General features: G+C 42.3%; 1 protein-coding gene across 1 annotated transcript; it reads left to right on the top strand.

The window, feature by feature from the left end:
- The first annotated feature begins 16,476 nt into the window (after nucleotides 1-16,476).
- On the top strand, nucleotides 16,477-67,793 carry LOC109400174 (optomotor-blind protein). The gene is made up of 6 exons (XM_062857819.1): nucleotides 16,477-16,518; nucleotides 16,615-16,833; nucleotides 16,920-16,996; nucleotides 38,014-38,049; nucleotides 66,203-66,417; nucleotides 66,492-67,793. Exons 1-6 carry the CDS (start codon nucleotides 16,477-16,479, stop codon nucleotides 67,301-67,303), a joined length of 1,401 nt encoding a protein of 466 aa, XP_062713803.1. The 3' UTR covers nucleotides 67,304-67,793.
- The last annotated feature ends 4,296 nt before the right edge of the window (nucleotides 67,794-72,089 follow it).

Genomic DNA, 72,089 nt, shown 5'->3' with positions numbered 1-72,089 from the left:
TAGATAATATTACTTGTGTTACTGTGCAGCATTTCTATCAATATCAAAATAATTTCAAATTTTTTATTATGTGTAGAATCAACAAACTGCCGCCGTAACATTTGGTTCACGGCTGCAGTTTTACAGCCTCGTTTGAGTCCCAAATTCGCCGGGTAACGTTCGCAACGAATAGCCATGGGTTTGATTCTCAGCTCGGCCCAGATAGTGTAGAGCATCGAACGCTAACTCCGATCATTCAATAGCTATAGCTATAATCAAATCACTGACAAAAAAAAATAGAACTCGCCAGTATCAGTTCCTAATCTAAAAAACTTCAAACTAAGAAAAAGCTGTCAAAGACCCCCGCAGGGAGTCGCACCTAGAGCAGGCACATCCCAGGGTCGGACCGGAACCGGTTGGCAGTTGGCAGTTTTATGGCGTTGGAAAACCTTTTCTCCAAGACAGCATAAAAATTAATCAGGTGTCACATGTCATTAAAGTTCCACCACACCAGTAGCATCCCCAGCTCGTTCGGCACCGATCCAATCGACGATGGCGATCAACCCGACGTACAAAGACGTTAGAGCCACTTCGTAAACACTGCTGCTCCTGCTGCTAATTAAATATCTTCACCAATTGCGCGCACCAAGTTTTTTTTTTCTTTCTCAAAGCTCCCCCGAGGAAACTTGCGTCAAATGAAGCGTAAGTTGGCGGTGATCTACCGCATCGCTGGTCAGAGACTTCCAGTGCAAAACGCAACAGCAACAGCGGACACAAACAGTGACCACACCGGTGACGACGACGGACGATTTGCCTCAGATGGTGCTGCACCTGCTGCTTCGACCAAAGCTCGCCACCGCCGTTCCACTTCTGTGTGCAAAGCGGTGGATCCGTTTGGTTTGGTTTGGTTTGGCTCAAAGGAGACAAACCACCAGCCCAGCGAATGAGTGGCACACAGCTACTGCTAATTAAAATTCAATTAAACATCAGTAGCAATTAACATGGGAAAACTCACCATCTTGCGGCGTTCCTCCACTGCTCGCATCAAAACAAAACCATTCCGTGGCGTGGCGGAGAAAGAGGGGAATCGGTTGAAGGCATATGGGTCTCTGTTTGTGTGTTCGTCAAATGGAGTACTATGCGTGGAAGAGAGAAATAGGAGGATGGCTCAAGAAAGTTGAAGTAAATGCATAATAACGTATTAGGTTAGCGTATATTTCCTGCATATGAAGAGTGGGTGGTACAAGAAGCTGAAATTGCTTTTGATTACATGTCACGACGTAAACAACGAAAAGTATATCTAATTGTTAGTTTGTTACTTAAAGTACGTAATTACACACAAGATGTTCAAACTGGAACGGCAGATGACAACATTCAGATGTCATGGTATTTGGGCACAATAATAAGTTGCAAATGTATGGTGCTACTCGGTTTGATGACTTACAAATTGTCATGGAACCGAAGACCTTGTTTTACCGGTCCGTAAACGACACCAAGTTTCCGAACAGTTCGGATCTGTGAGCTTTTCAATCTTAAACCACATTTCCACGCCAAGAAGGACTGGGCGCAAGGCCTCCTTCTACTGCGGACCTTCCCGGGAGGTCGGATGCCAAGACGACGACATATAAGGTAGTCTTACAGCAGTCCAATATGAAAGTCGAGTTCGACCATAGAACACCGGCAAGAACTTAAACCTCAACACCTCGTCGTAAATTCCATAACACTGAATCCAACATAAAATCTTGCAGAACTTCTCAGATATGAAAGCACTTACGACCCACCTCTGTGTCGTATACTAGTACTCCATTTTGGAAGTACTTACTTACTTTCAGTCCTGGGCACCCACGGTGGTGCAGAGGGCCGAATTAAAAGATCTCTGTTGGCGCAAGTAGAAAGGAAACACAGTCCTGATAGTTGCCAAACTGGGCAGCTTCAAAGCTGCAAATATATTTCGTTTTTATTCAACTGTACATAGAAAAGAATTTAATTTACTTACATTTCTGTGTAACGATTTCACTAATAACCTGCGCTACAAATCTAATTACACTCTATACTACAGAGTAATTTTATTTATTATTGCGAGCACTTACTACGTACTGAATATGACCAACTGCACTAACTACTGAAAAGGCATACGGATACGGCACAATGCGTGTGTACCATTGTAGCAGTTTTATCCACAATCAATCTGCATATAGTGTGTCGGTGCGTAGGGATGAGCCGGTTGCTTCACACACTGAGCTAGAAGCCGCACCGCACAGTGGTTGCGGTAACATCCTCCACCCCGTGAACAATCGCATAGACTGAAGCGCCATATCCCGACTCCTGATACATGATCCAAGCTTCCAATAGCCTTGATAAATCTACAAACGCCTATTTTCACACGGCCGCTCGTCCACGACTTTCTGACATTCCTATGACGTACTTTTCCGTTGTCTATTGTTGCACTCTTCCTCCCAGTATCGCTGGCCAACAATGATCTTTTTTGCATATTGGAGCAAATCTGACTATTCAGAACCACTGTGTTGGTCGACTCTGCTGCTGATGCTGTTGGTGAAAGGTTTGCATCGGTGGAAACTGCGGTTGACGGACTAATTGATCCACTACACGGGGCACCCAACTTGGAATCACTTACTTCGTGATCACGGACTACTCTTCGCCGATCCGTCAGACTTCTTGCATTAGCCATCCGCTTCAGCAATTCAAACTTGTTCCTGAAGAACTCTTTCTCCGCTTCAATCGCCTTTATTCGGAAGTGTGCTTGTATTTCTAACCACTCTAACTCGAGTTTCAACCGAAAAGATTCTTTTCTGCATCGGATACTGTTTTCTTCTTCAGAGGCCATGTTGAGTACATACAGCAGATGATCCGACCCGACTTTGGTAATCCTTTACAGTGCGTCTGAACCACTGCGTTGCGATATGTGAATACAATGCGCTTAGTCAACAAAGGTTGCTCGAAGAAGATGCAAAACGATTCTGACTATGAATCAAACAACTTCAATCTGATCTCTACTGCAGATCACTCTGTGTTACTCTCTAACGAAGTAGGTTTTGAGACAACCGATCAGATGGGGTTCCACTACTACTGGAAGAATTCTGTCCAACTCTGGAACAGAAATCTTTGAAGAATGTTGGCGCAAGTAGAAAGGAAACACAGTCCTGATAGTTGCCAAACTGGGCAGCTTCAAAGCTGCAAATATATTTCGTTTTTATTCAACTGTACATAGAAAAGAATTTAATTTACTTACATTTCTGTGTAACGATTTCACTAATAACCTGCGCTACAAATCTAATTACACTCTATACTACAGAGTAATTTTATTTATTATTGCGAGCACTTACTACGTACTCAATATGACCAACTGCACTAACTACTGAAAAGGCATACGGATACGGCACAATGCGTGTGTACCATTGTAGCAGTTTTATCCACAATCAATCTGCATATAGTGTGTCGGTGCGTAGGGATGAGCCGGTTGCTTCACACACTGAGCTAGAAGCCGCACCGCACAGTGGTTGCGGTAACAGATCTCCATCCTGGGCGATTGCCAGCCATCGCCTTGACCTGTAACCAGGTCAAATTTGTGGCGACTTGCTTGATTTCGTTGTTGAGCTTGCGCCGCCATGAGCCTCTGGGTCTGCCTCTGCTGCGATGTCCTGCTGGGTTCCAGTCTAACGCTTGTTTGCAGATTGCGTTTCCTCCCCTGCGTAGAGTGTGGCCGACCCACATCCACTTTCGCTCCCGGATTTCTGTCGCTATCGACTTTTGATGACATCGACGATGGAGCTCCACGTTGGAGATCCAACTGTGAGGCCATCATGCACGAATAATATACCGCAGCCATCTATTGATGAAGACCTGCAGCCATTTGAGTGTTCTCCAGTGATACATACCAGGTTTCACTGGCGTATAGCAGCATAGATTTTACGTTCGTGTTGAACATTCGGATTTTTGTGCGTCGACTAATCTGATTGTTTTTCCATACATTTGATAAACTGCTTGCCCAGCTACCGTGAAGCTGGAAGGGTTGACCGTGTTTACATCCAACGATTTGGTCTTGTTGACGTTGATGGTAAGAACTGTCGCCGAGGAGCAATCGACAAGATCATTGAGCTTACTCTGCATATAAGAGCGCCGTTGAGCTAGAAGAGCAACGTCATCAGTCGAAGTCACCTAAATCATGGCTCCATGGAAATTGCGATCAATCGCAACGACCCGAATGGGATCGGACAAGACATCGTTGTGTATTACTCCGCACGAAAATGCCTTGTGTTGTGCTTCAATGAGGCCGATGTTTTTCTCAGGAACACCCTTGCGCCCAAGCGCTTCCCACCTGTTTTCATGAATGAAACGGTCGAAAGCTTTTTCGTAACTAATGAACACCCGGTTGAGAGACTCTTGGATTTGCTCCATGATGATAAGGAGCGTGACAATTTGGTCCACACAGGATCGTTTGGCACGGATTCCTGCTTGCTGCAGTCGGAGAGTTGCGTCAATCTTGTCCTGTATCCCGTTTAGGATCACTTTGCAGAGGACTTTGATAACGTTACACAGTAACCTGATACCCCGCCAATTATTACATACAGTCAGGTCACCCTTTTTGGGTACCCTTATTAAGACGCTTTGCAGTTGTGTAGATACTACGGGGTCAGCTTTGAGCATCTCGGCTGATATGCGACCCCCGGGCCCTGTTTGATTTCATGCTATGGATGGCTGTTTCTATCTCCTGCAATGATGAAGCTTCGGTATTTACACGGTTGATGCGTCGAACCCTTGGCGGACCATGCTGAGGTGTTGGTGGCGTGGCCGACACTTGAAATAGGTTTCCAAAGTGCTCGAACTATCGTTACAGCTGGTCAGCCGGGTCGGTCAATAGCTGTTCAGATGTGTCTTTCACGGGCATCGTAGCATTCATCTTAGTCCCACTAAGGCGACGTGAAACATCGTAGAGGAGACGAATGTTGCCGGTGTTTGCGGCTTTCTTGCCTCCGTCGGCTAGGGAGTCCGCCACGCTCTTTTATCCCGCCTACATGAGCGCTTCACTTCCTTCTCGAGAGCCGAATAGCGCTGACGGGCTACGGCTTTGGCCCCTCGTGTTTTCGCTCGCTTTATTGCGGCTTTGGAGTTCTTTTTTGCTCCTCTATCTTCTTCCAGGTGTCATCTGTGATCCGCTGCCTTCACAAACTATTCTCACCGGTGGCGATGAAGGCGTTTTTAATGGCGCTCCATTGGTCGGACGCAATATCGGCGCTACGTTTGTTCTGTATATCAAGCCGGCCCCGTCTCCATTTCCGGCTGATGCAGATGTGGTCGATTTGATTTTTCTTTCCTACACTCAAGACTCACTACAATTACTTGACCAAAACTATCCAGGCCTATCAAGGATGATGGACTTCAGAATCGACGAGTTCAGTAGCAACAACAGTACCCTCTCAAATTATGCCCGACTATTTCGACAGGTGACTAAGATATTCGATCAAAAACGATCAAAAAACGATCAAATCTGACTATACATGTCAATGGTTGCTACTCCGTTATTGATCTGAGCTGGTACCAATTGCACTGAGATCCAAGTGAATAAGGGCTGGGACACTCCACTTATTCTCAAAGTGCAATTCTAGCAACTCATACATTTTGGATCAATACCGGCGCCGGCCACGTCCTTATAGTCAGTTGGGAAGGGAAAGGAATGTTAGAGTGTGCTGGTTGTTGCTACTAAAGACCGAGATCACCTCTGCATCCCCACATCCAACACGGACTGGGGTATTTGTTAGACGGTAAGGATGGGAGATCTGGGAGTCACCGTTGGGTCGGTGATGCGATCCATGGATATGGAGTTATTTATAGTGTTCGTAAGGTGATAGATTGTGTGGTGAATGAGGTGAATAAGGTCAAGCGGCACAGCACGCTTTGGTTGCATAACTTGTAGGCGTTATAAAAACTGTGCTGTGAGTGGAAATAGGAAGGGAGGGAAACGACTTTTTTCCAATTCGCTTCTGGTTCTAGCGATGGGTATCAACATATGAATATACATGAGTTGTATATGTAGAGAAGAGAGAGAGAGAGAGAGAGATATATATATATAAAGATAGAAAGATACAAAGTAGGATGAAAAGGGACGGGCCAGGGATTGAACCCATGACCTTCTGCATACGAATCAGAAGCGGTAGCCACTAGACCACCAAGCCCGTCTATTTCGACAGGTGACTAAGATATTGGAAACAAAGGCTCAGCCCATGATTGGCACCAGTGATTCCATTAGACGACACTGCGTATCGCTTGGTGAACCCTGCGGAGAAGGCTGTTGAATTAGATCGCTACTTCTTTAGCTCGCACAACCTCAGACAAAACATCGACAATCCACAACCCCAATGACTTCTCGGAGGAGTTGGAGATTATAGCTGACGAATACAAGTCTGTGTCCAAATCATCCGCCATGGCCTTGCTGGACGTTGAAAAAGCTTCTGACAACGTCTGGCACCATGCTCTGGTCTACAAGCTACAGCGATACTATCTTACCAGCTACCTACCTGGTGAATATAGTCAAAAACTACCAGTCATCCACAATGGTAGAGTAATGCGTAGGCTCACATCAAGACTGCAAAGAAAGCTGAATGTCCTGACAGAGTACTTAATCCAAATCCACCAAACTTCTTCCGGCTGAGGATTCTCCACCTTAAATGGCTCTATGGTGAAATGGACGAACGAGGCCGATTAGCTAGGCTTAACACTCGACACTTGGCTTATACAGCAACCTGATCCACACTAAGCTTCCTGCTGTCGAGTACGGCTAGCCGTTTTGGGAGAACTGTACTAAAATCCACCAACTTAAACTCCAACGGACCCAAAAACAATCCTGCGGGTGGTTCTAAACACCCCAGTCACAACAAGAGCATCTGTCTGGCCGTGATTAAAGCATTATAAGAACGCTATGCTGAGTGTAAAGAGAAGTTCAGGGTCCGTTGCTTAGCTTTTGACCAGCCAATCGTTTGGGACACTGGGTGGTTTCTCCGTCTTCGACAATAGGATCAGGTTCTTCTGCTTCCACACATCCGATCTTCTCAGACCTCATTTCCTCGCTTCTTCGTAGCATGATATATGCCCCTATCAGGGTGTTGATAAATTTTCTCATCCAAGTGCAAGCCGCAAACAGAAGTTGTAAATAGCATTCGGAATGGTGTCATCAACTTCATCGTCAACTAGGAGGTCACTGCTTGCTTGTATGCTTCAAACACCCGAAATCAAAACAAGAACTTCCCAACCCAGCTCCCGGACAGGTAAATTAGAAGGATAAAAACACAGAAATCAATTTAGATAAGCAACATAAGGTTTCTAAATTTATTCGAATTCATTATGGGACGATGCGACCGGCTTTTCGGTCAGCTAGTCGATTGGGAGCTCCCGGGACGACAACCGGATGGGCAGATGAAATGGATTCGCTTTGGAGTATCAGCCCGGCCGCTTATCGGGTTGACCACCGGGGAATTTAATGACACCGACCGAACCGGACCTGGGAACACCGATGAATGCGCTACTCATTTTGTTCATCTCTTAAGCTACCAGTCAGTAGTGTGAGTGCATGTGTGTGTCTCTCTCACTCGGTCGGATAACCAAATTGCTATATCCAGATTAATTTATTCTCCCGGGCCAAGGTGTGGGACATAATGCTGTTGAGCTCATTATAAATTTCGAATTGAGCATGCCGCGCGGCGCGGTGGCTGACCATCTTCGGCCGACCGGTTTGGGGTTCTCCACATTTTATCTCAGCAGTACCACACGAAAGAATGAAATCCGTGCGCTGTGCTGGCCCCGATCCGAACCCGAAAGGCCTAACGGTAGCCGTGTGTCTGTTACACACAGGAGGTACAAACTAATTAGCGTGATTGAAAATCGATAGCCTGAGCCGAGGGGTTTACGGTTTGTGTTTGTGTGGGTTTTTTTGTGTGATGGCTCTGAATGAGTCGGTAGCATGTTTAGTGTATCCGTAGAATGCACAATGTAGACGTTATCCCTCTTGCTGATATTAAAAAGCTGAATAGCAACATCCTTCGACATTGGTCTGACTAGCTTTCATTATCAGATATACTAGCGTAGTCATTGACCACGGTTATCATCTGCTCGATTTGAGGTGTTTGTCGTAGTCCTGGTACCACCTTTTGAGCAACCTTTGAAAAACAGATACACTCATTGCACAATTATGGGTCACTTAAGGAACAACCATTTCATAATATGAATCGTTTTTCATACAAAAACAACACTTTCATTATTTTTATTTTATATTCTCCTCTTTGAAACCCCTTTTTATTGTTTTAAATAAAAATATGCTTGTAAAATTTACTTTAGGCGGTGAAAATTACTAAAATGTTGGTGAATAATGAAAACCACAATAATGGGTCAAAATTGGCTGTGTAACAATTATGGGTCAATTTGCTGCCTATTATGGGTCACTCAAGAGAAATCGGCTCAACAATAATGTTTTGTCTATTTTTTCAATGAATGATCACTTATTCTCGATAGATCAACTATAGTAGAATCCAAAACTGGTCTCAAACCTCTTAACGAAGCGTGTTTTCACGATTTGAAATCAATTTTTCAAAATTGGGACAAATTCTCCAACACAATCACCGATAAACGCCTAAAAGTATGCAATGCCCATGTACGCAGAACTGTCAATATTATGCTGCACAAAAAGTGACCCATAATTGTGTGATTTTCGGTGTTCCTTGGCACAATAATGAGTCACTTAAATTTTGCCTGAATTAAGCTTTAATTAGCTGCAGTCACATGAATTTCTACATTTAGAACGTAAATTATACCTTTGTTCTGGTGACGATACCATTTCGCACATGAAAATCACTAAATCTCGCTTTTACAGAGCTTACGAAAGCAGCGCACGCACTGTCCGTTATTCACAATCGAAGCGTTACTTTGACAGCCAGTTTTGCGCCGAACAAAAAAATATTGAAAATATGTATTTTTTGTTGTATTAGCCCGTGTGCGATACGTATAGTGACACAAAACAAATCAACTTATGTACGAAAAATAATAATAGCTAACAAAAGCTTGCAATTAATAAGTATTTATCTATTAAAGTGAAAAGTGGCTAATAATTGTGTGTGACCCATAATTGTGCAATGACTGTATGTTGTATCTTTTTATACAGTTTTACGACACTTCTGTAAAAACCCGTTCATCTCTTGACACTTATTTTGAGTACCTGGTGCTGTTCCGTTGTTGACTTCTAATGTAAATGCTTCGAGAAAAGGAAAACCTCATTGAGAAAACGCCGATTCCTACACGGATGCATCCACGTTACGTTCATTCAGTGACGTAAATTGTTCTAGAACTTAAGCGTTTTACGGTAGGCGACGGTACCGTATATTGCTGATGATGGATAGTTTTAGATGCTGTTTTACCTTAATTTGCAGAATCCCATCATGGTTTCTCGTATCCGTACGGTATTATGAGGCGTAAGGTACACTAAAGTGCCAAATCAGCCGTTTTTGTGAGTCACAAATCTTTTAATTGTCGCAGAAACATTCCGCCGAATGAGAGGATTCCATGAAGGCCACAGATCGATCCGTCCACGTAAATGAGGCGAAAAAACAGTATTGGACTAGGAAACTGATTTTTTACCCTACATCCATGTGTCATCAGCATTCAACACCATCCATGCTTCCATGCACAATTTACGGCACGGGTCAATAATTGATGCACTCCATTCTCGGTTCGATGGGGCTGTGCACGTACAGTGCAACCCACTAAAGGTAGCGGCAGGCAAAGCGAATTAAATGATATTTATACCACATTTTATCAAAATTGAAATCAACCAATGGGGCACGCTCCATCTCGCTGTCGGTTCCAGGACGCACACCGAGAGGACGTTTAATATTTTATGAGCTTTTATTGAAAAACCGACCGATCTGGAGTGTGGAAAAAAGTGCGTCCGCCCCATTCCCCTCCTACCTGAAGTACTTCTATTTTTCACCATATCCATTTCCCGGTTTTTGTCACGTATTCGCGGACAAGTGTGTGCGCGTGTGTGTGCGGTGATGAAATTGATAAAAACAAACTATTGGTCCTTCCGCTTTTTCTGTGCAGCACGAAAAAAAAAATCTCGCGCGAACACACAACACACTCCCGTCCATTTGGTTCGGTCCATCCGGTCTCAATTTCGTACGCTTTCCGCGTGAATAAACCGATGCGTTATAAAATTTAATATTTTATTTGCTATGCCCTCCGCTCCGCGTGATCTTCTTCCACCAATGGTGAACGGCGTATTGGACCTCCGACTATTTTTAATGGTTTTATGATGTGATGACCACTTTTATCTGAACTGTCTTTCGCAGCCCTTTGAACCGTGCAATGCATGCTCCGTGTTTTATTGCCCTTCCTTGCTGTCGAGGCTGCATCGAATTTTGTTGAACGTAGTGGATCTGATTAAAGTTATTGGTAGGTCGAATTTGAGTTTTTGAGGCATGGAAGGTGCCTACTTGATGTTTATATACTTGGAAGAAACTCCCTTCTAAACGTGTTCGCTTATTTGGTTTATTCTCAACGGTCAATCATCAAAATCTTGATATTGTCGCGCTTATCTTTTATTAAAGTCCTGCGGCGGTCGTACGCTCGCAAGGCATACCGCCGCATAACAGTCGCAAGGCAAAACAAAAGAAAAAGTGTTCCCGCCAAAAACAAAAGCACGTGGGTTTCGCGAAGTGACAGATGTTTTTGAATGTATTTGTGACGAACGGCAAGAGTGGCTCAGTAGAATGAGTGTTCTTGCTGTCAAACCTCATATAATGGAATTATATACTTTTAAATCTGGTGACGCTGTTATGATTAGTGACTGTCGCGCTAATATCAGAAGCCAGAGGTAGATAATCGCCATATTCTGATTTTTCTTGAGAGGCATAATATTATCTATGAATTTCAGGAGTATACGCGATTGCATGAGAAACGGGAGCCAAATACAGTCGGTATATATATTTAGAAGCTTGATGATATTTTCCAACACGAAAAAAAAACAGATTACCCTAAAAATACGTCAAAAGAATGCAAAAATAAGTAAACCTTTTGAACTGTTTGCCTAGTATTGGATGGCTTCTTCGCTCTCCTGCACGCAATGTTTTCAAAACCAAAGCGAGAAACATGCACGGAAAAACAAACGAAAACCAAAATGCCAGTACTAACCCTTCAACAATTGGCGAATTACCCTTCTCATAATTAACGAAACAGTCCTTATTAGTGAAACCCTATATTTGGGTTGATTTCCAGTTCCGTGCTCAAGTTTCTCTGGAAGAGGTTTTTTTCCTCATCTGTAGAGCCTTTTAACCACTGCGTCCATTATTTAGGAATTGTGGTATGACTCATATTTAATTTGGTGCTAGTCAAATATTCTGTCCCAATTGAGCTGTGATGGACATTGGTTGATGTAACACCTGATCCCAACTAGGCGCAACTCGTTTTATAAAGTTTATTACCCTGTTGGGATTACTTATCCAAATTTCCAAGGGCTCTAGAAACCCTTTACCAAATATCGCGAATCTGTGATGGTACAGCACTCCGCAGTTGCAAAGTAAATGCTCGGCAGTTTCATTTTCCGTTTGCTGGAAGAAGTTACGGACGCTTGAGCTTTCCACAATGGGTTCAAACAGCGCCCTAAAAAGGGCAGTGCCTGACGCTTTATGCGTCAAGAGAGCCTAAAAGCGTGCGAAATTTTGTTAGCAAAATCGAAGCTGTTGCGCACATGGTACTGTGTTTTGCACACGACGTTTCCCAAGATTTCCGCTAGGAATTGTTCCACCATTGCTCGATGATAGTGCTGAGTTTCTTCAAGGTACGATTCGTAGGATTTTCGTTCAGAGGTTTGTACGTGTTCGTATCACTCACCATTTCCGCCATTTTTTCACGATACTCCGTAGCAGACAGTACCACAGTTTTGTTGCCTTTGGCTGCTCTTGTTACGTACGGATCGGGATGCTCATTCAGGAACTTTCGGGTCCTTATGATCTCCTTCGTCTTTGGCTGTCGTTGGTAGTTGACGTAGTTAGACATGATCGTTGAAACTTCGTCTCTTCTGCTTCGGGGTTTCACTTTATCGCTGTTTCAACGTCGGCCACGAACCTCACGTACGGAATCGTTCTTCTGTTTTGGATGTTGAAGTTAGGCCCGAGAAGAAGGGTTCTCTCCACGAAGTCCGGTAGTTCCTCCATTGTTGTATTTTAGATCCATTCGCGATTCCGATGTTGACTCCGAACTTTCTCCATCTTTAGCGCTTCCAACTTTCTTGTCTCTACCGTTTTCGACTTCGTGTACGTGTTTCTTGCACTTTTTTCTACAATTTGCAACACGTATTGCCAGTCCTCGACGCTCGACGCTACTTCGATCTTCCTTTTCAGATATTGCTTCGTTTCCTTCTGTCGTTGCAGCGTCCTTTTTGTGTCCTGGATTGTCACACTAATTAGTTTGATTTTATGTTTGTGGACTAGCTTGTTTAGTTTATCCACGGAAACAGGGTTCACCAGGTTTAAACTGAGCTTATAGTTTAGGCAATTTGGAACTAGCTTGAATCTTCGACAGTTGAGCATGAACTTTTATCGGTTTTTTGCTTTCGCCATTCAGCCGTTTTCAGCAGTGATTTGACTCAGCTGCTTACTTGTTTCCCGTACTTTCCTTTCGCGGTATTCACGAAAAACATTGTGCTTCTGTTACGTTTTTCTTTCACCAAACTATTTTATATTATTTGGTTTTGATCACCGTTTGTTTAATTCGTTGGTTTTGATTGGTTTTTCTCGGTGATATTGAACTGCAACTAAATTTCGTTTTACGTTTCAACCTACTTTTTTTCGGTCATCTTCAGAAACTGTCATACAAATACAATGTTCTTTTCTATTGCATTTGTATGACAGTTTCTGAAGATGACCGAAAAAATAAAAAAAAGTAGGTTGAAACGTAAAACGAGATTTAGTTGCAGTTCAATATCACCGAGAAAACCCAATCAAAACCAACGAAGAAAAAAAAAGGAGATCAGTATATGATCGGGAGGTACATCTAGCTCATTCACGAATTCACAGAAAGTTTTTGAGTCCTTGGCATCATACTCACTGGTGAATGATGCTTTCAGTATTCTTGCAATGTATTTGCAGAGATGGTATGTCGGAGCTGTGACGTTGGGTACCACTGCACTGGGCATAGGGGCAGTTCTTGTATGGGCATAGGGGCATTCGGTAGTCCGTTTTAGCAATAAGTTAAAATACACCAAAAAAAATCTGAAGTCCGTATATGCATGGACATACCGCATTGTAGCACATCAACTGATATTTTGTTTAATCGCTTCATGTTGAACAAACGTTGAACTATACTATTGTTTTTCCGTTAGTATCCGTCCGTTGCAATTGCCCTCAGTTTTTCGTACGTATCCGGATCATTCACGAGCTGCAACATCTTCGTGTCGTAATGCTCCAAACGCATCACCACTGTCTTATTTCCAGTATCTGCTTCTGTGATCAGGATGTCCGGGTTGTATTTGATGAACTTTTTGGTTTTGATCTCGACTTTGTTGCAAAATTTCTCAAGCTGCGACTGGTTGTTATTCGGGGATCGCCGTAAGAAATTTTTGTACTTGATTAACAACCTGGCATCTCGTGCGCTCACGCAAATCACGGTTCTCCTAGAGCAATAAAACTGTTCAATGTCGCATATTAGATGGAAGAACGGTATCTGGTACTGCGTTTTTTATGGCAAGACAAACTTGGGTCCCATACTCAGCAATACCATAGTCTCTGGAGGGATTTGCTTGGTTGTTGTATTGCTTTCTCGTTGATCGCCGGAATGCAGTTCTGGTTGTCGTCCACTGCTCTCAACATTAACGGCGAGATTTCCGATTCGTTTGATCAGTTCAGCTGTGCAGATTCCTGTAGAAGGCAAATTCTTGGCTTCTAAAGAACTCTTGATACGTGACCGGTTCTGTGCCGTTAGCGATCTGAGATCTAAGATGTTCCAGTTCACGATGTAGTATCTTAACACGGTAGAAGGTATCCTCAAACTCAAAGTTTAGCAATGCCTTCTGGAAACGAAAGATGTGGTTCGTCAGCTTGCCGGCATATGTACTTCTTGCGGCGAGGAGTTCGTGTACGCGCTTCAACGAATGTACAATATGCTGAGGAACCAACTCTTTCCGACGACAGCCGATAAGGAAGTTCTTCCGGACTTTCGATTGCTGCTCGCGTAATCCTTGAATGTTCTTTGGATTGATGGTCCGTAGTCTTGGCCAATTTGCATGTAGAAAGACGTATGTGTTCCCGCCATGTTGTTTTGCTATGACTTATTCGACTGGATAACAGTTTGATTTTTCGGCTTATGAATTGTAAAATTTTTAACTTGTTGATTTGTGTATCGAGTGAGCAGTCAATTCGTGTGTTCGATGTTGTAGATTATGTATTTTGTTGCAATAAATTAAAACAACTTTTTGTCCCTCAGTAAGGTCCAATAGCCGGACCGAAACGTCGGCGATAATAATAAATTAATCAACGTAGTTCATAAGACTGTAAGCTGAAAAATCAACCAAATCAAACAATTATCCAGTCGAATAAGTCGTTAGCAAAACAACATGGCGGAAACACAATTTTATTTTTCGTCATCTAAAATCGATTTAAACTTATCTTGGAAAGTGGATCTTTTAATTCGTGATTTTGTGATTTTTTTTAGGTTTTTCTTATTTTTATTTTTGAACACCCCTACACTTTTATAATTTTCCTGGAAGCTTTTTTGGAATGCTGATTTTTAAAGGCAGAAACATTTTGAAATTTTATAATGATTGTTCAAAAAATAATTTTTAATTTTTTTATTCATGGAAAACATTATTTTTAATGCAACTTTAAAGGAAATAATTTTAAAGTGTATTCAACTTCCTTAAACTCTTTCACTATAATATTATAATTGGGGGAAAATTTAAAATATGTTAATTGTTGCGATTCAATACAAAAGAAACGAAACATCTGAAAGAACTTTAAAAAACACGAAATACCATTTTGTGATATACAGAATAATCCAAAATATCAGCCAAAAATATAAAAGAAAAAAATAAAATACTCAAACTATACCCTGTCTAGAGACGGAGTTGGGTATAAGAGAGTTTAAGAGCAATGATCAGGTCATTATGTACAATGTACATCCCTTGGAGGTGTCCCAGCTTTAATGTTAATTAACTTTGCCGAGAGGCCCAACCAACCCTCAACTGTGTCGGTTATCGGCGGCAAAACCATGTGTAGGACCACCGCTATTATTGAGTTTTCAGAAAAGTAGTGATATCACACAGTTTCCAAATCCACTGCTTGACGTAATTTCAAGAGGAATATCGGATCTTGGAAAACACCCTAACAAGATTGCTTTTGAGTGAATGTTCACTCGCTATCGACAAGGTTAAGCCTTCTTCAAAGGCAGCCATGGCTAAGGATGTTTGCATATCAAAGGAAAAAATAATAATAGTCGAAAGCTCCGGGGAATTACCAAAAAAATCAGTTTTTTATGATGATGATTCACCTGAGCTTGTTTGGGGAATATCTGTAAGTAAAAAGAAAATCGCGTTAAGTACTGTTCCTTTGAATTCGACTAAGAATTTGCATCCTTTGACAGATACGTATTTCGACCTCAACTGTAAGGTCGTCTTCAGTGTCTTGTACTTGACTCGACTTCGAGTTTTTTATACATCTTGAAGTAAGTAGCATTACTACTGTTTTTAGTCCACCTGTAAGGCCGATGCAAATTATAAATTTGTTTTTTGTCACCACCCCCCCCCCCCCCCCCCCCCACTTCAAAAATCCGAAAATATTGAAGGGGCGAAAAAAAAACATGGCGGCCAATGACTCCATTTGCAATAGGTAAATTGTTTTCAAGCAACAATTTTTCAATTGTCGAAAACTATTTTTTCAATGGTATGTATAATTTTAAATTTTTCAATAGTTTTTTTTTCGTTTGTTCCTTATTATTTTTTGTCCCCCCCCCCCTCGTACCGAATGAGAGGTCTCGGACATAAAAGAAAAATAATATTTGCATCGGCCTAATATAACGAACTAAATCTCACGGAACGACAACATCGGCGATCGAATTATAATTGCTCTTTTCCGCTTGCTCAATATGCCACCCATCGCATCGGGTGACCCGGTAAATTTCATCTCGTTCCTGTGATCCTCATCAACTACCTACTACGTTCGATTTCTCCGAATCGCGCGCTATAAATAATACATTTTACGATGTCTTCGTTAATGGTCAGTACGGAGCCCGGGCATGTTTATAACGTAATTTGGATTACTTTTCCGGTGAATTTTGGGTGGTATGCTGCGAAGTGAGGGCCTCCCACATTGCTACTGATTGTCCCTCGTTGCGTCATCGGGTCGGGTCAAATGGTTTAATGGTCACACCGACCGCTGCATAATTGTGACTTCTTGGGCGGGCGTGCAAATCAGTCTTGAGTCGGGATTAATTAATTCATAAGAAATGCGAGTGCAATTAAGTATCCGATTCATCGATACGGGGAAAGTATGTTTTAATTAGAATACGCAATAAATTATTGGATTGACGCGGTGAAGGTTTTGACCTGAAGGCTTACTTTGGTAGTAATAAATTTTCTTTCAGAAACTGCTCATAAAAAGTCAAGTTAGTAACGACCATCCTAACATCATACCCAACTTTCTTCTCTCCTTTCAGACGATCCTCAACTCAATGCACAAGTACCAGCCTAGATTTCACTTAGTCCGAGCGAACGATATCCTAAAGCTACCGTACTCGACGTTTCGTACCTACGTGTTTAAGGAAACCGAATTCATAGCCGTAACTGCATATCAAAATGAAAAAGTAAGTACCCACAATCATTCAGTTGAACTTCTGAATAATAAAACATGTCATTTTGATTCACCACCCTCCCCTTTTCTGCTCCACAGATAACGCAATTGAAAATAGATAATAATCCCTTTGCAAAAGGGTTTCGTGATACCGGTGCTGGCAAGCGGGAGAAGAAGTAAGTATCCTTGTTGTCGTAGCAGGCCCAGGGACCGTAGGCTGGGACCCTGGAGCCATTTGCAATTCTGACGGGAACCAATTTGAAGTCGAATTATTAGTGGACATAATTGAAACGGTTTTATTATCGAAGCATATGTGGGTGGATGGTCTTGGTTGTTCAGTAGCACTGTGATCATTAAGGGCAAACAGCATAGAACTCAGCTTTGGTCGTCACAATTACCAACTAGAATTGCGCCGTACGTTTCGAAGAGCACTAATTGCATTATTCGTGAATCAACGTGACTGATCTGGTTAATCAAGTAAGCAAAGCAAAGCAAAAATGAAGCTCAATGATTGTTTTACCACATTAGCCAAATGTTTCTCTCTGAAATCTTTTACAAAGCTTTAATTGGATTCAAATACATTTCACCTTAATGTCAATTGACATGATAAAGAACTGTGTCTTTTTATTATTAGGGTGTATTATGTCCCAAGCTATTCACAACCGAACAATGACATTGAGTTTCATGAATAAGTGCAGTGCTATGTATAGAAAACCTTCAAGTCTTGAGGGCCAAATTGCTAATTTTGTGAGAAAATTATCTGAAATCCAGTCATAAATTTTCGTCGGCTATTGCATTAAGTTTGCGTAACTTGACAGTTACCAAGATCCAAGCCTCAGAAAGTAACATGGAGGAGTTATAAGTAAAAATTAAACCCATTCCTCACGGTTTGCTACTTTGATTTGTGTGAGAATTAAGTGGTACACCATATAAACCGTTAACGTAGGTAGATCTTTAATCCTAACATTTTCCAGCAATGTAACTTCAGATTCAGAACGATTTTGGAATTAAAGTTTTTTTTATTCACAATAACTTAACTACTATTTCACGAGAAACTTTTAAAATATGTAATTTATAGTAAACATTTTGGAGGGAATCCTGAAATTAAAACTTATGTATGTCACAAATGCAGGGCTGTTACAAAAGTGTCGATTTGAAAACCGCAAAATCCGCGTCAAGCCGTTTGAAATCCGCGCCGAGGTCATCAAATCCGCGCCAGTACAAAACATATGGCTTTAATGGCTCAAACTTTACTAAAACCCAAAATTTTTAAGAGAAAATCAATTGATCAATTAATAAATTGATTTTTAATTACTTATCCATGAATTTGTATAACCACTTCTACTTCAAACAAGAGTTTAAACTTGTTGTTTTTTTTTTCAATAATGTGTTTTGGATCAATAATTCTTCGATTGCTTATCAATCAGTGCTTACTATTTTACGAGAAAAAGGCAACAGTTTGAAATAATTTATAATTAACCTTATGGTAAAAATCCTGACATCCCAAAAGATCATTTGAGAATTTTCCGAAACTTTGTGAGAGTAATACTAGTGATTTTTTTGATTGAATCACCACTAGATTTTATTCCTTAGGGCGATATTTATAAAATGTTCTGAACATTAAGCAAGAGATACTTGAAAAAGTATATTTTCATTGGATCATTTATGATAAGAGTTTCTGGTCAAACCACACCCTTGGAAATTAGGATTGGATGGATATTTCAGCAAAATGTTATTATTCTGAAGATTTCAAAAGCATCAACATTTTTTTCAAGTATTTTGCAAAAAAAAATCTACCAAGAAACCCATTATAATCAATGTGCCCCTCACCACGGGTGCTCTGATCGGAAATCATAGTTTTAACAAAACAAATTGTTTCACAAGTAGTAATAACTGGTTCAGGAATTTCGTCAATTCCGTCATTCTGAAACTCATCCATAATGAATCAAGAAATTCTTGCATGTTTAAAAAATCGCTAGAAATTTCTAATGAATAATATTCTATCCAGAGTGTTTAAAGTTTTTTCTAACGGCACACACATTATACCAAACCTATAATTTTCTTTACAAGATTTTGTCAAGTTTGACTACAAAATTCAACCAAATGTTTCTCTAAAACTTCCGGTAGACATCTCTTTGCAAATTCCATAAAAAAGATTTTAGAATCACCAAGAAACAACTATTTCAGAAATCTTGCCATTCTATCCAAAATTTTAGCCAAAAATTGATTTCGGGGTTAAGACAGAAATAACTTCAATAGTTTGACTAAGAAATTCAAAAGAGGATCTTCGCAGTTTAACAAATGCGTATAGTGCAGTGTAACTTTAACACTCCAAGCTAGGGACTATTAACATTGATTTTAATTAAGCACAACATTCCATAACACTACTGTAAAAACGTTCTTTTTCTGGTTTCGTTGAGCTACTTGTCTAAATGTTTGATGTACCGTGCATTTGAAAACCATTTCCGCAAAATCCGCGCCGAAATTCGCAAAAACGCGCGAAATCCGCGCGAAACGCAAAAACCGCGAAAAACGCAAAATCCGTGCCATCTGTAACAGCCCTGGTTGACCTTTGGACAGAATATCATGAAAATTTTCCAAATCTTTTTGAGAAACTCATGGGTTAATTTCTCAACAAACTTTTTTATAAAGATTCAAATGGAGTAACACTAGTGCAACTTCATGATGGAATTGCTAATTTATTTCATTCTTTAGGTAGATATTTCTGAAAACGAATGACATTTTTGAAAAACTCTGGAATACGTTTCAAAACATCTTTCAGTAGAATTTCATGGATATTTACAAAAACTTTTTAAAAATTCATAAATGATTTTCGGCAGGAACTTTTTTTGTGAAGATTCAAATGCATTTCATGATAAAATCGCTAGTGAATGGCGTTCCTTCGGCAGATGTATCTGAAAACCCCTAATTAATCCACCTAGTGGTGATGGCGCCTTTCTCGTGCCTTCGAAACCTCATTTCAAAAAATTCAAGTGACATGTTGATGAATATCGCACTTCCATGCGTTTAACAGATATACATTTCATGGCACCAGAAATCATATCTTTTTCTGGTTCTTGATATTTGAGCCTTAAACTCTTGAAAATAATCCACAATCTTGAATTTTGAGCCGCCATTTTGAATTTAAGTCCGGTGTCTTGGAAATTCTGGTCGCCATTTTTGGACTCCAGATTTCTTCCCCATACCAAATATACATCTTGGATATTTTGGTCGGCATATCAAATATTTTAATCGTAATTTTTGGACTCCTGACATCTTACCTTGCTTCTTCCCCATACCAAATATACCCACATTGCATGGGCTAGGTCCTAAAACTCCATTAAACAGTCGCCATATTGGTTACATATACCCATATTGCAGGGTTGAAGAGCCTAAAAAAAAGACACGGACATCGTCTTCAGCTTTCGGCTGTACAGACTGTTTTAAACTTAACACTAGACAACGGACGAACGGAGCATGAACCGGTGGAAACGGGGAAGAAATTTTCACGAAAAGTTTTAACAGCTTATTTGCTTTAGAAAACTAAGTTTTTCTACTAAACCAATAGATTGAAAGACACGAATGCCACATAAGTGGTAAAGTGTCTTTAATAAATATTAATAATAATAATAGATTGAAAGATCTTTTTTGATAGGAACATTTTAAACTTTCGAATGAGGGTTAAAAAGCTGCGATAACTTTGACCATTTACATTTAATAGCCAATTTGAGGCAATCAATGTCAAAAACACGTAAAGTTCAATTACGTAACGGTTGAGATTTGACCATATGCGTACACATTTTTTTCACCATTTATGATCCTCTATCACTCCTTAAAAAGTTTGCATTCACTCATCGGGTCCCCCCGGAACCGGTTCCGGAACACTACCAGTTCAAATATGGTCTGATACTGTTTTCCTGCTAACCGTTCATCAGGTTACCGAAAATGCCGCTGTTTGTTGTGTCGCATGAATGAGTTATGTTCAATTTTATATTTGGTCACTTCCGGTGGGACAACCAGAACCGGTTCCGGAACACTACCGGTTCTAATATGGTCTGAGATTATTTTCCTGCTTACCGTTCATCAGATTATCGAAAATGCCGCAGTTTTTTGTGTCGCATGCATGGGTTTGGTTCTCTTTTATATTTTTGGCACTTCTGGCGGGACATCCGGAACCGGTTCCGAAACACTACCAGTTCAGATATGAACTGATATGTACTATTTTCCTGCTTACCGTTCATCAGGTGATCGAAAATGCCGCTGTTTGATGTGTCGCATGAATGAGTTATGTTCAATTTTATATTTGGCCACTTCCGGCGGGACACCCGGAACCGGTTCCGGAACACCAACGGTTCAGATATGGTCTGATACTATTTTCCTGCTAACCGTTCATCAGGATACCGAAAATGCCACTGTTTTATGTGTCGCATGCATGGGCTTGATTCTCTTTTATATTTGGCAACTTCCGGCGGGACATCCGGAACCGGTTTCAGAACACTACCGGTTCTGATATACTGAGATTATTTCCCTGCTTACCGTTCACCACATAATCGAAAATGCCGTGGTTTGCATGCATGGGTTTGTTGCATTTTCATGGCTGGCCCCTCCCAGGAGTACCGGTCCGGAACACCTAAATGGCTGGACCGATCCGAACCATATTCAATAGGAAATAATGGGACTATTTGCCGCGTCGAATGAATCATCGGTCATTAAAATCGGTTGAGGTTTACTGCCAAAAAGTGATGTGAGTTTTTTGTACACACACATACACACACACAGACATCACCTCAATTCGTCGAGCTGAATCGATTGGTATATGTGACTCGACCCTCCGGGCCTTCTATCAAAAAGTCATTTTTGGAGTGAACATATAGCCTTTCAAGTACCGTAATCCGGGGTAACATTGATCAGAATTTTCGATCTTTCTTGAATAATTCTCTTGTTAAAGCAAACGTTACATGTTTTATATTTTTAAAACAAGTACTGGCCCTCTGAATATGTGTTAAGCTACTCGAAAAAGTACTGTAAAACTTTAAAACATGTTTAAATAGGTTTTTTAATCTAATTTTTGATTTTGTTGATTTGGGGTAACATTGATCATGTCAGTGATCAATGTTCGTTTGTGTTGAACACACCCTTACTTACTAAATTCGGGGTCGCTGATTTCGAATATGTTGTCCAAATTCTTACAAGTTATGTACTTTTTGAGTTATTTTAGGATTAAAATCCACCAAACCGCGAATAACGCCTAAAGGTAGGCAATAGCTTAAGGAATTGATAGCCGATTTTTAATAAATTGTATATTTCATTGAAAAAGAGCATTTTCATAAAAGTTTCGTTTATTAAATCCAACTCTAGGATATCATATTGAAGTAATACAGTGATTTCGAACCTCATATTGTATCTAGTATTCATGCCAAGCATGAATGTTTGACAATGTATTTTATTGCGATACGAAACACAGTTATGGAAAAATCGATTTATTTAAATTTTTATGAAATTCAATTTTCATGAATTGCATGTCATTTAATAGCTGAATGATAGCAGATTACGATATACCATTCGATAAAAGAAACTGATTCAAAGTAAAATACTTGTTTGAACAATTCATGTGGTCAGTCAAGCCGATCAATGTTACCCCGCTGATCAATGATACCCCGTTTTACGGTACACTTATTGTACGAGAAAGGCAAAAAACAATCTTAAATTAATTTCCAAGACCGATTCCAGGGCAGTGACACAAGAACAGCATGCCACCTCCACCACAATCCCACCAAATGACATGTTAATCTTCAATTACGCAAATGTCGGCGACGACACGGACGGTGCGGACCGGATTCTCGTTTCTCCCTCACCGCCGGGTATCACTTCCTTAAAATAGCATTATCTCGGTCTTACGGGATGTAATCTTGGTTAAAGTGATACCAAGTAAACAGTTTGAAAATAGAAAATAGGATCACGATAACAATAGAGACATCGCCAGACTGTGCCAGTCAATGCGAATGACATTAGGAAATCAAAAAACACCCCATCTGTCGTGGGATTGATCGAAGACTCCCTGGCCCGGGTTCTGGCCGTTGGTATATCCAGAAGGGAGGAAATTGTTTATGCACGAGGATTTATTTGTTCAGGCCGTTGTTGCTGATTGCTCTTGACTGATGCGTGCGTTGTATGTGCAATTTCTGCCCAGCAGCAGCGACCGAGCAGGGGGTTTGAGGGGACCGATTGTTGTACGTCAGCCACCGTGAACCGAAATAGCAGCTACAATCACCATCACCACCAATGCAATGTCGAGTGTGGGTGGCTGACGGGCTGACGATGTATTTGCAGAACGAATTATGCCTAGAGCAGCTACCTCTCTCTTCGAGGTTTTGCCGAGGGATCGGACGGAAGGTCAAATCAATTAAAGCCAAAGTGCACACAGTCTCCCGCTCTTCCGCGTGTGTAATCTGATCCTGATGTATAACTGCACTTAACAGGATTTCAATTATCAACAACAGTGATTCATTGCTGCGAGCGCGACACCACACCACCGTTTGGGAGAGCCGTGAATTTGAAGTAAATACAAACCCCTCGCAACCGATTCGCACCCATCATGTGGGACCAACTTCGGCAGCCCGCGTGCACAAAATGTATCAAATTCCAGCTCACTTAACTCCTCGACACTCTAATTGATCCGTGTGTACACACACACTGCTACTTGGCGAATCCATAACTCATTCGCGCGCTAAATATTTTGACACTATATTGCCTTCCTTAGGTGCACCCCCTCCGGGTTTCACTAATAACGGGTTACGCATTTCATCCCTCGGCGCGCAGCCGAAAATTACACCGAACCGACGATCGGTCGACGGAGACGCGTTCGTTTGGCAGAATTTAATCACAAAAATTCCCACAATCTCATCACATGCTGCGCTTGGATGAACGCGGCGACGACGAAAGTGGCAATGATACTTTCGTGTTGTGGTACCCTCTTGGTGACATGCCTGGCAAAACGATATTTCACCCCTTTGGCCGAGGATCGCAGATGTGAGAAAAAGTAGCTCCGTTTGGTTGCGCAACTTGGAGAAATGCAATTCTTATGCTCACGAGCGTAGTTAGGTTCTGACTGATTCTGCTTGTACTGGATGCACGTTCTGGGAGCTTGGAAGCATGCTCGTCAAGTATCCAAGATAGTATAAGCATAAGTTGCTGGATTGGTCTCTGTCGTCTTTGAAGATCCAAGAGCACGATGTAGTTCATCGATGCTTTGCGAAAAGTTCGGGAAATTTTTGATCCACAGTGTACTACCAGGTCATGGTCACCCGTCAATAACTGGACTTGCGTAAACGGCACAAGCCAGGATCCGACCCCATTTGGCAACCACGAAACCCTCGTTAGTAGTAGACAACAACTCCTGGATTCTTTTTGGATCCTGGTACTCGGTATGGGTCCGCTATGATGGCGATACCCGTCCTCCTCTTAGCGACTGCCTGATACAGCATTTACTGGACTGCGTCACAAAGGTTCAGGTTCAGCCGCGTTACCAGCACTGTGAATTTTCAACCGTGGCTCTCTGAAGGCCGGACACCTTGGGCCTCCCATCGGGTACTTGCTGTTCGCGGTTTTCACGGAACAAATCAGCCTTGTGCCTTATGGCTTTAATCTCTAAATCACATGCACAGCTTGCTGACAGGGACATTACAGTCCTTTGACTTGTGTTCTGGTTCCAGGCACCTGAAGCAAGCCTCCAGTGGCTCTCGTGAATGATCAATTAGCATACCGCTCAGCCTACCTTGAGCTTCCCTACTTTAACGAACATGTTAGTCAAGGTATCCTGTGTTGCTGCCGAGCCTTTCCGTATCCAAACGGCTCTGGTGGATCCTTATTGCGCTTGAGCTCAATAATAAAATCGTCTGGCGTCACCCGAAATCGGCTTCAAGACTTCCAAGTATTTAAACTCGTCCATCTTGATGACGCGCCATCATTCTCAGCTTTCCAGGCCTGGCCTCGAGCAGTCGAGTGTTAGACCACCTCCAGCTACACAAAGCACACGCTATGTACCACAAGCGTGAATTTTTCATGGTGAGTGTACTCGAATGCTTCCGGGTTAACCTCCTAGCCTTGCGACTGCCGCCTGGTAGCTCCTCATCTGACGGCTGTATAACACGCTTCTGTAACTGCTTTTTTTTTCCTTCTAAACCATAGGGGGATAATCTGCTCAACAGAAACCCTAACAGGAAGGTTAGGGTAGTGTGGGGATGAGGCCGTCTTCTACAACAAAAGTAAAAGCCAGGACTACTCTCTCTTCGTACCCACTAAACCATTCCCATGGTCGCCAAACCCTACGTCTCTCCGGAACCACCAAGAAGGTATTGCTTCAGAGAGGGGCTAGTGCACATCGCACCCTCAAGGTTAGCTGCGTAGCCTAGCAGCAACGAACATCGATGACTCGCTCTGGAGAGTCCATCACGGTAACATGCTGGCGCTTAGCCAGTTTCCCGAGTGGTCCTCGCCACTCCCTTTGTCCTCGAAAGGCGGGCAGGGTCAACCCCGCCCGCGCCCAACTGCTTTGCAGACATCAAGAACTGATGCCCACGTGCAACCCGATCTGACCTGCTGAAGGCAAGGGTATCACTACCCTTCAGACCCTATCAGCTGCCCCAGAAGGTTGCTGACAGCAGGGTCTCCACCTGCCCCGACCCTTTCCGGGGACCCCTTCCCAACCGCAGGCTCGAATCCAACCCAGTAGACCGACGCCACGACAGCACCGCTACCGGGACTTCCTCTTCGCGGTCACTCAATCGCTGTAAGGGTCGATCTCGACCGCAGGGCACCGGTATGACCTACGAAGCCGACTCCGAACCACTGGACCACCTCTTGTACTGCATCTGGACTAGCCATTCTCCGAGTCCACGCGCCACCTCCTCTGTAGCTCCCAGACGATATGGGTGATAGCCGTTGAAACGGCGTTCCAGCCAAACTCATCCCTACACATTCTCTGGACCAAGTTGTCCGGGTTTGTGTCCTCCCCGCATGTGGCAAGCATGCGGTCACGCATTGTGCGAAAACGCGGACACCATTCCAACCATTCCACCATTCCGTGCCATTCCAAGCCGGCATCTACACAACAAGCGATGAACCTCCAAACTGCTTTCTTACAAGAATCGTTTGGAAGGGATGCCAACGTTGTTCAACTCCTTCAGCATCTGTGCCCACAGTTCCTAGCGTGTTAACAGATCCTCGGAAATCTGCAAATTTCAGTTCATTTGAGGTCTCCAGACGTCTTGCAGCAATATTTTTCCGTGGATCACTGGTGAGCCCACTAGTTCCAATGGGTCCAAAATCAACATAACGAAACTCAGCATCATTCTTTTAGTCGGCGCGGACTCTTTTCCCAGGTCTTTTCGAGTCCACTATAACTGTTTATAGAAAGACTTTTTACTGCGACTGGGTTCACTTCTCCGACTGCTTCGAGAATCGATGTCCGTTTGGATACCCAATTGCTTAGGGCCCGTTCATAAACCACGTAGACTTTTTGGGGGAGGAGGGACCAACCAAAGTCTACGCTCCATACATTTTAATTTTTTTATATGGACAATAGTCTACGAGAGGGGAGGGGGGTCTGAGATGGCCAAATCTTGGTCTACGTGACTTATGAATAGCCCCTTATGTGGAAGCCTGCTTTCCCGTGGTTGCTTTCAGCAACTTCGACTTCTTCTTCGGAGTCGATACCTTCTAGATAACCGTCGACGTAGTGTTGGTTTTTGATCGCCTTGGACAGGACAGGATGGCATTTCACCGTAGCGATTCACTGCGGCGTCAGTTTATCGACCACACTGGGGATAGGAAAATTTTTCACCACACCAAAAAGCCAGTTTCTCTTGTTTTGGGTGGTGGATAGACCAAGTGCTAGTGTGTGCTCTTGCTCGTTCGCCTTGGATCGAGTGTGGCTCACTCTTTCGCGCGCATCGCTCTCCGGCGCTCTCCCGTGTTTTCACCCAGCAGTAACCGAATCATCACCATGGTGTCACCGGGGCGAGAACTCTCCGGTGTTTCACTGCAGCGCGTACTCTGGTGCAAAAACCTCACTGGAGCGCGCGCCCGGGTGATTTTTTACACTTTCACCGGAGAGAATTTTAAATCGCTCTCGCTGCACTGCTGTGTGGCCTAGTGCTCATGGAGCTAAGAGATTTATTTCTACCCACCAAGCTTGCGCGCATCCGGATCGCAGTGGTGGATCCACACATAAGAGACGGGCTCCTGTTGAGATACACAGCGTGAGTGGTGTATTTTCTATTTCTCTTTCCGACACTGAGGATATGGACATCTCTGCTGTGGACACAAACGACTGTTACAGAAATCATCACTTCCCTTCCCACTTTGACCAGCAACCTGACCTGACCAGCAACACTTACTAGGAGCCTGCTAGTTCCCGGCAGATATTCCATTGGTTCCTTGGATGAGTGTAGCTGGTCTCGGCGATACTGGAGTAACATCTACGGGCGGTCAATCTAGCTCAATCTAGAAACCCGTCTCGTCAAGCTTTAAGTCACGGGGATGTTGAGGAAATACGCTGTTGACGCATTTTTAACCTTCATCGGTCCATCCAGAACTCCTGTATTCTGCTGGCCCGAGACTCGATGATAGACGTTACGTTGTTCCGTTCCCCCATTGTGGGCAACATTCTGCTGATGCTGGTGAGAAATCAGCTGAGTCAGGCGTGAAATGGCTGGAGATCGTCGTAGGATGTCTTTGGGGTGAGATTGGTTGAAAAGAATTTGAGGATTGCGGTCCTTCCTTTGCCCTCGTCGCCAAATTCATTCTTAGAAGGTTGGCTACAAAACTAACTTGCAAACTAAATCAGCTGTCATCAATTCGTGGTTTGTTCTGATACAAACAAGCTACAAAAACCAACAAAGTACACAAACCCTTTTACCGGTTTCAATACATCATCACAACTCCTTCGCTACGTCAACGTTCCAATGCAATTCCTTCGAATATTTGACACGTAGTCGCAAAACTTTTTTTCCACCGCCGTCAACCCACCATAGTGTGACAACTGTTTCGCCTCGGGCAATCGATCCTGTTGAATGTCCCACACTCAACCCGCTCGTTTACCGGGTCCATCCGATTCCGATGCTTAATTGACGCAGATTTGTGGTGAACCACTTCTGCCATCCGTGCCATCCGTCGCTCCCTTTCGGTGTGCAGCATCAAACTGGGGAACAATGACGCCACTGCGCGCCGCACGGGTCCAGCAGACGGAAGTCAAAGAAATTGTTCCGGAGACAGCAGCACCCGGCAGAGAAAAAAATCGAGAATCCCCGAGGCGACCAGCGCAGCCTGCGTTGTGATGAGTGTGCGGTGATTCCGGACGGCGCGGCAACCGGGCGATGGCAGTTTGCATCTGGTGCTGTCCGTTCTGGTTGTCGTCGTCGTTGATCTCCTCCTGTCCTGTCCTGTCGTCGTGACTGCCACAAAAAAATCGAGGCAGGAATGTCAACCGGGCGGAATTTCCACTGCAACTCAGGCGTTACATAATTTATCGCCCTATTGTCTATTTATAAGCGGCCTGTCGGCGGAGTGCCCTCGAGGTCGCCCGGGTTTGAGCCCAGAGTAGGTATCTCTGTCTGCTCCTATTTGTCACCCTCGACAAAGCGCGTGATTTCGCTCTCGACGGTGGCCGCCGTTGGAAGTTAGGCGCGGGCTGCATTCTCTGATGAGGGAATTAATTCAATTGATGTTTTGTGTAATTTAATTAAAATTGTCGCAGGAAGGCAACAATTTTGCCTATCGACGAGACGGCTCGCCTACTGTGTGTGAGCTGGAGATTGCAGCTGACCTGCAGCTCCTCGTCGTAGTTGGCGGCGTTGCGTTGTGGGATGAGTTGGCCTGCTGCGGTTTGGCTTCTTCAACGGCTCAAGCGCTCAAGTCAAGCATGGTGCCGCCGAGTCAGGAGCGGAGTGGTGAGATCGCATTCTTTTCCGGAGAGGTTAATTATGCATATCGGAGAAAATAAGCGATTGTGTATGCGGTTTTCTGTGTCTGTTAGAGGAGCTGACGTTTGTGGTTGGCAATTGGGGTGTGAAGATAGAGCGACATATGTGAGCAGGTCACTTTGTATTTCAGGATGGGTTGGTTAAGAGTGATAAGTATAAATTGAAGGTTCTAACGGATATTATTAATTGGGTTCTTTGAATTCCTTCGAAGAACACAATCAAAACAATTTCTTCGGCAATATAAACGCATGGCTGAATCTAAGGCCATTGATCTCTCCTTTCTAATGTGTATCTCAAGAATCGTGAGGAAATTAACGACAGAACTCTTGGAAAAACTTTCAAAAGCACCTTGAACTATAAATCAAAATTCCTAGTGCTGGAGGGATTCCGAACAATAATTCAAAAGTTTGTTGGATTTTACAGTCGAATAAAATTGAGGAAAAGCTGTCGTCTTTACTGCTCTATGATGATGATGATGGTCCCGCCACATACCCCTACAAAGGTTTGAGCTAGACGATATATCTTTAAGATAATTATTAATTATAAACAATGTAATCAGATTTGCAAACTTAATACGGTCCGATTATTTTCACAGATATAAACAACTTTATAATTTGTCACACTATTCAGTAAAAACATAAATTTTAAAATACTGATGCTCTCAACTACAGATGTTTGCAAGCATTACTAGTGATCATGAAAAATCAGAAAATCAAAAATATTGCGAGGATTGATAACGTTCGCGCGATGTCAAAACAGTCGGCAATATTCTCATTCTCAAGAAATTCCCGACATTCAACTAGACAACTCACTACTACTCTACAGAATCCTTCAACAGTACAAATATTCCATATGATAAATAAATACAAAAAAGTCATTTATACCTGTCACCGCGCGCGAGACTCAAACTTTTGTAGACTACACAAAAAATAGAGTAAATTACGTCAATACAATAAAATTCCATCATCATCATCGAGGCGAACATTATAGTTTATTGGTGCCTCAATAAATATTAAAAGGTTATACAAAATTGTTCAAACAAAAATATCCGTTTGCAGGAACTTCGTCAAGATACAAATTTAGTCAAGTATTGAAAATTTGACAGAGTAGCTGTTCAAAAGGCAGCTTTGACGTGTGAAATACATAGTCTCTTGAACCGTGATAATGTTGGTGCTAGTTTTATGTGTGTAGGCATCGAATTGAAAACATTAGTGACTATTGTAGAAATCAGTCGATTTCACGCACGCACGCCGTTGTAATAAGCAGAATACGTAAAGGCGCGCGCTAGAAGGCTGACAACAGACCACCAACAATATTTGAAAGAAGACTATGGCTCTCAGCAGAATGAATGTTAAATAATCGATTTTTAAAACTCCCACCAAATTTCTCCGCTCTATTGATTCGAACGTGATGCTTCCTTTCTCTCAACCATCGGTCCACCACACCACTGACTGTCCGAGATCCGGACGACGCACGAGGGGTCGAGTAAATATAAATACTTCGATATCAATTATCAGATCCTTCCTAATCCTATTTACCATGATACAGTAGCCGATAGAATGGTGTATCGCCCGGCCAGCATCAGCAGTAGCGGCGTGACCCTTGCACAAATGGGAAACTGTATACCTGCTCTCCGGCTGTGCTCTTTCGTTAAAGTTGATTTGACCCAAACCATCATCGTGGAACAAGTGCGGGCATCGGGGTGGAAGAAAAGCAATCAATTCCAGCATCATTGATCGCCTTTTCTTAATCCTCTCTACGCCCGAGTCAAAGTAGACGAAAAAAAAAGTTGTAGGTAGGTACCTACTGACTGAGCCACCATTCGATAAGCGAGGAGGGTTACAAACCCTACAATACGGTAGTCCAGAAAAATGATTCGAATTACAAACTTCATCCTCCTCTGCGTTCCTTTCCAACCCAATGTAAAACCTACACAATTTCTACACAACATTTGTTCCGGGATATCGAATGCCCTGCAAATTTAAAAGCCTTGCCGCCGCCACCCGATGGCCCGGTGTGGACTTTCTTCCGGGTGGGCAGATCGGAGATATCGACGGTGGCCACCGAGATAGGTATTGGCGATTGTATTGTTTCGTAGTTCGCCCTACTTGTTACTCCACAAATGTTAAAGTGTGCCGACGGTGACGCCGATAAATGCTGGTCAGCCGCTCGAATTGGTCACATGTGGGTGATTGGCGTGGGTGTCATTACGCTCAGGGCACATATTTGTTTTTAATGCATCTAAGACGGGAAAATAAACGTTGCAGTCTTGAAACTATTTTGTGAATGGAGGATTGAGCTTGAGCTCGATTGGCCGCCAGTAGTTGCTAGTCACTATCGGCCACGCATGAGGAACCAATGCGATAATTGCTTGGAACTGACAGGTATCTTCAGTGTGTAAGTGATGGTGATTTTCAATTGTTTGGTGAGAGTGGCGCCTGCCACGTCAGGATGCATGCTAATCAGCAAATCAGCATGCAGACCGGTGCCGAGGAATAAGTGATCTGATGGTGAAAAAGATGTTGAATTGTTAACGGAGCCTGTGGGATACTAGGACACCCTACCCACACACAGTATTTCATCCCTTAGGGCCCATTCATAAACCACGTAGGATTTTTGAAGGGGGGGGTCCGGCCAAAGTCTACGCTCCAAATAAATTTCAATATTTTCGTATGTACGAAGGGGATGGCCAAAATTTGGTCTACGTGATTCATGAACAGCCCCTTACCACGTTAATGCAGAGCTCTGGCGTGGTGAACCTCCTTCCCGTGCAACTCGTGGGATTAAGTACCGTAATCCGGGGTCAAATTGATCACTTTAAAACAACTTTTGCGGATAACATCAGTGCCTGTTCAAATATTGCCAAAAGAATTTCTGTAAAACCAGTACCCAGTGGATCTCCATGGAACCATGTGACAGAATTTTGTTCAAAAAATTTAAAGTTTAAGTTAATTAACTTCAAATATCAAAATATTGGAAATGCCACTTTGGGGCGAAATTGATCAGTACACAATTAAGCATCGGTTGGAAAGGAAAATTTCCTTCACCGCTTAATTTTGCTCTTCTAAAACCGAATAACGCATCTAAAATCTTACAAAGAGTGAATTTAATACTTTAAATGCAAAATTAAATTTCGAAATTTCCCCTTAAACGCCTAAAGGTAGGCAATTTCATTTGAAATATGTGATTTCTATTACAATAAATGACTATTTCTTCATAAAATGAACTTTTTATAACAATTTCATGTTCTGATTAGCTGCATAACATCCCAACCAAGGCTCCACAAAAATGTTAAAACAGAGAATTCACGGGAAGTCCTATTAGCAATTGATTGTTTAGAAGCAATGATTTCAGCTAAATGAGAAATACATTGCAAATTCCTTGAAAAAATAAGGCAAAACTAACTTTTTCTAAAAAATCAAAAGTCTACACTCATCTCTACACATCTACGAATCAGATGACGTAAAAAATTTAAGATCCTTACGACGCTTAAGAGTTCCTAGTATGGAATTACAATGTAGTACCCGAGTGATCAATTTCACCCCGCTGATCAATTTGACCCCGGTTTACGGTATGAAGAATAATTTAAATAAAACAAATCAATCAGGAACTAAAGTGGTAATGGCGAGGCTGACCCCTTCGCAAAAAAGTGGATTGGCTAGATCTCCGTTAAGAAGGAGAAGCGAGAAGTCAGGAGCGGGAAGCTGTGCACATAGCGCAAGCGTGGAGCAGCAGCTTGGCAAGATCATCGACTTTGCGTTCACGAAGTACAATGGACATGAAAATGGCTCTGTTGCGACTTCGTAAGTCGATGGACGATGCCAAATAGAATCACGTGAGACTCGTGAAAACTGCAGCAGCGGCGGAACCGGTGAAAGTGAAGGAGACGAAGTCTACCCAGACGGAGGCCTTCGCTTTCGCAGGAAGTCCAAAAGATGTGGCGGATGCGACTGCTTGTGATAAGCGGAAGTGGGTGAGGCAGCCGTCAGGTGAGGAGCTGTCTGGCGATGCCCACAAGACTAGGACAATACTAACCCCGAAGGTCGGCTGTAAAGCCGGCAAGTTGGACCCCAGCCAAGTGTCCCGGAAAGCTGGAAAGGGTAGGCCAGAAAAGGCTGGCCCATCCCTGATGGAATGGAACAGGGGGATGCGACCGTTGTTAGGCCTTCAGCAACCACAGAGTAGTGTGAACCAAATTGAGAACCCCCCTTGGACGAAAATCAAGCGAAAGAGGAAGAAGAAAATCCTACAGCTCAAGGAGATCAGGAACGCAAAACCAAAAATGTGTAAAAAGTTGGTGCCAAGTATGAGAAAGACGACGTGCTCGTAATCAAGACCGAACAGTCTAAGTACTCGGACATCTTGAAGGCGATGCGAAGCAACACCAATTTCATGGATCTGGCTGTCAACGTTCGCAGCATCAGACGGGTGATATGATCCTAGAACTAGATCGCGACAAGGAACGCAAGCGCGCTGCCTACAAAAATTAGGCGAGAGAGGTGCTCTTCGCCAAGAGGTAGAGTTTAAGGCTCATACAGCAGATGCGATTCTTAAGGAGAAAAACGTAGACGAGGTCACCGAAGCGGAAGAGCTCGTCACGGCCCTGCGGCAACAACAAGAGCTCGTCAACTGATTTTCCACGAGCCACCGGACCGGAGGTTTGTTTCAGGTGTCTGGAACCAGGACACAAGTCATGGGACTGCCAAGCGGTTTCTGAGTGAGGGACGGATATCGTCATCATAGCGTTTCCATACCGAGTAGGGGAAGGTGGGGTAATATGCACCCCCTAAGCAAACCCTATAACTAAGATTAAGATGATTTTATGGGTGTCTTGCGTTTTAAAAGTTAGTTTACTTCCTGTTCGACTAAGAGACGCCAACTTTTGGTCCGCGTGATATCAATTTTACCGAATCAAATTAACAATTTAAAAAAGTGTTACATTTTGGGTGCTGAAAAACTGTTGGGGACAAAACGCACCTTGAGGTGGGTCAAAACGACCTCTGGCATTTTCCGCTTTGAATTGTAATGAAATGCCAGGTGGCTCCATCTTACTATTACGGCAGCAAATTGAAGGTGTGGGAGGCGGATGGTAGTTAATAGGTTGGTTCCACATAATTAGCGCTCAATTACTTAATTACTTAATGCGCTTCAAATTAGACAATCTTTCCAAATGTTCCACCGGCAACGGCAATTGGGTCGCGAATGGGTCCAGCAAAAATGGCGGTGATATGGACGACGGGTAAATACCCCGACCAGGAGTTGGTGTCTAGTACCTATGAGGGCTTCGTGGTCGCCAAAGTAAACGGGGTCTTCTCCGCGGTGGCCAATCGAGCAGTTCACGCAGTTGCTGGACTGTATGACGACCGTGCTAACAGGGTGAAAGCTGTTGGTAATAGCGGATGACTTTAATGCCTGAGCCGTGGAATGGGGAAACCGTTTCACGAACCAGTGGGGTCAGATCCTGCTAGAGACACTGGCTATACAGTATTGTTCCGATTTTATCACGCCCTTTTCAAAACTGCTTTTAAATATTCTATAAAATCTATTCGCATTTTAAATATTTTTATCATCGTAAAACATGCCTTCAGCATTCATCTTGAAGAAGAGGGGAAGTACTTGCTCTTAAATGAAGCTGCAAATTAATGAAAAAACGAAGGACTGACACGCGAAGGGCGTGATAAAATCGGAACATTACTGTACTAGATGTCGATCTGGCTTATGTCGGTACTCAGAATACCTTTAGTCGAAATGTTGTAGTCCTGGCTGTACAAGTAGTTTGAACTGGAGAGTAGACGATAATAGCTGCACTCACAGCGATCAGCTCGCGGTTCGCTCAGTATCGACTACAATAGCATCAGACAGCGGATAGAGGAAGAGGCGGCTAGGCCAAGACCTAGCCTTCGCAAGTGGGAGACATCATACTTCGACGAAGAGGTATTAAGGGAGACGCCGAGAGCGAAACGTACTTGATAGACGGTGACGCGCTCGAGTGCGTGCGAAGCGACCATGCCTAGGCGAGTTCACCCTAGAATGGGAGACCACCGGCTTACTGGTGAACTTAAGCGGTTGCGGACCTGCGCCACGCCTGCGCCTACGGGATAGGCGGCGGATGCAGCGAGCACGGTCTGAGGAAGAGCGAAACGAACGGCGGATGTTTTGCGCCGCTGCAAAAGCCGCGTTGAAGACAAAGATAAGGGCAAGAAAAAGGCCTGCTACGAGGGGCTCTGTCAGAGTGCCAATGCGAATCCATGAGAACATGCCTACATGATCGTGATGGCCAAGACGAGAAATGTAGTGGCTCCTACAAAGGGAAACTGCCGAGAGAGCACTCCAGTGTAAGAGAAGGATGACTCGTTACTGTCCAGTAGTGACTGGATGTAAAGAACGTGTTCAATAGTGCCAGTTGGCTGGCTATTGCTGATGCGCTCCTGCGTCTGGAGATACCCGGGTACCTGTACAAGATTATCGGAAGTTACTTCCGAAATCGTGTACTAGTTTACGATACAGAGGTGAGTCGGAAGTGCTCTCACATAACCTACGGAGTCCTGTAAGGTTCCGGTGTTATGGAGAGTCATGTACGACGAAGTGTTGATCGCATACGGGGAAGGCACAATTCCGGACAATCTTGTCCAGAGGATTAGGGACGAGTTTGGTTGGAATACCGTTTCAACGACTATCATCCATATCGTCTTGGAGCTACAGAGGAGGTGGCGCGTGTACTTGGAGAATAACTAGTTCAGATGCGGTATAAGAGGTGGTCCAGGGGTTCAGAGTCGGCTTCATAGCTCATGCCAGTCCGGTGCCATGCGGTCGAAATCGACCCTTACAGCGATTAAGAGATCGCGGAGGGCACATTCTGGTAGCGTTGCTGTCGTGGCCTCGGTTTACTGGGATGGATTCGAGCCCGCAGTTGGAAAGGGGTCCCCGGTAAGAGCCGAGGCAAGTTGAGACACTACTGTCAGCAATCTTCTAGTGCAGTTGATAGGGCCTGAGGGTAGTGATACCCTTGCCTTCAACAGGACAGATTTGGTTGCACGTTGGCATCAGTTCTTGATGCTTGCAAAACAAGTTGGCGCGGGCGTGGGGTTGACCCTGCCCTCCTTCCGAGGACAAAGGGAGTGGTGAGAACCACTCGGGAAACTGGCTAAGCGCCAGCATGCTATCGTGGTGGGCTCTTCAAAGCGAGTCACCGATGTTCGTTGCTGCAGGCTACGCAGCTAACTTTGAGGGTGCGATGTGCACTAGCTCCTCTCTGAACCAATGTCTTCTTGGTGGTTCCGGAGAGACGTAGGGTTTGGCGACCATTGGAATGTGTTTAGTGAGTCGAGGACAGAGTAGTTCTGGCTTTTACTTTTGTTGTAGAAGACGGCCTTAACCCCACACTACCCGGACCGTCTTATTAGGGTGTTTGTTGAGCAGATTTTCCCCCTGTGGGATTTTAGGTTCTTCCAAAGAGATTCAGCTTTATTTGAGGAAGCTTGAAGCCATATCATATGAGTTTCAGTGGATATTAAAGCGTTTTAGATTCAGGATACTAAAATATTTCTGGATTTATCCTAGAAGCCCCTGAATCCTCTAAGACCAACGTAAGTAGACAGTAAACATTCTTAATTTCTTCAACTCAATATTTTTCTATAATATTGTGTACTGCACATTGATTTTTTTTTTTTTTTTGAATATCAGCTACACATTACGAGTCATCTACAAATGATTCCAGAGCCAATATATGTAAACTATAATGATTCCAACATTTTTAGCTTTATTTTAACTTTCGAAATATATCACGGAAATGCATCCTATGCCACGCTTTTGTAATGATTGTGACATAATTATTTGGTTCGTAAATTCTATTTTCATGCAATACTGAAACCTAATTTTCACATAATTAACGAATGAAATACAATAACACTTTTTTTTTTTTTTTTTTTTTTTTTTTTTTTTTTTTTTTTTTTTTTTTTTTTTTTTTTTTAAAAACCTTTATTAGACTTTAAACGTTACAAAACTTACATCTTATGAATTAAATTTACACATGTGCCAAATTCCTTATCAAAATATTGCTTCTTGTGGTATAATCCTGAATGAATCAATTGTTTAAAATCAGTTACATTACTGGTTGTGTAGTTTTTTAGGTTATAATTTATAGCATTTGCAATTATCCAAAGACCTAACTTTTCGTTATTTTTACCTACTGTTTTATCTAAAAGTTCTAAAGGGTCTGAAACATCAATTTTTAATTGTTTTTCTAATAGCTCCAGTACGAATTTCCAAACATTTATAGAATTTTTACATGTTTTCAGACGGTGTTCTGCGTCATCTAATTTGTCACAAATTTTACAATTATCGTCTTCTGTTCCACGAATTTTGTGTCTAAAAAGTTTGCTACGGGTTGGAACAATTCCATTTACAAAATAATAGATAGCTGTCTTAAGGTTTGAATCAATGAACTTCATATTTAGATTCAGCCAAACATTTTGCCATATAATGTTCGTGTTTTTCACTTCAACCGCAGGCAGAATTCGCATGTTTTCAATCAAATATAAATAAATTTGCTTCGTAGTATTTAAAAATGGGATCCTCACAAGATTTTCTGCTTCCTTTATGTAAATATTGAAGGTTCTTCCTAATTTAAGTTTATTTCTATTTTTGAATAGAAAATCTTGTGAGGGAATCGAACCGTTTTTAACTGAGGTGTACAGGATATTTCGAATGAAAAGAGCTTTAATTTTATTACCAACATCAGTTAAGGCTAATCCTCCTTTCTCATTGGGTAGATATAATTGGTTTCTATTTATTTTGAACAGGTGACCCATCCACAAAAAATTTCCTATTATTTTTGTTATTTCAGCAATGAATTTATTTGGCGCTGGAATCACTTGCGCTACATACCACAATTTAGACAAAATGAAATTATTCAACATCCAAATTTTTTGTATCAGGTTTAAGTTTCTAAATTTCGCTACAAACAATGATCTTTTAATATTATTCAATTGAATATTGTAAACACAAGAAACTGTTTCATCCCAAGGCACTCAATGAGGCACTATCCATACCAATGTCATGAGACATGGTTTATTTGAACATTTCGCGAAGCATCTAGTAGATCTATGTTCCCCTGATTTACGATACTTGTATCCTTTTATCTTATGCTAAGCTAGTCCACAACTGACCCAAAACTGCTTTCTGTTTTGTAATTCACTCTTCCATATTTTCAGCGAGGCGCAATTTTCAACTGCCACAGCATTACGAAGGTAATATAGTTGTATACTTTTCTTTATATTCTATTCCTAGGGGTTTCATAAGACAGTTTTGTGATTTTATTTATTTGATGAAGATTTTTGGAAAGTCTTTGTCAGTTTCAACAAGGTCGTCCAAATGCGCAATTACTCAAAATGAAGACGCAATATCATTCAATTACCGATTTCACTTTTCCCGGAATGTGCAGATTGCGATAAATTTCTCACTTTCACACGTGTATATATGAGAATTTCCGCAACACAAGAAACACACTTCCAATTTGGGCCGTAATCAACTGGCAATTTTCTCCCATTATCGAGTCCCTCGTCGTTTCCTAGCCTAGCGGGGGTGCTTTTCCAAGCCTGGACGGATAGAAAAGTAGGAACCAAGCTACCTAATACAAAAATTGAACCATCCCAGCCAACCGAGAGAAGACACCGAACACCGAAGGAATTCATAAATAAATAAATATTTAAGAGCACACGTGTCGGAGCGGGAAAATTCGAAACTAGACGCTTCGCCACCACCACCACCGTCGCCTGGGCGGTGGTGGTTCACTGGAAGTAATGTGAAAATTACAAGGCAGAAAATTTTATACACTACACACTGAGCCTAGACTGTGCCAACTGTGGCGGATTCGAACGTTTTCGTTTTTTCGCCTTTCAGTGCTATCTAGTATTTTAACCCCGTTAGCTGGTGCTTGGTGCTGCTGGCGTTGTTGGAGGCGTTCCCAGCGCCTGTCAGCAGTAATTTATCACAACGTAGGTATCTGTAGTCGCAGAGTTGTGAGTTAAAGGAATTCTGTGTTTTTTTTCCTTCCTGACAGAACACCACACACTTGCCAATAGACGCGGCCGACCGAGAGGGTGGCTAATCGTAATTTAACTAGTGTGTAATTTACAACCTGCTCGGAAAGGGAACGGAACTTCCAACTTCAAATGCTACCTACAAGTTGTGAGTTTTCCTTGCGTCGTCGAGCTGATTCAGGGTTCTACGAAGAAACTTCAAGACCAATGTTCCGGTTTCGTTTCGGCGGAAATGCAGGAGGGCTTCAATTGGAAGAGAAGAAAATGTAATACCTAGCTATAGAGCAGTGAACAACGCGGAAATGTATCCTTGAGCTATGCCGAGGAATGCATTTTCAGTCGTGCAAGAATTCGCAGAATGCGTTCAAGTGTGGCGTGAAATGAAATTCTTGTTGTTGCTTGAATTTTGCTGGCTACCTGGGTAGGGTGAGGTTCAGGTGCGATGGTGGAGAAATTGAAGCACAGTTGTTTATGGAGTTGGCATTCCTCCTATTTTTTTTATTTTTTGGGTAAGGTACGCTATTTTATGAATGGTTTCTGATTCTAATGCAGATGCTGCAACGGTGTTTGGTAGGTCAATAATTTATAAATGACGGTTCATTTTATTCTGAATTTTGCTCATAGTCAGTCAGTCAGTGGACATGCAAATTGTATACCTCATATATCTCATGATGGTGACTTTGTCAAAGCTTCTTGGTTCACCAAAAACTTGCAAATGATATATCGTTAGATCCAGAACTCGAATAGGGTCTTGTACCATTTGCAGAGCCGTAGCGTGGGGTTGGCCAGGTTGGCCCCCGCCAAGGGCACTAGCCTTAGAGGGGCGCCGAAAAGGAGGATGATGCTAAAGTTTATTTTAACTGTTATCAAGATTTTAATATTTTCAGTAATTTGGGATTGATGATATGTTTTATTTGTATTGTATCAGTATTCTCAAACAATCGAATTTCTCTAGTTTATTTTAAGCAATTTATATTTTTATATTATATTTTGGAAACTATTTTAGTTTTAAATGCAAAAATAATGTGCTCTCAAAATTGTAGTGAAAGTTTCTTTCTTAAAATTCCTAAATACCTGGGAATGTATTGAGGCTTCTTCCAAGGATTTTCTTCGCTTTCATTGAAATATTTCTCTTATTCCTTACAAATTCAAGAAGTTATCTAGAAATTTATTTAGAAGTTAGTCAAAGGATTCCTCCTGATATTTCTCTAAGGATATTATTAGATGATTTTCTATAGCTTCGACAACGAATTTGAGCAGATATTCTTTCAAAAAATCTTTCAATCATACATTTTTTAATTTTCTTCATTCCTTTAAAAATTCTCCATGCTTCTGTTTCTCAATATTTCTATTTCACATTTTTCCTGAGTTTTTCCTAAAAATGTTCAATGAATTTCTTTTGTAAATTTTCAGAGTTTTCAACATTTCTTATAGAGATTCCGCAACATATCTTTAAAGATTACTTTTAAACCCTTCAATAGATTACCTCAATGTTAAAGTGTCTTTAATAAATATTAATAATACCGTCTACCCCCGTTGGTTTGAACGACACCTCATGCAAACCAACGGGGTTCATTTTTTAATTTGAACTTCTAGCAAAAAAATCGTTTTTGCTCCACACTGCTTATTTGATTCATAACCAGATTCTATGCCTTCTCCCAAATTTTGAGCTGAATTGGTTGAAAATTGAGATTGCACAAGCCCTTCAAAGTTTGTATGGGTATTACTATGGGAAAAGGACGTTTTCCATTCATTTAACCGTAGCATTTCAGAGTGTTAGTTGACCCTTGGTACTTCTAGGCTACTCTATCAGCTACAACTTTGCCGAAGACCACACTCAAATCGGACGTCTCATTAATTAGTTTTCGATTCGTATCCGACTGGAGAAACTTTAACAGTGATCGTAAAGCTTCCCAGCAGGCAACATTGCTGCACATGGCGCCAAAGATAGCACACAGAAATCATGGCTACTATGTTTCAAGGCAAATTGCAGTGATGCCCATTGAATAGTGTAACCATCATGATCAAAGATTTTCATTCCAGATAAAAATCAATAACTAATTAACCCTTATGTGGCCGACAGGGTACCCGGGTACCCACGGTGTAGAAAAAAGCAAAAAGTTTGTCGAACACATAACGGATAATGAGGCGTCCGATTTGAATGTGGTCTTCGGCAAAGTTGTGGCTGATAAAGTAGCCTAGAAGTACCAAGGGTCAACTAACACTCTAGGGCAGTTGGGGAAGTTCTACGGTCAATTGAATGAAAAACGATGTTTTCCCATAGTAATTCCCATACAAACTTTGAAGGGCTTGTGCACTCTCAATTTTCAACCAAATCAGCTCAATTTTTGAGAGAAGGCTTAGCATCTGGTTACGAATCGAATAAGCGGTGTGGAGCAAAAACGATTTTTTGAACCACGCTAATGTAATCATGTTGGAAGGCATGAAGATAATCTATGCCCAAGGAAAACAAGGAAATTTCCATTACGAAAAGTTGCTTAACCGATTGAGAGTCGAACCCGTCACCTACAATACAATACTCGCGTACTTACCGCTTCAGCTATATCCCAAGTAACATTTTAAATTTTAATCTGCTCAATGAGAGATTCTCGTAAGCATTTTTCCAATAAAACTGACTTATAAATCAAAACCTCAACTTCGTGAGGAGCATCTTCCAGCCTGATCTTGAAAAGATGCCGCCCGCCTTATTAAGAGCAGCAATAACGTGAAAGTGCAGAGAAGTTTCATCAATTACATGAAATGTTCAGGAGGAGAATGGGTATGTAGAAGCAATGCGTCTCTAAAATGATGAATATTATCATCATGAAATAAAATAAACTGTTAATTTAGTAAAACTCTCACATACAAAAAGAAAAATCAGCTGATACAGCTTAGTTTGTCAAAATTCTAGGACAATAATGGCATATCATCAATTTATTGCTCATTAGATATACACTCCCGTTCAAAAGTTTGGGGTCACCCCCTCAAAAACATGTCATTTTTTTAGGCCCATATCTCCGCCAATTTGCGTCCGATTTCAAAACCCTAGGTTTCATTCAAAAGATAATAAGTCAAAGAAACTTTGAACATGATTTGAAAGAAACTTTTTCAAAAAAAATTTGTATGTAAACTTAACCCAAAGTTGACAAATTTTCTAAAAAATGAATATAAACTTACGGCAGTGTCGCTGGAAGTTTTGACCAAATTTTAAGATGAGAACGGTAATATAACCCATTTTCTATTAGCTTTCAACTGCTTTTACAGAACTTAGCTAAAAAATCTAGAAAAAAAGTTATTAAGTAAATTAATCCTTGATGTCATCGACCAAAAGTTTGGGGTCACCCCTCAAAATGATGTATCGGCCAAAAGTTTGGGGTCACTATCGTAAAACATGGAAAAGGGATTTGTTGATATCTTTGTCAGCTTTCATTTAATTTTAGTTCTTCTTGGCTTATTTGAAACAAAATGAATGATACTTACTACATAGACATTGAACCACACATATTTGTTGAAATTTACATACTTAAACTTAACGTAAAGTTGCGACATTTTTTGAAGCGTGGTGAAATGTGCTAACTTTACATAACATTTTTAGGTACAAAAATCGTTAAATACGTTAAGTTAAAGACATCAAACGTAAATTTAGTTAATTATCTTTGAAATGAGCCAAAAATAATTAAAATTGAACTATAGATGACGAAGATATCACCAAATCACTTTTCCGTGTTTTACGATAGTGACCCCAAACTTTTAGCCTACACATCATATTGAGAGGTGACCCCAAACTTTTGGTCGATGACATCAAGGATTAATTTACTTAATAACTTTTTTTCTAGATTTTTTAGCTAAGTTCTGTAAAAAGCAGTTGAAAGCTAATAGAAAATGGGTCATATTACCGCTCTCATCTTTACATTTGGTCGACCCAACTTCCAGCGACACTGCCGTAAGTTTATATTCAATTTTTAGAAAATTTGTCAACTTTGGGTTAAGTTTACATACAAAATTTTTTGAAAAAGTTTCTTTTAAATCATGTTCAAAGTTTCTTTGACTTATTATCTTTTGAATGAAACCTAGGGTTTCGAAATCGGACGCAAATTGGCGGAGATATGAGCCTAAAAAAATGACATGTTTTTGAGGGGGTGACCCAAACTTTTGAACGGGAGTGTAACTTACTGAAAAACTAATTCATGTTCTTTGACTCTTCAAAATTGGCTAGAGTTGGCATAGCTTCTGCCTTGCTACCAACAGACGCCATCTGTTGAGAGTTCTTGCAGTGTTATTGCTAGTAAAAAAGTTCCATATTGAACAGCTTTGTTTCTCTAAAATTATGGTTTTATAGATAGCTTAAAAATGCTACAAATCCTGTCATCAATAAATAATTTTGATAAAGGTAGTCATAAAGTTGTGCGATTTGTATATTTCTGTAATAAAACCATAATAAAAATCAAATAAAACAAGGCAGCAATGGAGTGGCTACTTGAGATGGGCCTTTATTAGAAAAAGATGCCCAATAACAAGTCGTTCGAGGAAAAGGTGATCAATAACTTGTACATTCAACAGATCACTGCAGAGAGACAGATGCTCACAAATGACTTTCTCTAAGTGCAAAGTTTTGAAAGATACACTTTTGGAGTTTCAGAAATTTAACATTTGTTTTTAGTTCAACGTTGACGTTGATCACCGCTTAACAAACCCGCCACAACCTATCCACTTCTTCTTCTTAACTTTGAATTTGCATATGTTAAAATAAACATAAACAAGATAAAGTTTGCTTACGCCATACTGATCACAGTCAGAGATGGAATTAAAAAAAAAACAAAAAATCAAATGGAAAAAAAACACAAAAAATCGGAATCTGGTATAAGTTTCTCAAGGGTTTTATCTGAATATTTGCCACGGAGATTCTACAGGCTGGTCTGGAAATTACACTAGAGATTTATCAATCGAATTGTATTCCCAACAGTGTCTCTGGAAGCTCTTATATTTGTTTAACCATTTTACCAGATTTTCCCAAACGAACGAGTTGGAAAGAGCCTTCACCACTTATTTTTTCGAGCATGGGATGGGAGGATGGGAAAACTTTCAGAAATTAAGAAATATATCAAGGAATTACTTGAACAAAAATAGGCTCTTGGTTTCATAATTGAATGCTCCTTCAGTTTTTTTTTTTCAAGAAAATTCCTCGTAAAGTTAATCCAGTTCTTCTTCCTGCTTCTTGGTAGTATCATCCAGTGTCCCTCTCTAAAGCTTTCTATGATTCATACAGGCATTTATCCAAGGGTTTGAATGAGTTTCTTCTGGCGATTTTTCTAGAAATTTGAAAATTGTTGCTTCAAAAGCCATCCTTTAAAAATTTCAAAAAAAGAATGTTGATCATCTCGAAGTGTTTTTTTCAGGATTGCCTTCAGGAAGTTTTTCCAAAAGGTCCTTATGTTTTTCCACGAGCTCTTCAAAAATTCCTCCAGGAGTTTTCAATTCTTCAAGAGTTTCTACAGGAGATCTCAAAAAGATTCACCGAGTTCCTTTTCAAGCATACATCCTGTTGTTCCAAACCCTCTCTCAAACAATTCCCCAAGTTGATTTTGTAGGAATGTTAAAACATACTTGAGTTTCTTATTGATTTTCACAAGCGGTTCCTTTAGTAATTTTTCTGGGAATTTCTGATCAAGCTTATTAAAATTTTCTCAAGGAGTTTTCCACGAATTCCACAAATAGTCTTGGAAATTTCTCCAGGAGTTAAACAAAGAATTGCTGTAAAATATATTTAGAAGCTATTTTCGGAAATACTTTAAGAATTCCATCAGAAGCTCCTTAAACATTTCATTCGGAAATGTAATGTAAGAATTTCGCTGAACAAATTTTAATAATAATCGCTCCAGTAGTTCCTTAAAATATTCATTCTTATTCTTCGCATTTCTATTTCCAGGAATTCTAAAAATAATTCTTGCAGGAATTCCTCTTTGAGTTGTCTATTCATTCTTCCAAGATTGCTTTCAGAAATTTCTCCTGCGAAAAACTTTCAATTTAGAATCAAATAATGAATTTAAAAAAAATGGGCATTTCCCGAAGGATATCTCTGGAGTTTCTTAAAAAAAAACTCTAAGTGGTATATTCAAAAGAAAGAAAAGAATGGACGCCTAGATGAATTTTTGAAGGAATTCAGGAGAAGTTTTTGATGGAATTCTCAAAATATCTTTTATAAGAGTATAATCTGCAACAATTTCTGAAGGAATTTTGAGCGAATTTATTGCAAAAACTCCCGAAGATTTTCTCAACATTTCTGAAAAAACTGCTATAAAAATGTCCCAAGAGACTTCCTGAAGAAACTCCAGCAGGGCTTCCTGAAGTTCCTGAATTACAGAAAATACATTTCTTCATATATTTTTGGAAATTTGGCTAAAATTTAAGGAGATCGTCCCTAAATCTCGCCAATATCTTGAATTTTATCAATCTGACGCCAAACCTGCATTCAGATGATCGAATGGTATTGTATTCAGCTTTTTATTTGTGGAAAAATATTTGAAATTGGTTGAACAAATCGCAAGTTATTTGAATTTTAGTAAATACCATATTTTTAAAAGCTGTAAAACTCGATATTGAGCTAAAACTCAAAAAACTGCACTACTTTAAATTTTTTGAAGCTCGGTTTCGAAATCAGTGCTAAACCGTACTTCAAAAATTTTGGATGTTGACAGAAGTTCTCGACTGTCGTTTTATTTTGTAAACCAGTGTTACTGGACAAATTTCTGAAATTGATTCCAGGAAAAAAATGCATGCAAGAATCTCTGCAGGAACTTACTACATTCAAATAAGATTTCCACAGTTCGGTGAAATTTCCAAAGCATTTCCTGGAGCAACTGCTGAAGGAACTCCTTCTGAAATTCATAAACTCCGAAAATAATTCCTGGCTAGGGATGCCTGCAGCAATTCTGGAGGAACTCTTAGAGGTCTTTGTATAGTGATATGAACTACCAACCAAGCGGATCTGTTGAAAGTTCAGGTCGTACGGCAGAAGTTTCACGCATTCGATGTATTCGTTGAATATAGGGCCTTCATCTATCATTTCATTATCCACTTTGATCTCTACTTCCTTACGCTCTAAGTAGAAAATGACCATTAAAAATATTTGGAATACTTTGTAAAAGGATTTCTGATTTTTTTGCTGCAACTCTTTGTTTAACTCCTGAATGATTTTCAGATTGGTAGATATGCAGAAACTACGATTTTTTTGTTTAAATAACATTCATTGGTTGATCTCGAATTCGCTGTTTCGTGCATTATCAAAATTTTCAGATTGATGATAGGTAGGGTTCGAATTTTGCTTAATACCAACAGCGAATAAGTTGTGCAATTCATTTGAAGAAAGTTTTAGCTTTTACCTACTCCACATTAAGGAGGGTAATTTATTTGCTCGTATGTTAGTATGGATGTGTATTATCTGACGATGTGTATGTGTAATTGATGGAACAATTTACGTTGTTAGAAATCTTAACTACAGAGTTACGGATTCGAATCATCTGCTGGGCACGTAATTCAACAACTCTTAGTATTTGCAAAAGTTTGTCTTGTTTCTGATATCTTCTTCCAACGGACAATCACCCTTAACGTAAGAACTGTCACCACCAATCAAACATTTAGCTTCCGTATGGTTTATTTATGTATCCTACCGTGACCCCACTCTTGGCACTAGTTGCGCTGAATTGGGTTCTAAAAATTTCCTCAGGGTTACTAAAGCTTGGACGTGGAACTGTGTTATCCAAATATTCAACGGGAATTTTTGGATCAGTTTTATTGATGAATTGGTGAGCGATACCATTATGAGAATTCCTAGCAATTCGAAAAGAAAGCTTCATTCTCCTACAGGAATTCTTGAACCTTTTAATATCAATTTCTTAATGAACAAATTTGAATTTAATTATGCAAAATATTAGCTTTTTATGTATAGTTTATAGTTTAGTCCCTTCTAGGGTATAATATAATATATCCTTGATTCTGAGGCAGCATCCATTTATTACGTAACGCTAAAATCGACATTTTTCGACCCCCCCTCCCCCCTCCGTAACACTTTTTTGTATGAAAACCCAATTTTTTTTTGTATGGGCCGTAACGCTCGGTCATACTCCCCCCTCCCCCTAGAGCGTTACGTAATTTGTGGACGGCGCCTGAGCCATGAAAATACGTGTATATAAGATAAGTTGACAGAAGATGCTTTGAGTTGCAAACTGCCCAACTTAAGCAACGGATCCTTGTTATCTCAGCAGGGGAGCCCATAACTGATATTACAACCACTCGGAAGCACTCATTAATCATACGACAATCTCGATTCTCGCAATATGCCCGAACTGTCGCACCACACACCCGCTGAGATAATGTCCCACATGCAAGTGGCGAACCCATCTTTCTTCCTCTGCAGTCAGTAGTAAGAGTGAGTCGATGTGTCCCATTTGTCACGAGCTAAATACGCGTCGTCGTCGTCGTCGTCGTTGTTGTCCTCATGTGGCGATACATAGATAATTGTGATTTCTTTCATTTCGCCCACATTCCACCGCTCAGCTGGCTGGAGCTGGAGAAGGAGATGCTTCTTACTCCTGAACGCAGATGTGCCATGTTGCGATTTTGCTCAATTGGCCATGATTCATCGGATTCGTCCCATTGACTTCGGCAAGTGCCTACTAGAACGGGAATGTGTTATTGCACAGCCTGCCTACTAGGATGCCTGGTCGGGTTTATGTTTTATGAAGCGACGCGTTCAATTCGTGGAAAGTCGTTAACTTTATGTGCGATGATCTGAACTAGGTTGTGACAACCAGTGATCGTAAGCTAACTTGAGAGTACACATTCTCATGAATCATGCTAACACGCAGTAGAGACGATCAGTTTTCATGACTGCAATGGAACCGTGATATGAAAAATCCTTGCTCGTTCGGTAGAGGTGTGGCTCGGTTGCAAACATCGATTTCCACGTTCCACATGTAAGCAAGTACCATCTATCTAGTGACCAAACTGCTTGTCAGTGAGTGGTCGCACTAGACTGTGTGGGAGTGTACCTGTTTGAAATTCAAACACGTCCGACGAACAAAAAGCCCCGTTTCCCAGCTTCTCTGCGCCACGGTTACCCAACCCACAACAGGACCTTTTCAGGACGAGAAAGGGTTGCTCCACTAGAATAGTTCGCGGTAGAACGTGCACTTGATGATGGTGGTTTTCGCCGCACATTCGGAGGTGCTACAACCGTTTTTCTGCCGTGGTTCCGCCGCTTTCGAGTTCCTGTGCCGAGCGCCGAGGAGCGTTGTTGGCTGGTCCGTTTGATGGTCTCTAAATTATAGCCTCACACCCGGCTAAATTCGTTGTCCGGGAACATACACGCGATTGTGCATACACCACGACTCCATGGAGTGGAGGTACGTTACGCTAGAAACTCTGGCATGTAGACCACACCACCGCTGGCTGAAGTACGCTGAGCTTTTGCTACTCTATAGGTGGCCACCATCATCGATGGCGGGATGGCCACCGAGACAGAGCGAACGTGTGGTTTTCACGTACCAAACATCTATCTTAATTTAACTGAAACGTGAAAAGTGTGAGCCCTTGTTGGAAAGTTCCTGTTCTGGACGGGGTGATTACAGGATGTGACAAGCTGAAAAACAGTAAAGGTACTAAAGTGCAACTTTTCAACACGATTTCAGCTATGTAATGGAAATCTGCAGTTAAAGAAACCACTCACTATATTGGGCTAGTAAGCAGACTATTCACAAACTTATAAACTCCAAGAGGCAGATTATCTTCAAGCTGCCAGGTTACTATCTAGTGCAACTGGATCAACTGGATATTGCTGCTGCATACTATCAGAACCATGAGGCAGCTTTTCCGTATGTGGAACCCCAGCAAACACACGATCGTATATGATGTTGCATAGGATGCAAAAGTGGAGGCGATATACGTACACTTTACACGCGGGTAAATGGAAGCATGTACGCATATGGCCTCCACGTTAGCATTCTATGCAACATCATATAAGACTTTGTGTTGGCTGGGACGGGATCGACGAAACGATTGGTTCAATGAAGATAGTGCAGAGCGGTTTTAGAGGAGACGAACGTAGCACGGGCGGTAATGCTGCAGCATGAAACCCGACAGAAAGTGAAGCGCACAGACAAAAGCGAAAGCAGCAAACCCGTCTCTTTTGGGATAAAAAAAACTCCACCTCGAAGCGAACTGCGAGAAAATTGCACTGCTGTGTTGTTTTCAAGATACACGTTAGATCTACATGAAGCTCAACGAATACCGCAAAGCCTTCATGCTACAAGCCGAAACGGGAGTCTTCTGACGAAACGAAAAAGCCACACTTCGATGAGCAGAGCACCTGAACGGCGAGAATAATGTAGACACGGCGAATTAAGGAGCGGAGGAAACGACTGTTAGCGTATCAGAGGACGACAGTGAACTAACTCCCATTTTAGATGGGTTTCAGAATAGTTATTTATGCAACAAGTTGCAAAATGATGATTTTTTCAGCACGAGTCGTACATTTATCCAACGAGGCTTGCCGAGTTGGATAAATACGACTAGTACTGAAAAAATCGAGTTTTGCAACGAGTTGCATACAAATTTTTTTGTAATTACGAAAAACACCCGCGATCTTTTCTAGCTACACAGATAAAAATAATAATAATTACACGTCATGTAAACTTAATTTTTATCATGTAAACTTATTGTTATGATGGTTTACATGATATATCATGTAAATTTGTGTTATATGTCATCTAAATACTCAGTCATGCTGAATTACATGACATGTAATGGAAGTTTACATGATATTTTATGACTTTTACATGATTAATCATGTAAACTTCTGTGATATCCCACACTCCAATTATGTGCATTATATGTCACAGAATTTTACATTCTTTTTTCGATCTGTGGACACAAACATGTATCAAAAGGGACCATGTGCGCGCGCTCATGCTTGTCGGCGTAGTTTTTCGTTTGATCAGGTAAGCTCTGGTGTAGTAGGCGTCACCAATGATCGAGCTCCCGTTGTCAAACAGTTGTACACGGGAAAAAGCAAAAGCAGATTCAGCAGCTGCCCCTACACTTGATTTGTAGTTCGAATCCGAACTGATGTGGATTCGAGCTGCTCAGTAGATGTAGAGGTAGAAACTGAATCTACGGAAGGCATGGTGGTAAGTAAAAAGGGCGTACGAGCAAAAGTGTCGAAAAATACTACTTTTCAGCACTCTTAAGAGTGCCGAAAAGTAGTACTTTTCGGCACACTTGCATTAGGGGTGAAAAGTAGGCCATTTCAGCATACTTCACCCTACTGAAATGTTCAACTTTTCACAACGTAATTACAAAAAAAATCTTTGGGAAGGTTACAGATAACTTCAAAGACTCTCAATGGCGTTTCAAGACTTTCAGTGGCACTTCAGGTGGACAGGATGTTCCAGAGGAAATTTAGAAGCGGCGTTCAGAATAGACGTTAGACAGGGGCTCTAAAGGGCTCCAGGGAAATTTCAGAGGGTTCTAAGGGTTTTACGTGTTTTGAGGAATTGATGGGGATTTCAAACCCTGCAGTCCTTTGAAACCACTTAAACGCCCTACAAACCAACATGTCTCTGAAACCCCTTTGAAACTAAAACTACTTTAGAGAACGCTGGTGGCGTTGGATGTTCAAATTACTGAAAACTTTATACCACGTTCTAATGAAGCATACTGTAGTATCCCCAGTTCGCTGGAAACTAGCCCACTCATGATGACTATATGGTGCTCCTGATGGGGTGTCGAGAGTCGCATCTTGGTTCACTTGTTTCCTCGTTTTTCGAAAAGCACTCACCAGGCGCAGCGCTCCGCGAGGAAGACCGTACTCGTGTAGTATGCAAATTGGTGGCAAATTAAACCACACCCAATATATAAGCTTTTTACACATCATCATGATGATATCAGTTTCAGCCGCCTGCCTGGCCTGGGCTTCCCGGCAACGAACGCGAATGGACGAGAGTTTCCGCACAGTCATCGTTGAACATGCTATCGCGCGCGTTTCCCTGTTTTCCGGCGTAGCCAGTCGTCTCTCGGAGCTCACGCGAAAGTGGGAGTTTTCGCGATTTTCCATGCTGATTTATGCCTTCAGCTCTGCATCACACCAACAACCAAGCGTCGTCGCGGTTGCCGGCTCCTATAGTGGTGGTCTTCTGCTCCCGTTTCGGGTCGTTAGGATGGAACGTACCTAACACAGTCGACTTTTGCCGGTAGGATAATTCTAAAACGTGTGATGATGCCGACGCCAAGACCTGGTGATGGTGCTACTGCTGCTGCAGCAGCACCGGAAACAGGAACTTTTCGCGTGGGCCCAGGCAGGATAATGCCCTTACCGAGTGAAGCCGCCGCCGTTTGACGCCGTCGTCGTGTGTTCACGCTCCGTGTTTGCTATGCGCGTCTATAAATTTCCATTCACATAAATTTGCATACTTTATTGGGAGCATTCTTTCTTGTGATCATTGATAATGGAGATGGTACGACGATGACGACGGTGGCGAGGTGTGCAATTGGGATGGATTATGGAATGAGCTTGCCCTCGCCTCGCTTCTACGAGCGTTAGATTTTGGCAGAATGCAATCGAGACGGTGTTCAATTCATGAATTCACATTACCAATTCACAGTTTCGTTTATCTCCACAGGGTAACGGTAAAATATGCTACAGAAATTTAAATCAGTTCTGCTTAGGACATTCTGACATCTTTCTCTAAAATAGTTACTTCCTCAACGACTGTATCATATAATCAACACCAAGCAAACCTATAAAACTCTGTAGGAATTCCTCAAGGAGGTTTTCTTTGGAATTTATCAGAATTTTTTCTAAAGATACTTTTAGCAATTAGTTCACGGGGTGCTTAAGGAATTCCTCTAGAAAGTTTACTGGGGTTTCTTTAGGAATACTTTAAGAAATAATTTCCTTCATTCATCCCTTCAAAAATTACTGAAAGAATTCGTCCGAATACTATTAGAGTTTTCTCCAGAAATTATTCTCTGGTATTTCTCCTGGAATTATTTTAGAAAATTCTCACGAAATTTTATTGCAAACTGCTCCAGAGGTATCTCTAGAAATTCCTCCTGGTCTTCCTCCAAAGATATCCGGGAATTCCTCTTGGTATTCTTGCAAAGATTCATTAGAAGATTCAGTTACAGGAGAAATTTTTGCAGAGATTCTTGCACAAATGCATTCTTAAATTCTATCAAGAATTCATATACCTAGAGGTTTCAACGGGAGTTGCTTCGAAATTTCGTTCAGTGATTCTTACGGGAATTTATTTATAATTCCTTCAGAAATCCTCCAAGTATCCCTTGAGAATGTATTCCTGTCCCTTTGAGGATTTCTCCAGGAATTCCTCAAGGAATTTTTCTTGGAATTCATTTAGGTTATACTTCGGAAATTATTCAAAATTTATTCCAAGAACTAGTCTATGGGGCTCTTAAGGATCTTCAGAAAATTTTCTGGGAAATTCCTTCTGGGATTCTTTAAGAATTTTCTGAAAGAACTCGTCTAGGGATATTATTAGAACTTTCTTCAGAAATTGTTCTTTTTTTATTCTCCTGGAATTATATAAAAGTCATTTACACTGTCTTTGGCCAAAAACCACACAGACTAAACATTACTAACATTAGACAACGGAAAACATAACACCCAATGACCCAGTGGAATATTTGTCATTTGCCGAAAAGTTTTCTCACTTCCGGGCTCACGAGACACCTAAAAGACTGACGTCGCTAACCGCTCGGCCACGAAGCCCATTTTATTAGAAACTATTTTAGAAATTTATCACAGAAATCCTTCCAAAGATCGTCAGGAATTCCTTCTGGTATTCCTCCAAAGATTCAATTGAAGATTGAACTACAAATTTCCGCACAGATTCTTGCAAAAATGCACCCCAGAGTTTTTCCAAATTTCGGCTGATGGAATAACTGCAATTTGGATAAATACCTAATTCTTACGTATTTCGAATTGAAACTGATTTAAGTGTGGTTCTAAGGAGTTTTGAACGTTGCTTCCAGTTCGTCGATTCAAAAAAGTTGTGCTTGGAAGAAAGGGTTGATAGTGAGTGAAGAACAAGGTGAAGAATGTGTATCGGTGGGTCTGGATGAATAGGTGTGTCACGAATGCTTCCGGAATCGTTTTTTTTTTGTTTTGCACTGAGGAGTAGTGTAGTAGGACCAAGAGTATGGTGTAGTGGTGCTAATGCAACGAAAATGGTGAAAATTTTGGTAGGTAATTCGAGGTACTGCAAGTGTTACCTTGGCTAATTGGTGTCAACGCACTAGAAGCGTATCGACAGTTGTCTTCAAAAACATACGGCTTGCTGTGATATATTTTTTATGGTGAATTTTATGGTGACGGTGCTGAATCATGAAACAGTAGAAGTTCAACAAATTGCAGATTATTTAAAGTAGCTGGCACGTGAGCTGGCATCAATTAAGTGGACGTGAGGATGGATTTGGTGAGATCGTATCATTTTAAATATTTCAAAACATAGCTAATGCAAATACTCCACTGAAGATTGTTTCCTTGCATTATTTGATGGGGATAAGTTCTAGTTTTGTTTCGTTTCAGAGGGCGAGCAATGGCGCTTAAACCTAGGCTTACATCAGCCAGGGCACAAGGGGGAAATACCTGTGTCCCTTCCCAGGAGAACTTATGGAGTGTACACTAACCCTCTTAGCCAAGTCACTCCCAACGAATATCAAATATAACCCTAACTATGTATGCCGAACGGTTGGTACGAGATGTCCCCGTTCTATGGCTTAAATAAATCGAAAACGCTGCACAGTAGGCCTGGCCGCTTTAATGCTTGCAATACATCTTTGATGTGCTCCAAGCATTAATACTGACAAGAAAAATGATAGAATTAGTCGATTCTATCATTTTCCAGGATTCTTTCAATGAATGGCTGTGTATGTGTAGACTAGACAAGACTAGACTAGATTCTTGCAAAAATGCACCCCAAGATTCTGGCAGGAATTTCTATAAAAGTTTCTACGGGAGTTCCTTCGAAGAATAGAAATTCCTCAAATAATTATGTCAGAAATTCTGATTTTTTTCTAGAAGTCGTTTCAGAAATTCTTTTTGATATTTCTTTCAAAGTAGCTACAGGTTATCTTCCATATATTACTGCTGAGATTATGGGCATTTTTTCAGAAATTACTCTACAGTTGATTCTTGGCAGTTTTGCAAAAAAAAATCCTCTAAACAATTCCCTAAAGATTCTGAAAACTTTTTCCAAAGGTTTGTTCAAAAGTTCTTCTAGGCATTCCCTCAGTGATAAATTAGTTTTGTGATTTTTTCAGATTTTTCTTCGGGTATTCCTTCAAAATTTTTGAAAAGATTTTTCAGGAATTTCTCCAGAGAGGATTTTTTTCGGAATTTACTTCAAAATTCCTTATAATCTCTCCAAGATTTTTTCACGAAATTCTTCTAGAAATATCTGGCGGAGATTCCTTCAAATAATTAAAATCCTTCAAAAATGTCTCCACACATTTTTTTCAAGAATTCTTCTAGATTTTTTCCATTTTTTTTTTCAGAAACTCCTCCAAAATTTACTTTAGAAATTCCTCCTGGTATTTTTCCAGGAATTGCTTCAAGATGCTTTTTTTTAAGAATAACTCCCAGAATTCTTGAAGGAATTCTAAATTGATGATAAATATGACGAAACTGAAATGAAATACTGGAAATGTTTTCTGTCAAATACCCAATTCAGCAACACATCAAAAAATCGGAAAGGTTGGCTAAATACTAGCAAAAATATTCGATGAGTACCTATGTAGTGTAATTCTACAACGTATCGTTTCACTTATTGTTACCTGATAAGTACAAACCAAACCAGAAATTGAGAACTACTGTTCCTAATGCGTAGCTCTAAGTACAGCACCAAGAAGAAAGCAAACATGTACCAATCAATTGTACATGAACGAGTCAGCAACTTTCGCTTAATTGGATTAAAATTGCACTTGACGTTGGGTTCGATCTCTTTTTGCATCACTCGTCGACGACATTATTGCTTCCATCATTGTCATCGTCGTCGTCGTCGTTAGTGTCACATTGGATCGGGTGGCGCTCTAGCGAGTAATGGTTACGACATATGACATAGCACCTCGGAGAGTGTTGGAGGAATTGAGCGCGCATACCTGAAGGTTAGGAACATATGTCGTTTTGTCGCCTTCGATCCGGGTGGTGTTGTTCAAGTTTTTTGTTGCACCTTTTGAGCTGTTTATTTTTTCTTGCGTGGAGGTACCTACAGATGCTCTCCATTGATTGCGCTATTACTTAAGTGATAAATGCTTGTCGCGCCGTTGCGTAAGTATGCTAAAACCATTTTTTTATCTCTCAACTTCCTGTGGATCAGCTGGCCACACGCTCGATTGAATTACCTGCTTTTATTTCCGAATAAAACGCACACACAATGCGAGCTTCATTCATTATTCAATAAACGGCCCATAATGGCAAAATGGACAAACCTGAAATTGACTTAAATAAATTAGCCCAATTCGAGTCCGGGACACCTCCAACAGCTCCGAGCCCCGAGCCCGAGATCAGCTTACAACCCCGAACAAGAAACCCAAATGCTCGCAGTAACTTGTTTAATCTAATTATTTTGCACTTAACCTTTCCTTGCTCGTCACTAGCCAGCTAAAACAAGCGCCTCATAGCTATCGAGGAGGCACACACGTATTCACTTTGCTCCACAGCCAACGGTGCAACAATGATGCGTCGACGCGAACGCGGTTGCACCAATTTGGCCTTAAGCCCCTTGCTGAAAAGAGCACTTTCATGTTATTTCCTTCTTTTTTTATTATTTCGCGCGCTTATTACATGATCTCGAAGCGACTGCATTATGTTGTACTTTCAACGCGCGCATACACATTTCGAATACTAAAAGGCTTTTATGAAATTTCCATAAATAATTAATTTGTAATTGTTGCTTGTCGTCATCTGCTGCTGTTGCCGGTGCCCGACGCGCTAGTTGTAGGTACCTATCGCGATTCGTCGTCGTGTACCCGAAGCTGGTCGATGACAGCTTTCATAGGTTAATTCTTTTTATTATATTAAATGAATGTTTAACGAGGCGAGCCGTTGTGAGGTGGTATTTTAATTAAGCAATTTGATAACGACTTTCCAAGAGAACAAAAAGGCTGGTCGTTGCAAGATCCTGCGAGAAATTGAGACACGAGTTGTGGCTCTTGTTTTTACGATCAATATGTGCTCAGTAACTCAACATGGCTTTGAATGGTGTGTCGTAAAATAGTTAACACAGCCGAGCAGATGTTGACGAATTGATGGAAGCTGAATGTTTACGGCGAGCTGAAGGATGTAAAAAGTTTTGTACTTTTCTCGGAATTAAATTCCTATGACATGATGTTACCAAAGAGCTGTTCAGGTGCTCATCGATGCACTGCTTCCACCTTTCAATCACCTCGCGTCCGTCCATCAGAATGGCTCATATCCTTATCCCAGAACTTCAATGTTTCTTGAGAACATCTGTAAAGTTCTGAATCTCTACCATCTCTTTTTCGTAACAAACATGCATTTCCACCGATCAAATATTTATTCATGCTTGAACCATATCGAACCAGAATCACTGCATTCGGATCACATAACCACCGCACGATTTAATTTGCCATAATTGAACGGATTGTGTCCATCCGCAGCGCCGGTCGGCAACGACCGGCCACCACCATACTTGTGGAACTAATAATCATAACAAAAGATTGTCATTTGCCCTAGCCATGACGAATCGAGGACACACCACCGCGCTGAAGGGCGCTTCCTGGTGTTGCTCGATTCAGACGAGGCTGCAATTGAGATGTTGGTTGAAGGGATGACGTCGTCGTCGTCGGCGGCGGCGATTACTTTGCTGGCCACGTGAAATGACGATTCCGTCGACACGTGTCCTCAATGACTTGGGATGACACCCGGGATGACTCTGACTATCGGGCGACCGACCGACCGATCGGGGTGAGTGGTTGATGGGTAATTTACGACATGTGATAGTGTGTGGATGGATTCATTTGTTCCTCGGAGGGTGCGTTTCTGGTGTGTCAATATTTGGGATTTGGATTGGACGGTATGGGAACGGGACGTTTTAGAGAACAATTTTCTAATGGGCAATAGTAGCAATTGGGCTATTTATTTTATTTGCTTTGTTCGATTTGATTTATTGTTGAGTTAGAATTGGAGTGCAGTTGGAATGGTTATCTTTTATTTCAGTATAATGGAACTAGTTGGATGCGAGAGAATGATGATCAAAACATTGATACTTCACGGCGCTGAGCAGAAGTGATAAGATTAATTACAACCACAGCAGCCAAGCTAATGAAACTAAGCGAAGATTCATCCGGACTTAACAATGAGATGTTGTCGAAGATAGAGCACCCAAATAGCCCATCCAGTAAGCGAGCACTCTGGGAGCAAAGAAAGTGTTGCATAGTTTATTGATAGTATTTTGGCCTACCTAGGAAGTTGTATACCTTTTTTTTAATATAATCTATTCGAAAATTTGCTATTTGTTATTTGAATAACATAAATAATCAACTATGTAGGGTAAGGGAGGTATTTTGGACCGCTTTAGGAAGTGGATGAACAATTCAGCGAAAAAAGAAGGTCCCCACTTCTGAACATGGATAATTTCAGTAGGCATTACGTAGAGCAACATGTTTTCTGTCGAAAAAGGCCAAACAGAACTCAAAATTGTTGAAGTAAATACAAGAAATATCAATACTCCTGAAGGATCTCGGGCTTCTATTTTGGACCACTAAGTGCACATATTTTGGCCCACCAAGTTAAACTTCAATTGATTGATGAAATGAAAGCCACCGCAGCAAAAATTTAAACATAGTTAAAACTACGTCAAGATTAGATCTTTTCTATTCATTTTTTGAGGCAGGGAACGTTTAAAAATTACGTAACAGTAAAAAAAGATGAAATTTTGTTGCTATTGCCAGTTTTTACGCATTGTAGTATGATGCTTCATAAAAAATGTTACGCAAAACGTGTATTTATTAAGTATTGCATGACGTAAGTCACCATGTATAAATTACGTAACTCTTCATAGGAAGTGTGAAAGTTTAGTGATTTTGCTAAATATAAAGGCGTTCCACACATATTGTAATGAGTGGAAAGGCCATCAAAAATAAAGTAATTTGAATGATACGTAATTTGTCAAACATACATTAGATAACACAGTGTCTCAGTCATCAACTAATTGCCGAGAAGGACAACTTTTCTAAACTGGATGACTGAACACCTGAAAACTTCAACTTATCGAAAAGTTGTTAGGGCACAAATCGAATCGAAACGAAACAACTTGGCGAAAATTTGTTAGAACAAATCGAACCCACAACAATCTCATTGTGAAATAAACGTATAACAACTCAGATCACGGGAGGTCCCAACTTATTCTATTCATCTGAGTACATTACATTGGCATGAATGTTTTCTCCCTTTAGAAGGAGCTGGAGAGATGGATCTGGCAGGTGGTCCCAAATATGTCCACATCTGATTATGTTGAACATATTTTGGCCATACCTCAAACCACCATTTTATTGAATATTATCGCTCCACCGAGGTTAGGAACAGTTTATTTTGAGTTCTTACATGGCCCTAACTACATTCACATGAAATAAATATTTATTTGTTAAATTTAATACCTCTTCGAAGCCGACTACAAATTTGTCACCTCTTTTGTTTTTGGTGCTTTTCCGTGCGTTTTATTGGAAGTGAAAACATTTTCTCTATTTTTGATACTGAACAGCATGTTTAACCTTCGAGCGATCGCGCTGTTGTATTTTGTACAACACGTTGATAAAATCTCGCTTTTTTTACTCAGCATTAGCGTGGTGCTAACGGTGGTGGCCAACCGCGCGAGTTACGGAAGGTTAACTGACATCCAAAATAAGGGGCCATCCATTAAGTACGTCACGGTCTTAGGGGGGAGGGGGGGTTTGTGAAAGTGTGACAAGCAATGTTTTAAGTATAGGAAAAACCCGTACGAAGGGGGGAGGGGGGGTCGAAAATTCCTAATTTTAGCGTGACGTACTTAATGGATGCTCCCTAAAGGTCATCACACAGTTGAATACTTTTCGTGTTCCAATAAAAATTTTATGCAATTCAGTATCATAATTTCAATTTTATATAACTCATTTTGGTATCATAATGGCCAACTTTTCCGCACTGGTTCATTATGCAACTGAAATGAGTTGCATAATGAAAAATAGTTGCATAATGTTCATTATGCAACTCATTTGAGTTGCATTATGAACATTATGCAACTCAAATGAGTTGTATAATGAAAATATCATTGCATAAAACTTTGTATGTTACTCGTTGCAAAACTCGATTTTTTTCAGCACTCTTCGTATTTATCCAACTCGGCAAGCCTCGTCGGATAAATGTACGACTCGTGCTGAAAAAATCAACTTTTTGCAACTCATCACATAAATAACTATACCAAGATTTAGTAGAGATTATGTGATAAATATCATAAAACTCCCTAGGTAGGCCAAAATACCTGCCCGGTCCAAAATACCTCCACTACCCTACTTTAAAAGCCTGAAAAAACAATAACTATGTAGCGTACTTTATTTTGGATTCCAGTAAAATACGCTAACTTCGAAAAAGCACCAAAATCAAAGGACGATTCATATCCGCTAAATTAACAGCACTATTGTCCATTATGACCCTAAGTGAGCGAATGCAATTGACAGCTACACTCCACTTTGAACAGCGCCAAAATTTAATCTATCCTATAGGGCACTGCACGCCGCGGTTGCTAGGGAAAATTCTTCTAAGTCCTTGACGTTTCGTGGCCTTGTTGTTTACGATTTGGACTTGAAAAAATTTTGCTGGTTTTACTGAGGTGCACCCAGGTGGGCAGGGTGGCTTTGATTGAAATTATCAACGCGTGGTTCGTGGGTGGCGGAATGCGCGCGTTCGGGCTCCTACTTGCAAGATTATGAAACCTGACTTGACTACAGTTATGAAGTTCAGCAAGTAGTAAGGCATGATTAGCTGATGTCAGGATGAATCATTGACCACATGGTCACCACTGGCCACTCCGGGAACTTCCGGGATGACCCGAAACAACCTGGAGAACCGGTGATAGGAACGCGTAAAAAATCAGTGTATTTATAAATTTAATCAAAATGGTGTCCGGCCATTTGGCCGAATGCCGTTTGGCCGAATGTCGTTTGGCCGAATGGGTCGTTTGGCCGAATGCCGTTTGGCCGAATTATGATCAGAAGAATTCAGAGGAAGTTTTTGACATTGTAACTGCCAATATGATCATCAGAAATATTTCCTTCTTTTAATCATAGGCTATTCTTTCTACTTTTGTCATTCAGGGATAAGTTGGCATTGAAACTGCCAATATTTTATCAAAGATTTTTCCTTCTTTGAACCATAGGCTGTTCTTTCTCGTTACACTTATACGGAAAACAGTAGCATGGTCCGTGTGAATGAATAAGCTTATCATTTATTTTTCGGCCAAACGGCATTCGGCCAAATGACCCTTTCGGTGAAATGGCGTTCGGCCAAATGACCCGAAACCAATCAAAATTGTATAATTATATGTATATTTGTTGACAATGATTGTGTGAAACCGCATTTTATGCCGAATAAAATCTTGATTTCGATTTTGTTTCATATAGTCGCCTCAAATCATAAAAGGTACTACACATAATCGGTAGAATCTCACAGAATCGGATAGAATCGTGAAAAAAATCATACGTTCTCAGTGTCGAGCTGCAAATTAGCTAGCGTTGTATAAATATGTAACTTCATTGAATTGTGAAAATCGCCACTTCAAATCGTATATGAATCTGCTTAATTGAGTTTGCTACCTAAGGATATGATCAAAATCGGTGAAATCGTATACAATTATAACAATATTGTATATTGATCGTTTGCGTCATACTTGCGCCGTATATGAAGCGAACAAAATCGAGCAAATCGTATATTCAGTTTTACAGTCGCATATGATTGATACTTCACTTTTAGCAGTAGAATCTTGATGTCGGAAATCGTAAATGATTTTGTTTACATCTTTGTAGGATGGAGGATAGATTTTTTTTATTTTGTCGTGACATGCCAACTATGGTAGCAATAATTTCTACTGAATATGTGGGTTTTAATACTATTCGTATACTCAAGATGATTTATAATTACTGATGTATAGATTTTAAAAATGATGTGGAGTCCAAGCCTCTTCCACGTCACCACCATTTGTACCACTCAATGCGCAACCACAACGCTCCCACCACAAGTGTCACACCGTATCATGCTAATTTTTATTCGTTTCAGTCCATTCACTTGGCTTGGCATTGTAGCCAATAGGGATAACGTACAGTTCTCAATCAGAGGACCTAGGTTCGATTCCCACTGAACACAAGCTATTTTTTTTATTTCAAAATCTTGAGTACATAGCTTCGCATAATCGTAATAAGATTATGCATTATCGTATATTTAAACGGAGAAAATCGGCAAAATCGGCATTTTTTTTTCGAGAAATTGTTAATCATGTTGCATGGAATCGCTGTAATCGGTTATATGTTTCTATATGGCCTCCACTTTAGTATATAAAGCCTTTATCCACAATAATCGGGACACAAAAAAAACAGCTGTAACTCTGCAATAGATACATTAAAATTACTCAAATTTTGTCTAATACTATCTTAAGATGTGTTCATTTCACATACAAAATTTCATGTGAATCGGTGCAGTATTTTTGTTGTAGCAACAAAAGAGTAAAATGTGCGCCATTGAATTTTGTACAGCCCCTAGTATTGCTTATCAGCGCTGTAACTTTTGAATTTGGCAAAGGAAATGGCTGAAATTTTGATCACAAACCTCTCAATCTATTTTAAAAAAATCGATGCACTGTCAACAATTTTATAGTCTCCAAGTGATAGTTGATGGGGGCGAGATCTACTTACGATCAACACCACTACCGTACCCTGTTAACCGCCTACCGCCCGAAGTGCAAACTACCCCGGGAGCGTTCCTGTAACTAATGGATTCCACAACTGGTTACCTTGATGACGTGGTCGTTGGCAGGGGCCTACATCGTCGAAACCAAAACATGACGCTGAAAGCGAGCACCCATCAGCATCGGACGGACGCCGACGATGGGAACATTCAAAACATCATGCATGCGCTTCGCTTCATCCGCCCTTCTTGTCACTTTCTTCGATGCAACGACGGGTGGCGGCTCATTTCCACACCGACTGGGATTCAATTAAAATTTTCAATTAGTCTCAAATGTATGTTTGCTTAATATTTTTATGGGTAATAAACTATTTCAGTAAAATATGCATAGCATACATTAACATTACACAGATTTGCCAGTTGTTACATTCATTAATTGAGTTATAACAGAGAAATTCATTCGATGTCGAACGAGCGTGCGTGAGCTTGTGAGTGCGAAACAAAGTGGCATCTGCGACGACGCAGCAGCGTCGGTTCATCAGTGACGATGACAGTCGGGCTGAGCGACGACAACGGTGCCTTGTTTCCATTGACGATTGAATACATTGTTTACAAACTTCGTCTGAAAATTTCAATTGAAATTGAAATTGTAGGGCCCTGGTCGTTGGTAAACAGGACGCAGAGGAATATGCGCGAAACCTACAACCAGTTTCGGCCCGTTTCCAAGAATAATGTTTCAACATTCGCCCAGAGTGTCCACTCCAAACCAGGTCAGGTCAGATACAGTCAGGGAACTCAACTAGATCCAGCAATGATTCATTCAATCGATTACCAAGATGGCATCACCGACCAATGTCTCAGGTGTACGCACGATTCTCGGAGTAATTTGTAGCATCAATACCGACTAACAATAATAAATGTCCGAATGGCACCATGAAGGTTGTTAAGCAGCCGAGGGAACTATAGTCAACTGCTGTTTGGACATCCGTGTGTGCCCTGAACTAGGCTATGCAGGGCATGCCAGACCTCGTATTAAGGGCACAGCCTGGTGAAGAATGTGGCTGGTGAAGGACCAGGGGCTTGGCACAGGCAGACAAGTGGCCGGAACCTAACCGGGTTTAACTTCGCTCGTTGTTTATTTCCGCTGTTGTAGTCTAGGATCGATTTCGATGGATGATGACCGCCTTATTACGGCGATGGACTTTGGTTTTCGCCTACAGCGACGATTCGTGAATCTTTCGTTGCGATCTGGGACGTTTTCGCCGATCAACATCAGTTGTCCGAGTGGCACCCGTCTCGACCCGCGGACACTTATTTAGGCTGGGCGGCTAATAGCAGCCCAACCGGGCTTGACGTAGCCATCGGGTTTGTCCCGCAGTCCTGAAGCATATGCTGGAGGGGGGTGATGTATAGGTTCGTAGCTGCAGCCTACTGGGGTTTTACTCAAAATTAGCACTTCACAATATGGTCTTTCGAGTAGCCAGTACGGCTTCCGGAAGGGGAGGTCGACCGTAGATGCAGTTACAAAAACGGCCAGAATAGCGCTCCAGCGTAAGAGAAGGGGGATTCGCTACTGTGCAGTAGTGACTCTGGATGTAAAGAACACGTTCAATAACGTCACTTGACTGACTATTGCCGATGCACTCCTGCGTCTGGGGATACCTGGATCCCTGAACAAGAATCTCGAAAGTTCTCGGCGATTGCACTTTCACTTCGAAGCACTCCGTCAAACACGTATGTGTGTGTGATGTTCGACGACAAGCTCACCTTTGGTAGCCACATTGATTACACCTGCCTCTACCGCTATAGTGGCACTGTCCTGGGTGATGTCCAATAGCTCGGCGGTCTAAGCCAGTAAGCGCAGGCTTCTGGCTAGTGTCGCTACGTCCATACTAAGGTATGGCAGCACGGCGTGAAGCACTGCGCTAGATACCGAAAGCTACCGTGATAAGCTGGAAAATACTTACAGGCTGATGTGCCTGAGGGTTGCGAGCGCGTACCGTACCGTTTCTCAAGACGCGCTCTGCGTCATCACTGGGATGGTATCGGCATCCTTATCAGGAAGGACATGGAGTGCTTCGAAATGCGCGGCACAAGAGGCATACGCAGGACTGCCAGAATGGCCTCCCCAAGCAGCACACATGTCACAAAGGAGCGCAGGTTATTGGTTGCACAGGAGCTACATATGTACATGTAATTCTAACCCAAAGGTAGAATAAATTAAAAATGACTCGTGTCCGACCAAAACCCTGTGCTGTCGACACTGCTTTGTGATATGCGCGCTGTTTCGATCCATGGTATAATGGCAGCGCGCGTGGGACAGTTCTATCAAAGGAAAGTGGACACACAAGTTGATGCCGAGGTTAAATAGTTGGATTAACAGGTGCCATTGGGAAGTAACATCCTACCTGACTCAGGTCCTTTCAGGTCATGGTTGCTTCCGACAGAATCTACATCGTTTCGAGTACGGGGGTTCTCCCGAATGTCCGGTTTGTGCTGGTTAAGAGGAAACCACGGAACACGTTTTATTCGTATGCCCGCGTTTGCGGGTTGGGTTCAGGTCAAAGCCTACGCTCCATACAAATTTTAAAATTGATGTATGAACAAAAGCCTCCGGAGGGGGATGGGGGTCTGAGATGGCCAAAAATGAGTCTACGTAGTTTATGGACAACGCCTAACGGGCATATTTCACCCCACTCTCTTATAAGACACCAAACTCGTAGATCGCTAGCTAATAATCAAATGTAGGGCATTACTGTCATCATCCAAACGAGTGAAACCCTTTATTGTTTGATCGAACCCGTTCGAGTCCTCCACATTCCGGTGAACCTCATATCTCAACGCAAATATGCTAATAAAAAAAAAACGAAATAAAACAGGTGAGCATTCAGATTTTGCTCACGAATCGCGCGAATTCTAACACGGAACTTTATTGCCCGGTCGGTCACATTTTCATAAACGTTATGTGGTACTACTCGCTGGTTTATAAACGAGTGCCGTGCCTGTGCCTGTGCCCTGCTGAAGGCTCCGGTGTACCTTGCGGGAACAATAAAAGAAAATTCATACAAGCTGACAGAAATATCACCCCGAGCACTATAACCCTTTACTTGGGTGTTTTATTTTATGGTTCCATCCCGCTAGGAATTACGACAAAACGCAATGCTTTCTGGAATCTGCTTGCAGGGTAACGATTTTGGCACCGATACAGGTTTTACGTTCATTTGGCCCAAAGTCATGAATGGGAGAATACGTGCGCACACACGTCGCAACAACGCAACGCCGCAACAACACCGCAATAGCGATTTGATCACCTGTGGGGCACCGCCTGCTACGCATCAACCGTTTTCGATTTGCGTACATCCCATCCGTCAACGCACAGCGTAGTAGGCATCATGTACGGTAGCTGAATACGGAGCGGGAACGCTTGCTTTGATGTGCGTTCAGTCAACGGGTTAAACCGCACGCACGCCATTTCGAATTATTATTTATTCACGACATCGAGCTAGCTTAGATACATTTTGGCAGTATGAATTAACATATGACGAAAAAAAAACTTGTGGGTAGAAAATGATAGTCCCCAAAAGAAACGCGAAATCACGCTTTGGGGAAGGTGCCGAAAGAGACACTCGAATCCTTACGCTTTCCATTGGCTTCCGGTCACGTGACGACGCAATTTATCATTCACTTACTTTCCGGCCAAAAAGTGGCTTATCGACCAACAGCCTTCAGCATCTTCACAGTGCGAACGTAAAACGAACCATCATCATTCAATTAGTCAGAATCCCGGACTCCGATTATTGCCTATTCATGACTGTTTGCAAACTTTTGGGAAATGCCTTGGCCGCAAACGAAAGGAAACAGCCGAGTCATGATGCGTCTCGCTTGGTTGACTGCAGGGCATTAGCGACTGAGACTGAGCCAGTGCATAAATTATCGACCGAACCGAGCTATATCTTCACATCACACGCCACCAGACAGATAGAATGTAACAACTATTTCAATTTGTTTGGCATGAATCACCACCCTTTTGTGTGAGCTTGCGTTGCCGAGGCGCATTTTAAGGGTTGTCCCAGTCAGACTCCTGACTTCGAGCGTATCACATTCACCCCAAGGCAATCTGCATGGGAAATCGATCATTAGCACCCTTCGCCAAAGGGTGAACTTCCTAATGACTGGCTTTTTGGAGGAAACTCAAGCGTTACGTTCTCTAATTTGCTGCCGTTGCTTAGAAGGGAAGTAGGGTGATAATTTTTGGTGATTTGTTGCCTGTTGACCTATTGTTTGGGTTTTTATGATTCGTACACAAATTGGTCCCCTTCGGAATGTGCCGCACCCGACCCACTTTAACGACAATTCCTAAAATTTGCTCTCAAGTGGCTCTTTCCCTCTTTCCAGTTGTTCCGCCTTCCGGCAGTCGCTCATGGGCCAGCGGAGTTCCGACGGAGACAAGCTCAGCCCGAGCTCCGTCAGCTCCTCCCGAGGTCCAGCTGGTTTGGACCACCGAACGAATAGCATATCAACCCTGGACGACGACGACAAACTGCTAGACGTCGTTGGACCACCACAAAGCCCACTCCTCTCGCTCAGCCAGCAGATGCAACATCATGCAGGTATGAATTGGAGCGTACCCTCGACATTGAACCAAATGTTTCTAACTCGAATCCCATTTCCCTTTCTCTCACAGGATGGTTCAATTTTGAAGATGTGCAACGCGCGGAGGAAGCGATGCGAAGGCGACTCCAATCGGACGAGAACGAACGCGACGGAAGTGACTCCAACTGTTCGGATAGTGTTTCAGGAAGCACAGGTGCCTTTCGTCCGACCTCGGGCAGCCCCAAGGAATCGTCGAGTAGCGCCGGCACGTCATATCCATCGCCGAACATCTCCGTAGGACCACCCATCCATCCGCCGCCGCATCTGTTACCGTATCTTTATCCACCGGGCCTCTACCCGCCGCATCACCTCTCGCTACTGCATAATCCTGCCGCGGCCGCAGCCATGAACCCCAGTTTGCTGTTCAACGCCCAACTGGCCCTCGCTGCGCAGCATCCAGCCTTCTTCGGTCACTACTCGGGCCATTCACCATCCTCGCCACTGCACGGTCTGAAAGGCCACCGTTTCTCGCCATACAGTTTACCAGGTTCGGGTATGGGCTCAGCGTTCGATGCGGTCACGCCCGGATCGAACTCTGGAGGACCACGAAGTCTTAGCAGTAGTCCTCATCCACGTGCTGCCTCAAACTCGCCACCCACGAGACCAATCTCAGTGTCCCCCACTCCCACCCAGAACCCAACGTCTCCGGCCTCGGCGGAGACTGGTGCTACCGCAATACCGCCGTCGGCTCAGCCAGCGTCGATGGTCGCCACTATGCCTTCCAACTCGCCGTCCGAGTTGAAGAGCATAGAGAAGATGGTCAACGGGCTCGAGGTGCAGCACAACATCAACGGCAACGTGGAGAACAGTAAACTGCAGCAGCTCGCCAGCCATGACCAGTGACGACTCCTGGCCGGTCCGGCGAGTGACTTTGGCAGCAATAGCAGCTCGCTGAAGCTCGACCAGGACATGTGACAGTTGGCAATAAGTTCCAGCAAGATATTCAGCGCAATGTGAATCTCTTGCACCGTGATCATTCGGCTTGCGGGGAAGGGGTTTCGAATGGGCAATGTTAGAGCAGAACCTGTTATCTAGATGAATTACTGTGCAAATATTTATGCTTAAACTATAAGGGACGCCAATCCGAACAAAGTCAGTGCACGCGCGCAGCGGCAGAGGACAGTCAATGGTCAAACCTCTGCCTTCGTTTCTGTGTAAAGTTAGTTAAATGAACGAGTATAAACTTCAGCATTATTTTAACCAAGCAGAGATCACTTTTAAATACGGCGAATGCTGTGCAGCGCACATAAATCTATCGAGAGAGAGAGAGTCAGCAGGAACAACTAGTGAACTGTAAATAGTCCGTACTGAGCACAGCGTAGATGAAGAAGAAGGATGTGAGAGGTTTAGTTGTGTTTGCGTCCGGAAGGGTGAGAAACTGAGAGAAGGACGCAAAACTTACCAAAGAGTCGATTAACCTATTGTAAATTTATTCGTTGTACAGTGAAGAGCAAGGGTTGCGTACCCCAGTTTGGGAGTAGTGAATCTGCGAGCGAACGCAACACTGAAGACGTAGGGGTTTATTTGCATTTTAGGTGAAGGTTGGAGACAGTTCAGCATGACAACATTTATCTTCTATCCTTGATAGAGTGAATCTATTTCATTATATTAAATTTATTAATGGTAGTGACTTGCTTTTGAACTTCCTCAATCTTAGCTATTTTGTTTTGCACGGATTTTGTGACTCGCTTGTTAAGAAGCGAGTATTACTAATTACTTTCATTTAAGGGCACCAATGGTGGTGCAGAGGGCCGAATTGATAGATCTCCGTCCTGGGCGATTACCCGCCATCCGCCTTGACCTGTGGCCTGGTCAAATCTCTGTCGAATTCCCTTATTTCCTTGTTGAGGCTGCGCCGCCATAAGCCGCTAGGTCTGCCTCTACTGCGATGTTCTGCTGGGTACCAATCTAACGCTTGCTTGCATATTCCGTTCCCGCCACTGCATAGAGTGTGCCGGACCCACCTTCAATTCCCCTTCCGAATTTCTGTCGCTATCGGCTTCTGATGACATCGACGATGGAGCTCCACGTTGGAGATCCAATTGCGAGGCCACCATTCATGAATTATATTATACCGCAAGCATCCATTGATGAAAACCTGCCGCTGTTAAGTGTTCTCCAATTATGCACACCCAGTGTCACTAGCGTACAGCAGCACTAATTTCACTAAATTTAGATTTTTGTGCGTCGACTACTCTGATTGCTCTTCCATACACTTCTTAAACTCACAAAAGCAGCCCTCGCCTTCTTGATCCGTGCATCTATGTCGATCTTGGTGCCGCCATCTGTCACCATTTGGCTACCGAGATATTGGAAGCTTTCAACATTCTCCACTGCTTGCCCAGCTACCGTAAATCTGGAAGGATTTACCATGCCGCAGAGGAACGATCAACAAGATCATCGAGCTTGCTGTGCATGCCAGAGCGCCATTGAACCATAAGAGCAAAGTCATCAGTCAGTTCGAAGACATTCAGATACTTACCTTACCGGTCAGGCTAAGGCCGGGGTGGCCTCTGCTGTACATAGTAGCCGCCTCCATTCCACTCGGTCCATGGCTGTTTGCCTCCAGTTCCGCACTCTGCGTAGGGTCCGCAGATCGTCCTCCACTTGGTCGACCCACCTAGCTCGCTGCGCTCCACGTCTTCTTGTACCGGTCGGATGACTCTCGAGAACCATTTTAGTCTGGTTGCTATCCGACATCCTGATGACGTGACCCGCCCACCGTAGCCTCCCGATTTTCGCGGTATGGACGATGGTTGGTTCTCTCAGCAGCTGATGCAGCTCGTGGTTCATTCGCCTTCTCCAAGTCCCGTCTTCCATCTGCACTCCGCCGTAGATGGTACGCAACACCTTCCGTTCGAAAACTCCAAGGGCGCGTTGGTCCTCTGCACGTAGGGTCCATGTTTCGTGCCCATAGAGGACGACCGGTCTAATCAACGTTTTGTAGATGGTTAACTTCGTGTTACGGCGAACTTTATTCGATCGTAGAGTTCTGCGGAGTCCAAAGTAAGCACGATTTCCTGCCACAATGCGCCTCTGAATTTCTCTGCTGGTGTCGTTGTCGTCGGTCACCAGTGAGCCCAAGTACACGAATTCTTCAACCGCCTCGATTTCATCACCGTCGATATGAATTCGGGTTGGCGGGCGCGGTGGTTCCTCCCTGGAGCCCTTTGCCATCATGTACTTTGTCTTCGACACATTAATGACTAATCCGATTCGCCTGGCTTCATTCTTTAGTCGGATGTACGTTTCCGCCATCGTCTCAAATTTACGGGAAATAATATCAATATCATCAGCGAAACCAAGCAGCTGAACGGACTTCGTGAAAATCGTCCCACTCGTGTTTATCCCCGCTCTTCTTATTACACCCTCCAAAGCAATGTTGAACAGCAAGCACGAAAGACCATCACCTTGCCGTAACCCTCTGCGAGATTCGAAGGGACTCGAGAGTGTCCCTGATACTCGAACTACGCACATCACTCGATCCATCGTCGCCTTGATCAACCGTATCAGTTTATCCGGGAATCGGAATTCGTGCATAATCTGCCATAGCTGTTCTCGATCGATTATATCATACGCCGATTTGAAATCGATGAACATGTGATGTGTGGGCACGTTGTATTCGCGGCATTTCTGCAACACCTGGCGGATGGCGAATATCTGGTCCGTTGTAGCGCGTTCACCCATAAATCCAGCCTGATATTGCCCCACGAACTCTCTTGCAATCGGTGATAGACGGCGGCATAAAATTTGAGAGAGTATCTTGTAGGCAGCGCTCAGTAGTGTGATCGCGCGATAGTTCCCGCAATCCAACTTGTCGCCCTTTTGGTAAATGGGACACACGATACCTTCCATCCATTCCTCCGGTAATACTTCCTCCTCCCAAATCTTGGTAATGACCCAGTGTAGTGCTCTCACCAGTGCTTCTCCACCGTATTTTAGAAGCTCGCTTGGTAGTTGATCTGCTCCAGCGGCTTTGTTGTTTTTTCAACCGGCCAACCTCCTCCTCAATCTCTTGGAGGTCAGAGGCCGGAAGTCTTTCGTCCTGTGCACATACTCCTAGATATGTTACCACGCCACCTTCGGTACTTATAACGTCGCCATTGTGGTGCTCATCGTAATGCTGCCGCCACCTCTCGACCACCTCACGCTCGCTCGTGAGAATATTTCTGTGATTATCTCGGCACATGTCGGCTTGTGGCACAAAGCCTCTGCGCGAGCGGTTCAGCTTCTCGTAGAACTTTCGTGTGTCCTTAGCGCGGTACAGCTCTTCCATCGCTTCGCGATCTCGTTCTTCCTGCTGGCGCTTCTTCATCCGGAAGACTGAGTTCTGCCTGTTCCGCGCCTGTTTGTAACGTGCCTCATTCGCTTTTGTAAGGTGTTGCAGCATTCTCGCCCATGCTGCATTTTTCTCGTTTTTCAACTGTTCACATTCGCCGTCGTACCAGTCGTTTCTGTGATTCGGAGTCGCGAAGCCTAGCGCTGCAGCCGAGGTACTACCTATGGCGGATCGGATGTCCCTCCAGCCATCTTCAAGTGTAGCTGCGCCAAGCTGCTCTTCCGTTGGTAGGGCCACTGCTAACTGCTGCGCGTAGTCTTGAGCCACTTCTACGTTACGAAGTTGCTCGATGTTGAGTCGCGGCGTTCGACTTCGACGCGTGGTGAAAACTGTCGAAAGTTTTGAGCGCATGCATACAGCGACTAAGTAGTGATCCGAATCTATATTCGCACTGCGGTATGTGCGGACGTTGGTTATATCTGAGAAGAATTTACCGTCGATTAGAACGTGGTCGATTTGGTTTTCTGTTTGATTGTCGGGTGATCTCCAGGTGGCTTTGTGAATATCTTTGCGGGGGAAGAAGGTGCTTCGGACTACCAGACATTCAGATGCTCCACAGTAACCAAGACCACTTGTGTCCGGGACATACCTTTCCGTGGTCGAATGGCTAGGTCCGACTTGCCGGCATTGCTGTCGTTTACTCCAGAGATTAACAACTTCCTGGCCTTGCGCTACCAGATAGATCCTAACATGACGGTTGCCTCACACGCCTCTGCGATTGTTTGCGTAAGGGATCGCCTCTGGCGTACCTTTTCAGCTACCCGCGAATGCAAAGGCAACAGTCTGGATAGACTTCGATTGGTATTCTAAGCTTCATGGGCTCTGCTGCTGAGTTTGTCATGGTCCTGCTTGGTCGGCATCGTCAACTTACGAGGTCTCATCTAGGCCGATTCTGGCCCTTGAATCAGTATCCCAGCGTTCGATTCAACATGGCGTCCAATGCGCTTGAAACATCGACACTCAAAACAAGCACTAGCAACCCACGAGCCACACGCCCGAAAATCAAGGGTGAACCGACCAGAAAGTGTTAGTGTTATAGTGAAAGAATTTTTGAAAAATATTGAACCAGGCCTTCACAGTTTAAAAACGAAGACTGTATGGAGAACTTGGGGTGTTCAATTGATTTGTGCATTAGAACGTGCTGTGCATATTTTTAGGCGTTTTCGATATTTGGGTTAGTTTCGTTATTATCTAACGCCTAAATATATGCACAGCGCGTTTTAATGCACATATCAATTGAACACCCCAAGTTCTCCATACAAACTTCGGTTTTGAACTGTGAAGGCCCGG

Source organism: Aedes albopictus, chromosome 3 (assembly GCF_035046485.1).
Source record: "Aedes albopictus strain Foshan chromosome 3, AalbF5, whole genome shotgun sequence".
Taxonomy (NCBI): domain Eukaryota; kingdom Metazoa; phylum Arthropoda; class Insecta; order Diptera; family Culicidae; genus Aedes; species Aedes albopictus.
This window is presented reverse-complemented; position numbering and strand designations above follow the sequence as displayed.

Bases quoted from the DNA above. Each gene is read 5' to 3' on its own strand.
- LOC109400174 (XM_062857819.1), top strand. From the start codon at position 16,477: ATGCGAGTGCAATTAAGTATCCGATTCATCGATACGGGGAAA. The intron at 16,997-38,013 runs GTAAGTATCCTT...CCATATTTTCAG, and splicing joins GCTGGCAAGCGGGAGAAGAA to CGAGGCGCAATTTTCAACTG. The intron at 66,418-66,491 runs GTATGAATTGGA...TTTCTCTCACAG, and splicing joins GCAGATGCAACATCATGCAG to GATGGTTCAATTTTGAAGAT.